The sequence below is a fragment of the Schistocerca cancellata genome, chromosome 4 (assembly GCF_023864275.1).
Source record: "Schistocerca cancellata isolate TAMUIC-IGC-003103 chromosome 4, iqSchCanc2.1, whole genome shotgun sequence".
Classification (NCBI taxonomy): Eukaryota; Metazoa; Arthropoda; class Insecta; order Orthoptera; family Acrididae; genus Schistocerca; species Schistocerca cancellata.
Genome location: NC_064629.1, coordinates 334,168,479 through 334,240,567, shown reverse-complemented (window position 1 = coordinate 334,240,567; position 72,089 = coordinate 334,168,479).

The window sequence follows — 72,089 nt, the reverse complement described above, 5'->3', positions numbered from 1 at the left end:
ACTTTTCAACTCACTACGCGCAGCAATTGTGCTAGCTGGACTGCTGGTAGCACTTTGGAGCTCACGAATGATTTATTCCTCTGATTCAATGCGATCTTTTTCAGCCACCTTCCACAAGGCTCTACCGAAAATATTCGTCAGTATGTGAGGTCTTCCGGGTCTTGATTTGTGATTGTTCCTTTGTGTTTTCATTTCACCGTTACATCACCAAAAGTGCATTTGGGCCGATCACCTGATAGATGCCCCCCGCCCCTACTGCTACTGCTTCTCCCCACAACCTTTTACACTAACAGAACCACGTCTGGTGACATGTAGTGGTCAAATATGAATTCTGTAGGGATATGTGGATGCTTTTCCACAGATAGTCTAGTTGTGGAGGCAACATGTAGGTGAGGTTTTGAAGATGCATAAAACCACTTTGATCACCACGATGTCGGGCAGTTGGAGGAAGCAGTTTGCTTTGGATGACACTGAATTGGCGTTCAAGGTGAGGGGTTTTTATTCCCTTGGTGGTCGTTCAAATTTAAACGTACCATTATCTATTTAAACAAGTTTTGACAAGTATCAGGATGGTTGTTTTGAAGAGCTTATAGCCATTTTCTTTTGTTGTCTATTTCCCGTTCAGCTAGTGGCATGTTTCCAATACTAGCTCCAGAGATGAGATAGGAAATTCTGCACTTTCTTCGTTCTACAATACTTCCGGCCACAGTGTACCAAACTGAAGAAGAGGCGGATGTGTGGGTCACATGCTCAGCTTGTCCTGGTCCTTCTCGGAAGTATCCGGTACAGCGCGACATTTCATTTACTATTGCGGTATGGCATTTTTCGGTTGGTGCCACTCTCTTCAGTTCGGCAGAATCTTGGTTTCAATTCTGTTTACCTTCGATATTTGTTCGTAGTAAGAATGACGTTCACAGATCCAGTGGTCGTTTGAACAAAAAAAAGGTAGTCTAGCGATTTATCATCACAAAGCTTTAAAAATGAGTAGGAATGACAGAAGAGAGGGGTGAGAATTTCAGTATCTATTATTCAGACACATAATCGACGGGTACTACAGTTTTGTTACTAAACGACATTGCAATACCGTTCACAACATTTAACGATATAGTGGGCAAGGAAGGAGCTAAACACTACTATTGACGGACGGTGTTAATTGTCCCTTGCATCAAGAAGCACTTTGTGCTAAATTTACAAACATGGAGCACGTGAAGAAATTGGTGGTACGAATTGTAAAATTTCTGAAGTCACACATACTGTTCCATTGTCAGTGGCAACAGCTTACATCAGAAGTGAATGAAGAGAGTGGAGACGTTATTGGTTATATTACTGCAAACTACGTTAGTTGAGTCAAGGGGCATGCCTCGAACATTTTTTTGTTTCAAATGGTTCAAATGGCTCTGAGCACTATGCGACTCAACTGCTGAGGTCATCAGTCGCCTAGAACTTAGAACTAATTAAACCTAACTAACCTAAGGACAGCACACAACACCCAGCCATCACGAGGCAGAGAAAATCCCTGACCCCGCCGGGAATCGAACCCGGAACCGGGGCGTGGGAAGCGAGAACGCTACCGCACGGCCACGAGATGCGGGCTTTTTTGTTTAAAACACGCTACAGTTTAATCTGTGAAGGAGAAAGGAGGGTAGAAACGAAAATTAGAACATCAGGAATGGATTTCAACCTGCGCTTGCCAAGTGCATATGGATTACAATCGTCGCTCCTTAAGCGGAATTGACCCTACACTGTCCACAATAAGACATTGCAAGGTGAGAAACAATTTATTTCTGATGTGATGGGGATGCATTTAAAAACAAAATCGTATTGCAGAAGGAACAAATTCTGACAAAGACAGTCCAGTTCCCTAAGCTCACTGACGCTAAAGAAAATTCTAGGCTTGAAGAATTCATTGTAGGCTTGAATTAATTACAAGAATAGTTTTCTAAACGTTCTGAGAACATTGTCAGTCTCAAATCTGTTTTCAAGCTGTCTTTGAGGCCGTTTTCCATTTCTGTCGAAAGTACCCCTGTGCATGTGCAGGTTCATTTCTTTAATTTGCCATGTAATTCCCGTTTTAAAAGTAAATCCTTTTACGTTCATATTGTTTAGAACATCTTCATTGTTTTCCTCAAATAGAGTCTACATGTCTCCTTAATGAGGCTGTAAAAGTGCTGGAATATTTCTATGAACATATGTGTGTGAAAGACCCATTTTAGTTTATGAACCTATGTAAGTTGCAATTACGTGGTAACCTGAGTGCAAAAATCTGCGAAATTGACTGCCTCCGTTCTTATACCGAGATTTTCTACTAGATAAAAACTATATTACGTCTTCAGCAGGCAAAAATTAATTCAAGAATATTGGCAACTTGTTTCATTTGCGATCTATGTTGTGGAGAAATATGATATATGAATCGAAGTCGAATGCAGTGCGACTGCATTGCCATTTAAATACGGCAAATTCGCAGTTTCATCCTCTTCCCCCTCCTCACAAAATGTGGCATGGCAGTGGGGGAATTATGCAGTATGGCTGAGCCTCTGGCACTCTTGCCATGGCACAGCTATCGAGCCAAATTCTTGGTCAGCAGCATAGCAGTAACAGCAGAAGTGGTCGTTCAGCAGAGCTCAGTGATTCCGAACGTGGGCTAGTCATTGGATGTCACATGAGTAACAAATACATCAGAGACATTGTAACCCTTCTAAACTTGCTCAAGTCGACTGTCGGAGACGTGATTGTGAAGTGGAAACGCAGGGAAACATCCACGGCTAAATCAATACCAGCCAGACCTCATGTACTGACAGGCAACATTGTCGAGCATTGTCTAGCGTAGTTGTGAGAGATTGTGTGAACTCGGCGGAAGGTGGTATTCGTGAGGTCCTGAGTGCTACCGGTAGTCCAACTAGGACGATGGCTGGGCATAGGGTGTTGAAAAAATGGGCTACACTTTTCTGTAGACAGTGCGACGGCCCCCGACTGTGGATGACTAGAAACGAATTGCAGAAGAGTTGGTATTACGATATTGGAGGTGTTCTTCGTAGTGAGGGTGAGGTCCTTTTATAGCTCTTAATAAAACCCTGAAAGCGGAAGGATATGAGAAGATTTTACAGCATTATATACTGTCTATAATAGAGGAACAGTTCGGAGAGGATCATCATTTGTATGAGCATGACAATTCACCCTGCCGCTAAAAAATGGTTCAAATGGCTCTGAGACTTAACTGCTGTGGTCATCAGTCCCCTAGAACTTAGAACTACTTAAACCTAACTACCTTAGGACATCACACACATCTATGCCCGAGGCAGAATTCGAACCTGCGACCGTAGCAGTAGCGCGGTTCCAGTTTGCAGCTCCTAGAACCGCTCGGCCACTTCGGCCGGCACCCTGCCGTTAAGTAACATCTTTGAATCGAGAATTGTGGGCAATAGCACTCCCGAATTAAACTGTAATGGGATACTTATGGTACGTGTCATCTACATCTATATCTACATGCGTATTCTGCAAATCACACTTAATTGCCTGGCAGAGGGTTCATCGAACCACCTTCACAATAATTCTCTATTGTTCCACTCACGGACAGAGCGAGGAAAAAACGAACATCTATATCTTTCCGTTCGAGCTCTGATTTCCCTTATTTTATTATGATGATCGTTTCACCCAACGTAGGTTGCCGTCACCAAAATATATTTGCAATCGGAGGAGAAAGTTGGTGATTGAGGTTTCGTGAGAAGATTCCGCTGCAACGAAAAACGGCTTTGCCTTAATGGTGTCCATCCCAAATCCTGTATCATGTCAGTGAGGTTCTCTCCCCTCTTTCGCGACAATACAAAACGTGCTGCTCTACTTTGAACTTTCTCGATGTACTCCGTTAGTCCGACCTGGTAAGGATCCCAGAGCGCGCAGCAGTACTCCAAAACAGGACGGACAGGTGTAGTGTAGGCGGTCCCTTTAGTAGACCTGTTACATTTTAGAAGTGTTCTGCCAGTAAAATGCATTCTTTGGTTTGCCTTCTCCACAATATGTTCTATACGTTCTTCCCAATTTAAGTTGCTCGTAATTGTAATTTCTAGGTATTTAGTTGAATTAACGGCCTTTAGATTTCACTGACTTATCGTGTAACCTAAGTTTAATGGATTACTTTTAGCACTCTTGTGGTTGATCTCACACTTTTGATTATTTATTGTCAACTACCAGTTTTCGCACCGTGCTGATATTTCTTCTAAATCGTTATGTAATTTGTTTTGATTTTCTGATGAGTTTACTAGACGATTAACGACAGCATCATCAGCAAACAGACTAACATGGCTACTCAGATTGTCTCCTAAATCGTTTATATAGATAAGAAACAACAGATGGCCTATAACACTACCTTGCGGAACGATCGTTTTCTCGATAATTTTCCGTCAGTTACTACGAACTATGACCTATCTGACTGGAAATCATGAATCAAGTCACATAAGTGAGAGGATATTCCATAAGCACGTAATTTCACTAAAAGCCGCTTCTGTGGTACAGTGTCAAAAGCCTTTTGGAAATCCAGAAATACGGAATCAATTTGAAATACCATGTAAACAGCACTGAAAGACTGTGTAAAGAGCTAGTTGTTTTTCACAACAACGATGTTTTCTAAATCCGTGTTGACTGTGTGTCAATAGACCGTTCTCTTCGAGGTAATTCATAATGTTAGAACACAACAGATGTTGCAAAATCCCGTTGCGTATCGACGTTAATGATATGGGTCTATAATTCAGAGGATGACTCCTACTACCTTTGCTGAATATTGATGCGAGTTGTGAAACTTTCCAGTCTTTGGCTACGGATCTCTCGTCTAACGAGCGGTTGTATATGATTATTAGGTATGTAGTTATTGCATAAGCATACTCTGAAAGGATACTAATTGTTATACAGTCTGGACCAGAAGACTTCCTTTTATTTAGTGCATCGCTGCTCCGAGGATATTTACTTCTAAGTTATTCATGTTGGCAGCTCTCTTTTTTCGCATTCTGCAATATTCTTCTCGTCTTCTTTGGTGAACAAATTTCGAAAGGGTGTGTTCAGTAGCTCTGATTTCACAGCACCGTTGTCGATAGTATTTCCATTGTTATCGCGCAGAGAAGGCATTGACTGTGTCTTCCCAGAATATCTTTGGATTTACTGCCAGGATTCGAGATGAAGTTTTGTTGTGAAAACTATCATAAGCGTCTTGCATTGTTGTCCGCGCTAAATTTTGAGTTTCTGTGAAAGGTCGCCAGTCTCGGAGGTTTTTCGTTCGTCTAAATTTGGCATGCACTTTCCGTTCTTTCTGCAACGTTTTGTGTACCATGAGGGATCAGTTTCGTCGTTTGTTAATTTATTTGCTATAAATCTTTCAATTGCTGTCGATACAATTGCTTTGAATTTAAGCCACATCTGGTCTACTCTTACATTGTTATTTGAATTTAAGCCACATCTGGTCTACTCTTACATTGTTAGTCTGGAAGGAGTGTCTCTCAGGAAGGCGACGAGTGAATTTATATCTGCTCTTATTGAATAGGTATATTTTTCGTTTATGTTTTGGAGGATTTGGGGGTTACCGACAGCCCTGTGTTCACTAATCCCTCTATCCGTGTTGATGGTCGTTATTAGCTCAGGATTTACTAAGAGGTCAAGTGTCTTTTCACAAACGTTTACTATTCGCGTGGGATCGTGAACTAACTGCTCAAAATAATTTTTAAAGAATGCGTTTAGCACAATTTAGGACGATGTTTTATGCGTACCTCGAGATTTACACTTACACTTAATTTCGCCAACATATTCAGAGTAACTTCAAATCACCACAAACTATAATTGTATTACTCTGGTACGTGTTTGAAATTAAACTCAAGTTTTCTTTGAACCTTTCAGTAGTTGTAACATCTGAGTTGGGAGATAGATAAAAGGATCCAGTTCTTAATTTATTCCGGTTGCCAAGAAGACCTCTGCTCACACTAACTCACAGGAACAATCTGCTTCAATTTCGCTGCAAGACAAACAACTTCAACAGCAAGAAACACCCCATCGCTAACAGTATGTAGTCTATCCTTTTGGAGCAACGTTAGGGTCTTTGCAAAAACTTCGGCTAAACCTGTCTCTGTCTTTTGCCAGTTTTCAGTACCTATAACGATTCGAGCATCAGCGCTTTCTATTAGCGTTTGTAGCTCCGGTTCTTTTCCAACACAGCTACTATAATTACAACTGTTATACCGATGCTTCTTATAACTATATTCTTCCTATGCTCGACGTGCACAGTTTGAGACTGAAGCCATTTTTGTATTTCCCCGAGACCCTTTAACCTAAAAAAAGCCCAGTCCAAGCCACACAGCCCCTGCTACACATGTAGCCACATCCTACGTGTAGTGCATTCCTGACCTATACAGTGGAACCCGAAACTCTACCATTTAATTGCGCAAGTCGAGGAATCGGCAGCCTACACGGTCGCAGAACCTCTGAGCCTCTGATTCAGACCCTCCACTCGGCTCTGTACGAAAGGTCCGCAATCGGTCCTGTCGACTATGCTGCAAGTGGTGAGCTCTGCTTTCATCTAGCAAAGAAGACAGGCAGACTTTACCACTTCCGTTATCCGCTTGAAACCAGAGAGAAACTCTTCCATTTCAAGGCGACTCACGTCATTGGTACCGACGTGAGACCCAACCTACAGTTGGCGGCACCCTGTGCTCTTCATGGCCTCCCTAAGGACCCTTTCCATGTCCTGAATGACTCCACCCGGTATGTACCCGGCTTTCTTTCCTTCCTCAAGACGTCTAATTCGTTGCAGACCTTCACAGACTTAAGAAACATAAAAATGGCTCTGAGCACTATGGGACTCAACTGCTGTGGTCATAAGTCCCCTAGAACTTAGAACTACTTAAACCTAACTAACCTAAGGACATCACACACATCCATGCCCGAGGCAGGATTCTAACCTGCGACCGTAGCGGTCGTGCGGCTCCAGACTGTAGCGCCTTTAACCGCTCGGCCACTCCGGCCGGCACTTAAGAAACACCTTATTGGAAATGTCTGCAGCAGACTTCTTGCCGTCATAAAGAAAGAAGTTGGAGACAACCCACATTAATACCCGCTAATAGTTGAGCGGACACTTTTGATTATATAATGTATATTTGTTATGTGTGTCACATCAGTAGACACATCTTCACATGAAGAAATCGTGGTGTCATTTGAAAAAGACACACTAGTCGCTTTGGTGCCCATTGTGTAGTGTACACTGGTTACAGGCAATCATGTGTCCTTTTACCGCTGCCGTACTTCCTGACAGTTGCGAGGATATAGCTAAGCTTTCGAAATACCTCTGCTGATGTCAGAATGATACGCTTCGGCTCCAGTGGCCAATATATTAGATTTACGACTTTGCTGCTGCAATTTGCAGTAGAATGGCGCTAGCCACATGCTGTGGTGCAGGTGCTACGTCATGTTAAGTGTCATACAATAAACTTAGATATCAGTAAACATAACACCATAAAAATATTTATCAATTTGTGATTGCATCATGAAGTTATTCTCGACTGAATATGTCAGCTTACTAGCCCAATACTCGTCATTTGGGGAAATACTTAATTTTCTACTTTAACACGAAGAAATCTGCTGCCGATACTCATAAAATGCTGGCTAAGGCGAATGGTGGGCGGCTATTAATAAAGGAAAGTGAAGAGAATGGTTTCGGCGCTTCAAGAACGATGATCTTGCCGTCGAAGACTGGCGTGGCGATGGAAGAGACAATGTCTTCGACGCTACTGAAACCGATGGAAGAAATCACGGGATATCGTTATCGAAAGAAGTTTATGGGTTTGAGCCGGACACTGGAAGACAAAGCGCCACAATACAGCGATAGACATGAATAAATGAATCTGCGTCATTATAGTGTTGGACCCACATCTCAAAACGCTTCAAAACATACCTGTAAGAGTCGAAATGGTAAGTTCCACCCCTCCTGCCGTATTCTCCAGACATCGCTCCCTCTGACTATCATCTTTTTCGATCAATGACACACGGACTGGCTGACGAGCACCTCCGGTAATATGAACAAGTGCAAAATTTGATGGATTCAAGGATCTCCTCAGAAGACGGCCAGTTCTTCCACTGCGGGAATCGCATGCTGCCCGAAAGATGGGAGAAAGTAGAAGGGAAAAGTCTCAGAGGTTTGGAGACCGTCTTTTAGTGGTATAAAATTACTGTTTACTTTTAAATGAAGTTGGGTTAATGACAAGTATTAAATGTGTGTACTACGTCTAAATGCAGTAGAGCCTTATAAAGGGATATATTGTGTTCTGAGTGTGTAACAGGATGGTGGGGACAGCGCTGCTGGTTAGCTGGCATTTTTAGGGTGCCCCGCAGTGAGTGAAGCCATGGATTTACACAGCCGCAATGTATATTCAAAGGTGCGTATGAACATGTCTGATGGAATCTGCTGCATTGCTCTTTCAGATTTGCGTTGAAATATCTGAAATTTCATAATATCTACGTAGCCAACTTGGCTTGTAGAGAGTGAAAGTCTAAGCCTTTGGGCCTCTTCAGATGTTGGGAGAGCCAAGGCTGGAAGATGGGTTTGATACCCCTCATGCTGTGAAAGGTGTTCCAGCCTGTGATAGTGGAGACAATGAATCTGACATTGTCCAATACTTATTGACAGCATGTTAGGCTTGGGACATGATTTCAGTGTGATATACATCTACATCTACATCTACATTTATACACCCCAAGCCACCCAACGATGTGTGGCGGAAGGCACTTTACGTGCCACTGCGTTACCTCCCTTTCCTGTTCCAGTCGCGTATGGTTCGCGGGAAGAACGACCGCCGGAAAGCGTCAGTGCGCGCTCGAATCTCTCTAATTTTACATTCCTGATCTCCTCGGAAGGTATAAGTAGGGGGAAGCAATATATTCGATAGCTCATCCAGAAACGCATCCTCTCGAAACCTGGACAGCAAGCTACACCGCGATGCACAGCGCCTCTCTTGCAAAGTCTGCCACTTGAGTTTGCTAAACATCTCCGTAACGCAATCACGCTTACCAAATAACCCTGTGACGCAACGCGCCGCTCTTCTTTGGATCTTCTCTATCTCCTCTGTCAATCCGACCTGGTACGGATCCCACACTGATGAGCAATACTCAAGTAGAGGTCGAACGAGTGTTTTTTAAGCCACCTCCTTTGTTGATGGACTACATTTTCTAAGAACTCTCCCAATGAATCTCAACCTGGCACGCGTCTTACCAACAATTAATTTTATATGATCATTCCACTTCAAATCGTTCCGTACGCATACTCCCAGATATTTTACAGAAGTAACTGCTACCAGTGGTTGTTCCGCTATCATATAATCATACAATAAAGGATCCTTCTTTCTATGTATTCGCAATACATTACATTTGTCTATGTTAAGAGTCAGTTGCCACTCCCAGCATCAAGTGCCTATCCGCAGCAGATCTTCTTGCATTTCGCTGCAATTTTTTTAATGCTGCAACTTCTCTGTATACTACAACATCATCCGCGAAAAGCGGCATGGAACTTTCGACACTATTTACTAGGTAATTTACATATTTTGTGAAAAGCAGTAGTCCCATAACACTCCCCTGTGGCACGCCAGTGGTTACTTTGACGTCTGTAGACGTCTCTCCATTGAGAACAACATGCTGTGTTCTGTTTGCTAAAATCTCTTCAATCCAGCCACACAGCTTGTCTGAGATTCCGTAGGCTCTTACTTTGTTTATCAGGCGACAGTGCGGAACTGTATCGGAAGCCAAGGAAAATGGCATCTACCTGGGAGCATGTATCTAATATTTTCTGGGTCTCATGAATAAATAAAGCGAGTTGGGTCTCACGCGATCGCTGTTTCCGGAATCCATGTTGATTCCTACAGAGTAGATTCTGTGTTTCCACAAATGACATGATACGCGAGCAAAACACATGTTCTAAAATTTTACAACAGATCTATGTCAGAGATACAGGTCTATAGTTTTGCGCATCTGCTCGACGACCCTTCTTGAAAACTGGAACTACCTGTGCTCTTTTCCAGTCATTTGGAACCTTCCGTTCCTCTAGAAACTTGCGGTACATGGCTATTAGAAGGGGGGCAAGTTCTTTCGCGTACTCTGTGTAGAATCGAATTGGTATCCCATCAGGTCCAGTGTACTTTCCTCTGTTGAGTGATTTCAGTTGCTTTTTCATTCCTTGGACACTTATTTCGATGTCAGCCATTTTTTCCTCCGTGCGAGGATTTAGAGAAGGAACTGCAGTGCGATCTTCCTCTGTGAAACAGCTTTGGAAAAAGGTGTTTAGGATTTCATGTTTACGCGTGCCATCCTCTATTTCAATGCCACTAGCATCCCAGAGTGTCTGGATATGCTGTTTCGATCCACTTACTGATTTAACGCGAGACCAGAACTTCCTATGATTTTCTGTCAAGTCGGTACATAGAATTTTACTTTCGAATTCAGTGACCGCTTCACGCATAGCCCTCCTTACACTAACTTTGACATTGTTTAGCTTCTGTTTGAGAGGTTTTGGCTGCGTTTAAATTTGCAGTAAGGCTCTCTTTGCTTTCGCAGTAGTTTCTTAACTTTCTTGTTGAACCACGGTGGGTTTTTCCCGTCCCACACAGTTTTACTCTGCACGTACCTGTCTAAAACGCATTTTACGATTGCCTTGAACTTTTTCCATAAACACTCAACATTGTCAGTGTCGAAACAGAAATTTTCGTTTTGACCTGTGAGATAGCCTGAAATCTGCCTCCTATTACTCTTGCTAAACAGATAAACCTTCCTCCCTGTTTTTATATTCCTATTTACCTCCATATTCAAGTATGCTGCAACGGCCTTATGATCACTGAACCCTTGTTCTGCGCTTACAGAGTCGAAAAGTTCGGGTCTGTTTGTTATCAGTAGGTCCAAGATGTTATCTCCACGAGTCGGTTTTCTGTTTAATTGCTCGAGGTAATTTTCGGATAGTGCACTCAGTATAATGTCACTCGATGCTCTGTCCCTACCACCCGTACTAAACATCTGAGTGTCCCACTCTATATCTGGTAAATTGAAATCTCCACCTAACACAATAACATGCTGAGGAAATTTATGTGAAATGTATTCCAGATTTTCTCAGTTGTTCTGCCACTGATGCTGCTGAGTCGGGAGGTCGGTAAAAGGAGCCGATTATTAACCTAGCTCGGTTGTTGAGTATAACCTCCACCCATAATAATTCACTTCTATTTCACTTCAGTATAAACTACTACTAACAGCGACAAACACGCTACCACCAGTTGCATGCAATCTATCCTATCTAAACACCGTCTGTGCCCTTGTAAAATTTTCGGCAGTTGACATTTCTAGCTGTTGAACTATTTTACAAAATAGCTCACGTATCAATTGGAAATAAGTACTCATCTAATGAACTGAAAATAAATCCAATATATAAACACAGGCTCAGTAAAGTCACTTTGTCTGCTCACATAAGAACACTGTACAAGGGCTGTTAAGGATTAGTCGTCGGTCTGAAAAATGAAAATCGGGCAGTTCTTTGGTGAGGAAAGTTGTATTTGCCGGACGTGCGGTATAGCTGCCGTACAAGATAAATAAGAGTCAGTTTCCCCTCTAGCAGACTAGATCATTTTGCAGAGATGCATGTAAATTCGGTCCTTATTTGTTTCTTGCACTAGTCTTATTAGTAACTCGTATCTGTATTCTATGTAGTGTTAGTGCGCTTTGTGAAATATAAACATCCCTCTCCCTCTCTCCCCACGCCTGTGACGCCATTGATTAATAAGGTACAAAAAGCATATTTGAACCATCAGCTGTTTTTATTTTACACCCAAACATCTAACCGTTTCGGTCTTGGACCATCGTCACGGATGCTATCCAAAGATACAAATAATAATGTGTAGTATAAAGGGAATGTTAACAGTTCTTTACAAAGAAGTGCAAAATAACATGAATACTTACAAGGATTAAAATGGTTTAAGCCACAATATTGCATTAGTCTACTTAAAATGTGTAGTGCATGCCATGAATGTAATGTGTGACACAGGACTTTAAAAGCAAACAAACGAATACTAAATGTATACAGTGCAGTACTAAATAGATCGGGACTGTAAGTTTTACTTATAGAAAATATTGAGAAGTTGGTAAAAGACGTTAAAAGAATATTTTCGTCCTATGGTAAAAATATATCTCGATGACAAGTTACTTGGTAATGTAGAGGACTAGACCAATTTTGGTGAACGTCATTGGCACAGCGTCATATGTAAACAGAAAACGAAGTTGCTATCTCCAAGCTTAAGATAACATATATGTTACGAGGTAGAAAACATTATAAAAACCTAGTGTTACGCAGTAACATTTTCATTGCAGATACCTGATGAAATGTATATAAACAAACATCAATTACATCATAAACGTAATGAAAATCGCATTGTAACATTAAAACAAGCTATAATACAGTGCTCAGAAACGGGTTGAAATGTCAGTCGGAGTTCATATGTATCTAAGCTCAAATAGTGAAACAATTACTGTGACATATCGACTATATATAAAGAAAATCTTCATATATAAATAAAGTTTCATCACAGTGCTTAATTGGAAGCTTAGTATATCAGTAATGCTTGTACCATAAAAAATAGGTGGGGAATAAATAACAACTGCGTAACCAACCATGTACTAAAATAAGGTGCACTGCAGGAGATCGGTATAACTTTGTGAAATATTCTGTAGTTGTCTCTTGTGACGTAATGCAGTAGATTGAGTGGGGTATCATCTGCTCGCTCTTCATTTAGCAGACCTGAAGTGGGAAGTGCATAACCACAGTCTGGCGCCTAATTTTCTCACGCACCTGTACCTTCCATTTCCGCCCCCTCCACCCTGTTACAACCACAGAAAACAATTTATTCCTTAATACGGCTATATTGCCCTTAGACTCGGTACACGCATTTAATATCATTTAATATTTGTTCTTAAGCCACTTCATTTAAAAGTAAACAGTAACTTTATACCATTAAAACACTAATTTTAAGGCTCTGCGACTTTTCCATCCCCTGCAATGCTTAAATTGTTAGTCCTAGAGAAAACAATGAATACGACCTTCTCTGTAAAAAATATAATGAGGTTTAATCAAAATATCCACGGGTGTACTGCCGGTCTATAGTGTCCAACGGGCACAATATTTCGGCGATCATACATGTCGCCATCATCAGGTGAACTGACGGACTGAGCTCCTGTTTAATTTGCACCGGCAAACATTTTCAAAAATGATTCAAATGGCTTTGAGCACTATGGGACTTAACTGCTGTGGTCATCAGTCCCGTAGAACCTAGAACTACTTAAACCTAACTAACCTAAGGACATCACACACATCCATGCCCGAGGCAGGATTCGAACCTGCGACCGTAGCTGTCGCGCGGTTCCAGACTGTAGCGCCTAGAACCGCTCGGTTACTACGGCCGGCAAACATTTTCACCAGAGGCCGCAGTTTTCTAGTTATTAATAAAACTTTACCTTTCAATGTCCCCCTCTCACCCTCACATTCACACCACACACTTGGGTACTTTTATTATGTTGTTCATAAAATTCCCTGCTATCACAATACAACAATTTACGCATACACGATTTTTGTATGTTTTTGTACAGTTTATGTAACTATGAAATGAAACAGAGCTTCATATTAACGCTTGATTATTGCAAAGTGTCCTGTTAACATGTATGATTCAATAATTATTATTACAGGATCTGTTATTTCACGAGAAATGTAGAGAATAAGAGAATTTACAACTATAGCCATGGGACTGTAGTAATCCAACACCTGAATGTCCCAGAAAAGTCTGGATAAGTTTAGGTAAATGGGAAGGAAACACAACGTACGAATTAATTATGGGAAGACAAGTACGCAGTAGACACACAGTGATAGCCTGAGTTCTCCAGGACAACGGAAAACTACACATGCAAACAACATTACTGATCTAGTCATGAATTTGACAGTCACTTGGGAAAACCATAACATTCGCGGATTATGTTTGATCCTAGCGGCACACCTACAAATCCTCATTAATACTCATATTCTGCTCCCTCAAGCTGCAGTTTCTCACCGTATTCTGCACTGAAATGTATGGAGGGTAGCGACCGCCGTAACCAATTGCGGACTGCAACACGTCTGCTCTGCAAACGAAGTGTGTCGTGTCGCATTTACTGAAAACATTTTTGCACCACGTGTTCTCCCCACGATCCCCAAAAGAAGTGTTTTCAAAAAAAAATATTCAAATGTATGTGAAATCTTATGGGACTTAACTGCTAAGGTCATCAGTCCCTAAGCTTACACACTACTTAACCTAAATTATCCTAAGGACAAACACACACACCCATGCCCGAGGGAGGACTCGAACCTCCGCCGGGACCAGCCACACAGAGTGTTTTCCATTGATACACTTTTTTCCTTTCTTAAAGATCGTGCAATTCCTATCCGAGAACTAAAAATTTTCTGCGAAGTTAGGTCCATGATAGTTTTTGTTAACAAGTCAGCTACCTCCTCTCCTGGCAAGTAAAACTTCAACAACATTAACCAATCGTTTCACTTCAATGTACGCAGTTCTTACACAATTCTGAGTTACTTTGCAACTCCTAGGCTAAGTTTTCTCCTTCAGCCGATACACTTGTCTACACATCCCCAATTCTCAGAAACTGGAGTCCTGACTTTTTCTTCTTCTTCTTCTTCTTCTTCTCTGCTGCTTTTTAAGATTAAAAACGTGCAGTCCTTTTCTAATTTTTACGTTATGAGGGTATTAACCCTATGTAAGGCAGCGCCAGAAAGTCGGCCTGTCGCTTTACAAAGCGAAAACTATTCCTGTCCCCAATGCAGCTGCGTCGCTCCTCGCGGAATGACAAGCTCTTTATGTATTACCTAATATCCTTGCACAGCGGGTGACTCATCGTCACAAAACAAAGTTCCTTTCAAACGTAATTTGACGCTAGAGCACTGCTTGTAAAAATTAAGATGGTCTGTGCCTGCAGATGTTTCTCGCGCTACAGTACACGACTTCTGTGAAAGTAGGCCCTACTCCATTGTAAGACGTCGTGGTCTCCTGACCTTCATTGCTTACATATTCCGCCCTCACAATCATATTCATCACATCAAGACGCTTCATTCGAACACACACCCATAAGATAAAATAAAGTCAATGTTGTATGAATTCATGTAAACGATATGCAATTAACAAGTAAACACACTGTGGTTGAAATACTCGAGGCTGGCGTACACACATACATTGCAGACACGACAGTCACAGAAGCTTTTAGTTCAGGAGAGAAACTGCACAATGGGACGCCAGTCCCTTCAGAGGACGACTCAGCCTATGTCGGCCGGTGACCGCCCGTGTAGCGGACAGCGTGGGCCCGAGTGAAAGGGGGGAGCGACCCCGTGTTCGGCTTTAAAGCAAATTCCGCTACATTGTGTGGGAGCGGCCAGCCTACGCATTCTTTACACAAAGCACACAGTTTCAGAGATTTTCACAGGGAGACAGCAAACGCCAAACGCCAATGTTACAGGTTTCTGGATTGGTTGCCTTAAACGAAACGTCATTCTCCCGTTTTAGAAGAGCAATGCTGATTGGCAGACGATATTTCTGACGCCTTGAGCTGAAGGAATAATGGAAGAGACCGAAAGATATACCCATTCACGTCTGGTGTGGAGAGGCGCCGTTCCGTTGTTGCTCTTCGAGCGAGGAACAAGTCTCTCCTCAGTACCTCACTGGGAGAGCACCTCTGTCAAGAGCAAATCGAAGTGCTACTCTATATTGAGTCCTTGCGATTAAGCATTGTTCAGTGTGTTGGCTGACACACTTATGGCGCGGTGTGAACGGACAGAGTTATGGTTAAATGCCTCCGAGCAATTGTTGGTTCAAATGGTTCAAATGGCTCTGAGCACTATGGGACTTAACTTCTGTGGTCATCAGTCCTCTAGAACTTAGAACTACTTAAACCTAACTAACCTAAGGACATCACACACATCCATGCCCGAGGCAGGATTCGAACCTGCGACCGTAGCAGTCGCACGGTTCCGGACTGAGCGCCTGAACGAGCAATTGTTGAGTGGCATTGCGGTGGACTGGTTATCTGATCAGTGTACCACACCAATAGTTAGACAAGGGGCAAATAGGAATCCTTGACTTCATCAAGGCACAGGGAGAGTTTGATTGGCGAAGGTCAATCCAGATAGAACGAGAGTTATCTTATTTGTCCGCAGTGAGCGGCTCAGACAGCAGTCATCACAGCTTACGGTATTGTGTGCTACAGCTCTTGTGAGCCCCATATTTCCTCCACAACAGTACACTTAATTGCATTTCACATGCGACAGCTTCGACTGTATCTAGCAACATTCTAACGGATAATTACTCAAGTTAAGTAGGCGTGCCTCTCAGCCATTCTGCCAAGTCAACAAACATCTTAAGCTTTGTATAGAAATTTCATTAGCGAATCCTATCCTTGAGAGGTAACTTCACATTCCGAAAAGAACCAGGATATAATTTGTTCAATTCATAACTAAAAGTGCCATTGTGATTTTTCAGAATTTTTGCAAAATAAATAACAACTTTCGCTAGTTTCATGTTTTTTCTTACACTAACTAGCACTACTCCAGTACCCAAGAATCCAACTAGTTATGTAATAAAGTTTGTGAATTTTTGTGTCATTTCCTTACAGTGGACGACTCCAAAAGATATTTACTGCTGAAAGTTTTTCAGGCATTTCTCTTTAGAACGTTAGGAGCGTCTGTCTGACTTCTGTAGTAGTGTGGGGGTGGAAATAGCATCTTGCAGGAGCCACAGGCTAAGGGGTACATCTCAGATTAATCCGTTGCGCAGAATAACAGAATAACAGATCAACCTCACGGCTCAGACCGTGTTATGCAGGGCGCATTACGTCAAAAACTGCAGGAATACCACTTTGAGACGCTCATATTAAACAATGTCTATACCATCGTCCGGCACCTGCCCTAATCGGTCACCACGCCTAACCCCTTCCCTCTCTCTTACGAAAGGCGAGTTGCAACACCCAGATGGGTCAGAATTAACACCATCTCACTGGCCTGGGACCTTTGAGTCAGACCTGGATCACCATGTACCCTGTTAAAATACAGATAATACTTGGATAAGGAGGGAAGGAATTACGACGGCGTAGCGAAAAGGAATTCTTCACGTCTACATAATTTATTTCTCAACATAGTAACCCTGGCGAGCAACACATTTCTTCCAATGACAGACCAGTTTGATAATACTGTCATTGTAGAATGTTTGACTTTGTTGGCGAAGGCACAACCTCACCTCTGCTTGCACCAATCTATCACTATCAAAGTGAGTCCTAGAACATGTTCTTCAGTTTTGAAACAGATAATAATGGGATGTGGCCAATTCGGGACTGTATGGGGGGTGATGGATGAGAGTGAAACGAAAGCGTTGGTCTGTGGCAGATGTCGCAGTACTCGTGTGTGGAATGGCACTGTCATGACGAAGGAGAAGGAGCTCCATGTGCGGACTAAATTTCGAATTCTTGCTTTCAGTTTTCTGAGGGTTCCCATTACCCTGCTGAGTTTAAGCATGAATTCCAAATAAATCACACCTTGAACACTGTTAGACTAACTTTGCTTGCTGATGAATGATCTGGAACTACACACATCAAAAAAAGTTTTGCATCATCTCGGTTAAGAGAGTTCCGGGACCTCTACAGAAAATTTGAATAGAGATCACCATAAACATCATTTCCGTTATTTTTATTGCTCATTAAAACAACGCATTGAATGTTATACCACCATAAAACGATGCCTTCAGAGGTGGTGGTCCAGATTGCTGTACACTCTTTGACATAAAACTCGACCGGCGGCCGGCCGCTTCAGAGGCTAAGTCCGCGCCGATCGCGACATGGGACAAAAAAACTGGCCAACTCGCTAATTCTCTAAGTCCGGTTATCTGCACAATCTGGCAACACTGTAGACTGCGGCACTTCCTGGAGGAAAACTTGTCTCAAGATAGAGAGACTCTAGGCTGATTACGCCTGTGGTCTAGCGGAAGCGTGTGTTGTTTCTGTTCATAATGTCAGTGGATCGAGAGCAGCTGGCATAAAATATTTTTATAGCCTCTTCTGTCTGAATGCTGAAGACGTGAATGTAATGGTAGCGCAGATTCAATCTATTTCGCTTTGTGACACACCGATATCAAAATTTTATCTAGTAACGATTTTGCGGCAGATTTCCTGCAGACTGTCCTCCTCTGGACGCCGTATGCGGCAAAGCTCCGGGATACATTTGCTGGCTACTGGCAGCGGCCGTGACGACAGCAGCGGCGCTGCACTTCCCCGTTCTTTATCGAAAGCGCCTGCTACCGCTCATCGCTTTTGATGATTTAAAACGCTTTATTATTAAATGTTGCTCCACAGAAAATTTCTACAATTTCCATTCACGCTCAAAAGCACCGGAGACAGACGCCCTGATTAGTAGGCGGGTAATCGGCAAGAGCTGAGTATGGCCCGAAATTAATTTTATAGACTGGGACGACATTAAACCACCTCACTACATTCGATGAATTTATAAATGCTTCATACCTCGTTTCTTTTCCTTTCAAACTGAATTATTTGTGCAACTTTTGGTCAATGTTTGGATGTTTTCGTCAAGCCAGAGTGAGCGTCTGTGGTGTAAAGTGTATTACAGTTCTTGTTTCATTCCTTATGGTAAGTCTATGCGATAAACTGTGTGAATACCTTGCAATGCATGCTCTGTAGCAGTGCAGGCACACTGCACATTTGGAGTTCCATGTATGGGTTCATGAAGTATTTATTGTTGATCGGAAGTGATAGTTAAGGTCATCAGATTTAAACCAGAAAAATTTGTCGTTTTGAAGGTTTCAGAGAACGGAAAGGAATTGCTAACGCCGGTGTTAGAAAACGTCTACAGTTAAATGCTATTGCAAAAATTTAGAAGATGGGAACTATATTAATGAACATGTGCACTTCATAAACAACCTTCTGACATGTTAGACCTATATGACGATCAAAGCTCAAATTTATATCGTTGACAGTCGGTTTGAATCTTTTCAGGACCTATTTTACAGTGAAGCACCTTGGAATTTGCAAAGCAGAAATCCATGATATTAACTTAATTTACTAAGTCGAAATCGGACGAAGATTGATGTTTAAAGGCATTCTTCAGATTTCGCATAAGAAATTTTTACTAGCAGTTTGCAACTCCATTAATTAAAATGGAAAATAAAAGGTTGTAGTCAGCGGCTTCTACCGTGATTCGAACTTATAGTACAAGCACTGCAACGCACAAGGGAACCTCTGAGCTAACGACACACTGGCGGCCAGAGGCGGACTATAGTCACTGCGATGTTGCCTGAGCCTCAAAACGCAACCTTAAACACACAAACAGAGGAGGTGGAGATTACTGTTTTAACGTCCCGTCGACAACGATGTCATTAGAGACGGAGCACAAGCTCGGATTAGGGAAGGATGGGGAAGGAAATCGGCCGTGCCCTTCCTAAGGAACCATCCCGGCATTAGCCTGAAGCGATTTAAGGAAATCATTGAAAACCTAAATCAGGATGGCCGGGCGCGGGATTGCACCGTCGTCCTCCCGAATGCACACACAAACAGGTGTTACTTATGTGAAGAACGCCGTTCTTGGAGTCCAGAAATTAAATATACTTTCTAATTGTGTCATCTTGCAGTGGATTATATCGTACGAGTCTTCGATGTGGAAAACGAATGTCAAGTGAATTTAGCGAGGTAACGCCGACCTACACCCGGAAGTAAATGCACTATCAGAGTGTTGACAAATACTTGCTACGACGCTGCCATTTCTCGGCTCTCTGACGAGGCAGCTCTTCAGCGAAATGCTTGCCGTGATTCTCCGATACGGTTCTTCAGAGTGGAGACGCGCGCGCACGTTTGGTTTTTATGCGGCATTCTCCCCTCGTCGCCTTGTGGGCTATGTATACACATGAGACATTCAATTATCATTAATCCAGAATGATACAAGTTTCAGCTTCCGGCGTGGAAGAAGGCTGTTGACGCCGACATTATATCATTTCAACGTAGGGAAAGCAAAACGGATCATTCAATGTTTCTCATTCAACATAAAGCATGTGAGATAAATTTCCGTAACGTTCATAATCATCTAAAAATACAAACGAAGTAAAAATACACCGGAAGCTTATTCGAATTGAATATAATGTAAGATACCAAACGCTTTGCACCTCGATGTCGAATTTGTCCACTTGCAATCGTTTGCAGCATGCATATAGAATGTCATGATTACCACGAGAATGAAGAAATATGTTGGTAAGGATGGAAGCAAGAAGAGACGCAGTCAACAAATATTCTATTCCTCATGGCATTCATTTCATTTGACACGTAAGAAGAGGTAAAGCGGGAATTTACTTTCGTTAACACGAAAGATATGCCGCACATATTGATAACGAGGAAGTCTGCGTCTTCATACGTTTCCTCCTTGAAATCTGTATGCTCTATTATATACTAAGTAGCCCGATCATTGTTTCAGTAATGTTACCCTCTTGTTTGACCCCGTAACGATGAACAGATTCCAAATGCATGTCTCTGCGTGAAAGTAGCTGTTCGAACCCTTCCTCGGTTGTTTTTTGTGTTTTATTGCTTGGAATTCCTGAAGCAGACCACTGTGCCTTCCCCCCTCGTGGGTTAGGTCTCAAAACTAAACCGCTTTGTATCCAATGGCATAATTTATTCATACTGCATCAGCATAAGACTCTTGCGAGTGAGAGAATGACAATAACAATCGTAACAAGAACAAGCAAATAATGAATGATGTTTATTCCAACGCAGAACGAGAATGGCTTTAAATATAAAAACCTATATCTATATCCATATCTATTGATCTTTGAGTTGGCACAATGCAAATATATTCTTAGCATTTAGTTACTGAATTTAGTTCCGGATGTTTGCAGCGAAAAGGAAAAGTCGGTACTTCTCGCTAGTGTAATATAATGTGAACCAGCAACTACCCTTTCCTTAGAACACGACTCAAGCAGGTCCTCAAGTAGGCACTGCTGCATTCTGTTCCCTGACATTGCTCTGATGACGGTTAATGCAGATAGTTCCGATTATGAAATACAAAACGTATTGCAGGTTAGTTCCTAGGATAGTAACATTAAATTTGCGTTGTAGACGGCACATGAACGTGACGACTATCCATATTACTCATCAATATAAAAAGACAATATTTTGGGAATTTAGCAGGATTACTCAAAATGAATTCTGAAATTGGGTGACTGACCGCACAGGTGCTAAACGTCGTCAAGAGTATACGATGTCCTAATCGCATTAGGAATATGAAGATCGTCTTCGACAGCTCGCAACTTTCACATTGCTATCTCCACCCTACTCCAGACAGCTCCCGGTGGAGTTGCACTACGTTGCCGATGCTATGGAAGGCCTTCAAACCGACAACAGACCACATATTGAAGAATACAAGCGAATTTTCTTGCAGCGTAAGCTTATTGTATCTAATCTAAAAATTATTGGAGAGGAACAGTGTCCTATTCAAAAAAAGTAAAATGTTACACACTGTTGACGTCAAACGGACATTATCTATGTCCTGTCTTGTGTCCTACTCATCTATAATATCAAGTGTACTATAAAAATGATTATATATAATGGATTATAAGGTAATGCATTGATACCAGATGGTGGGGGCCGGCCGATGTGGCCGTGCGGTTCTAGGCGCTTCAGTCTGGAACCGCGTGACCGCTACGGTCGCAGGTTCGAATCCTGCCTCGGGCATGGATGTGTGTGATGTCCTTAGGTTAGTTAGGTTTAAGTAGTTCTAAGTTCTAGGGGACTGATGACCTTAGAAGTTAAGTCCCATAGTGCTCAGAGCCATTTGAACCATTTGAACTATTTAACACAAAATGACATTAAAAATTTAAGTTATTCACCAGCAGCTAGTTGAGAATATGTATGAACATTAAATGACACGACGAACCGTCTTGTTCTGCATATGGATTCAAACCCAGCTCATGCAGACTAAGCAAAGATTTCGTGACTGACGGAAACTAACAGTCATTCCTGATTAGGCATACAGAGAGTGATATACCTCGATTTTAGACAGTATCAGTTAGCAAATATCAACTTTAAATTGCATAACGCAAACATTTTTAACAGACGCGAATTCCTACCCAGCATCTATTGTCCCTCGGGAGGACGACGGTTCAATCCCGTCTCCGGCCATCCTGATTTAGGTTTTCCATGATTTCCCTAAATCGTTTCAGGCAAATGCCGGGATGGATCCTTTGAAAGGGCACGGCCGATTTCCTTCCCAATCCTTCCCTAACCCGAGCTTGCGCTCCGTCTCTAATTACCTCGTTGTCGATGGGACGTTAAACACTAACCACCACCACCTCTATTGTCCCTGTTAACGAACTACGAGAGATGTTAAATATTGCTTCTTCACAAGTAACTTACTTGAAATGCTGTGAGGTAAAGCTGTGTGTTGGACACGGATTCGAACCCGGAACCTAATCGGATTGCTATCGAAGCACAGTCAAATGTGACATATCGGAATTTCGCGGCAGTAACTAGATGTTTTAACTGAAATGACGAGACGAAACATTAATGTTTTCCTTCCCAGGACTCCAACCTGGCACCTACCGCTGTTATATTCTAGAGAAAACTAACGTTAAATATGGGTTTGTTGTACCAGCAGTGACATGTGAGCATGTTTGAACTGAAATAATATGACGAAGAGTTCAGCGCTCACTGGGAATAGAGCCCCACACATATCGTTGTTGACTACAGATAAAGGGACGTCAGCTACCGAATTTTTCTCCACCAGCTGCTCAGAATAGCATCTTGAACTTACAGTCATCTCGCAAATAGTTCTGTGCCTCACTGGGAGTTAAAAACGTCAGATATCGTTAGTGTTGACAGCGAATGAAAATACATTAAAAATCAAAATTATTATCCACCAGCAGATAGGTGTTCTCATGCTAGAGCTTGATAATACATAATTAAATCTTTAGTGCCGGGCCAGGATTCGATCCCATTCACGCATAATATGTGAAGGTGTTGAGGAATCTGCAGTTTTGAACAAACAACAAATTGTAGCCGAGCTGTAGTGCCACGAAGGGATCAAAGTCCGCGTTAAGGGCGGTCTGAGTTGCATTCCCAGTTCAGAACCAATTTTATCGACATACAGAAGCTCAAATAAAAGATGGAATAAGTGTCCTGTGACCATACATAGCGTTTGTGTCGTCACTTGAAATAAATAACTAGTATAAGAAAGGTTACTGGTGATAGAGTTTCTACATGTCGCCACTCCAGACTTTATTGTGGTTCAACCTACCGTCTACTTGGTAAAGAAGGAATATCATCTTTAATGTGAATTTTCAGACCACGCAGCCATTATATCTCCTTCACTTGGTGTAGCCAGGAGAGAATGGAATCTGTCTCTCCCTATCTAGAATCATTGACAGAAGTGGGAATCGAACCCAGACCATAGGTATAACAACCTACCATCCGTCCAACAGACCACGAAATCCTCTTCTCTGCGAGTCATTTTTCTATCGTAACGCAGTTGCGCCACACTGGATGAGAATTCTGACACACAGGCTCCCTGTAGTAATTTGCAGCATGTTCAGTAAATTCATTTACTTGGTTGACCGAATCACCATGAACTAGCTGCCTCGGCTACCCAGTGCATACATTCGACTATTTTGTAACCACAGAAATAAAATCACTTTACTGCCACCTACACACAACTGCCAACATTGTAGGATGCAGAAGTTAAATAGGAAGTGTTCCTTTCCACTTGAGCTATTCTATTGCGCTATCTGTTACTAGAAAACGTCGTTCAGTCCAAAAGAAAAGCTGTAACTGTTTGTCTCTCAGAAGTCAAGACCTGGCCATATGCATAATCTCACAGTGCTGTGGAATCCAAAAGTTCTGGAGGAATAGTTGCCGAGCTCTGGAGCTGTTGTAGCTACGTGTCAGCTTGTAGCATAGATAAGATGTCGCGAGTTCGAATACATTCAGTGCTACATTTTTTAAAACGCAATTCTGCTCTCTGCTGAAGTTATCAATCTAATGGAACTTTGAACATAATTCCCTTCACTTCTCAACCCAAAGTAGTCGCATGTGGAAAAAAGACTAACTACTGTGACATTTTGTTCTATTCAGGTTTAATAGACAGCAGGCAGCAGATGCATCTCGAAGATGTGCAGGGAGAGCGCATCGTGCCATAATATGTCAGAAAAGTATTTTCTACATTAGCCGTCGTGTGGTAGTGATATTTTATTCTTCTTCAAACTTTGATTGACAGCTTTAACTCAGAACAAATTTTCTACATGCATGTAATCAATAAACTGCATGTGCATTGTCAGACTGTCATAGGTAACATCAGAGAAATCGCATATATCGTTGATGATTAATTTCTCTCTCATGTTTACTATTGTTTTAACAACACTAAAGGAAACCTTACGAAAATTGTGCACTGTATTATAAGAAATGAAATAAAACTAACCATGATAACCTTACGACGAAAGTATCTGTACACAAGCATGCCTCTATCGACACGAATTAGTAAAATACTACTCACTTAGATTTTGATTGGGTCTGTGTTTAATTGGTATGCTGTGTCATACTCAAGAGGTATGCAAATGTGGCATTTCATAAAAATAGTTACGTATTCCTAGAAACCCAAAATTCGCTTGTCAGCAGCGGAAAGAGGCGTTACCTGTTGTGCAGCATTGTAAGTTTTTCAACATTGCACTATGAGCTGAAAGCATTTTCTTGCGATTTCCTTATTGATGTTTGATCTGACTGCTTGTAGCTCTTTCACAGAAGGGATAAAAACGTTTCAGTCAGTGAGACTGGAACTGCGAACCGTAACAGACGCTGTTTTACAGGTCAGCACGTTACCACAGAGCTGGCGAGGAGGTATGGGTCTCAGCTTCCTATTACGACGGCAATAGGAACTAGAACTCGTAAACCGCTATTTAAAGGTCGAGATTAGTTGCGATTTCCACCTGCAACGACTTTCCTGGGCTGAAAACCGTAAATTTTCAATCTTTTGTTACCCTTCAAGCTATAATAACTCAGATTATTCAATGGAAATGACAGGTAAAATCAAGTGAACTTTGAGGCTTAATTCCGTGCACACCAGGAAGTAACTCGTCGATCACAGAGTTGCCAAACATACGTTGCCTTGTTGCCAAATCTCAGTTACAGTACCAGCAGGAAGAAGACAAATCGATGTGATCCTACAGCGGTCTGGGAAGTGACCATAGCTGGTGTCTCCAAGTCGCGGCTGCTACGGCCTGGAATACGTAATGCGTCTGATTCGCTTTCTGTAACTAGGTTTAGGGACTGGAGCGTAGTTACTAATAATACTCAGAACCGACTGCAAACTGAGCATCATAAATCAGTAACTCTCATTGTTGTTTTTATATTTCTTTCGTAAGTGCACTCAAAACTAAGAAAGTCATTCACAGGCGTTTTCGTGCCTCGCCGATAGTCGAGCACAACATACAAATAAAAATAAAAAAGAATGTGTGTGTGTGTTTGTGTGTGTGTGTGTGAGAGAGAGAGAGAGAGAGAGAGAGAGAGAGAGAGAGAGAAATAAAAAGCAATGAGAGAGAGTGGAAAAAATTGTTGTAAAGAAATTGAATCATGGTATTTAAAGAAATCTTTCATTAAAATGACACGTTCCACATCATTACGAAATGTCGTATTCATGATCTATGGAACAAGAGTTAATCTAATGTAATCTAATCTAATCACATCATATTGATGATTAGCCATGAAGAGTCATGAATTACCGAAAGTTTTGCCAATACCAGTAACCAAATCTAAACTTGAAAATAAAAGACGACAATTTTTGTAATAAACCGTGACTCCTATCAAGACTCTTTCATCCCTGTTATCTAACCACGAAAGATGTCTGATATACCTCCATTCTGAAGTAACAAAGTGTGCATGCATTTAAAGATGAAGTGCATGATGTGAAGTTCTGTGACGGAGATACGAACCCAACACGTAATCCGATTGTTAACTAAGAAAAATCAAATGTTACGTATCGGTTTTTCTTACGAGCCGCTATGTGTCTGAATCTAAAATAAGGATACAAACTTTTGTGCCTAAGCGACAATCGAACTGCACACCTACCGTGCATCCACGAATATAGCTTAAGTATCAGTTGCTTACTCATGAACAGTAAGATGTGTGCGTGTTAGACCAGAAATAACGACACCTGTTGCGATTGTTGGCAACACATGAACAGACATTGAAATTGCGCGTTAATTTTCACTAGCAGGTGGGTGTGCACTTGATAAAGCTAGAAATGAAGTTATGAATATTTTTGTACTGGATCAGGTTTCAGACCCACATACTTACCTTTGGAGGAGACCTAGAGAAGATTGCAGTCTTGGGAAAAGGAACGAAATGACTGAACTATACTGTTCCGAGAGAGTCAGATCCTCGAAAGAGGAGATACGAATTCGAATCACAGTCCAGCACCAAATTTTTAAACGTCTCTAGTTCAATCAAGTACAATTAAAATAAGAGCCCTGTCCCTTTAAATGGCTATCGGTTCATCAAATAAAATAAAATTTTCTAATGTAAGTAGGCTTACTAGCCATTTTGATGTGAAGCCATTTTTATTTTTCACTAATTCAGCAAATTTCTTAGTTCGAGAAAATCCACTGTGAAGTGTGAAGTTGCTGGATAATTCGATTATTACTGTTATTATTACTATCATTTTATTCATACCGCTGATGGAACACGACCGTAGTCTAGAGGTAAAACGCGAGACCAGCAAATATGACGTCTGGCGACCGAAAGCACATATCGACAAAATTTTTATCGCCCCTTTCCTCTCGGTGCTGAAGCTATGAGTGTAATTCAAGCGAATCTACAATATCATATTAGCTGGTCTCCCGTTTAACCTCAAGACTACAGTCGTAGTCAAGAGTAATGTACTAAGACTGGAGTCAAGAATTCCTCTGGGAAGTGCCGCAGTCTACATGTTGCTAGATCGAGCATATTGCCAGACATAGAATTCTGAGAGGAGCATGACTGTATTGTCCACCTTACGTGAACGACTCGGCGGTCAATTTTTTGGTCTGAGACTGTATCTACAACACATATTGCACGCTTAAGACCCAGAAGAATTTAAAAAAAGGTAGTTTATGAGAACAACGTTAACCATTGCGTTCGAAGTATTCATAGTATTGTATACGTGTGTGTAAACACCTTCCAATGACCACTCAAGAAAGACAAGGATACACAGTCTAGCATCAATATTATAAATACGCCTCAGTTTGTGGATGAACTCAGACTTAGGTTGATAATAATTTCGAAAATATAGCAGCACTGTACCCATTGGTGTTAAACTCGTTTTCAACCAATGATTCCCACAGCTACAAGGACACTACTTGTGATACCTCTTAGACAAAATACTTACGCAGTGTTATCAGACGAAAAGATGAACCTGACACAAACTGTGGGAAGTTTGTTTAACAACCTTCGTACCTGGATACTCAGCTTTTTCCTATTTGAGATACACTCCTGGAAATGGAAAAAAGAACACATTGACACCGGTGTGTCAGACCCACCATACTTGCTCCGGACACTGCGAGAGGGCTGTACAAGCAATGATAACATGCACGGCACAGCGGACACACCAGGAACCGCGGTGTTGGCCGTCGAATGGCGCTAGCTGCGCAGCATTTGTGCACCGCCGCCGTCAGTGTCAGCCAGTTTGCCGTGGCATACGGAGCTCCATCGCAGTCTTTAACACTGGTAGCATGCCGCGACAGCGTGGACGTGAACCGTATGTGCAGTTGACGGACTTTGAGCGAGGGCGTATAGTGGGCATGCGGGAGGCCGGGTGGACGTACCGCCGAATTGCTCAACACGTGGGGCGTGAGGTCTCCACAGTACATCGATGTTGTCGCCAGTGGTCGGCGGAAGGTGCACGTGCCCGTCGACCTGGGACCGGACCGCAGCGACGCACGGATGCACGCCAAGACCGTAGGATCCTACGCAGTGCCGTAGGGGACCGCACCGCCACTTCCCAGCAAATTAGGGACACTGTTGCTCCTGGGGTATCGGCGAGGACCATTCGCAACCGTCTCCATGAAGCTGGGCTACGGTCCCGCACACCGTTAGGCCGTCTTCCGCTCACGCCCCAACATCGTGCAGCCCGCCTCCAGTGGTGTTGCGACAGGCGTGAATGGAGGGACGAATGGAGACGTGTCGTCTTCAGCGATGAGAGTCGCTTCTGCCTTGGTGCCAATGATGGTCGTATGCGTGTTTGGCGACGTGCAGGTGAGCGCCACAATCAGGACTGCATACGACCGAGGCACACAGGGCCAACACCCGGCATCATGGTGTGGGGAGCGATCTCCTACACTGGCCGTACACCACTGGTGATCGTCGAGGGTACACTGAATAGTGCACGGTACATCCAAACCGTCATCGAACCCATCGTTCTACCATTCCTAGACCGGCAAGGGAACCTGCTGTTCCAACAGGACAATGCACGTCCGCATGTATCCCGTGCCACCCAACGTGCTCTAGAAGGTGTAAGTCAACTACCCTGGCCAGCAAGATCTCCGGATCTGTCCCCCATTGAGCATGTTTGGGACTGGATGAAGCGTCGTCTCACGCGGTCTGCACGTCCAGCACGAACGCTGGTCCAACTGAGGCGCCAGGTGGAAATGGCATGGCAAGCCGTTCCACAGGACTACATCCAGCTTCTCTACGATCGTCTCCATGGGCGAATAGCAGCCTGCATTGCTGCGAAAGGTGGATATACACTGTACTAGTGCCGACATTGTGCATGCTCTGTTGCCTGTGTCTATGTGCCTGTGGTTCTGTCAGTGTGATCATGTGATGTATCTGACCCCAGGAATGTGTCAATAAAGTTTCCCCTTCCTGGGACAATGAATTCACGGTGTTCTTATTTCAATTTCCAGGAGTGTATCTGTGAACGTTGCTGCTTAAGACGATTTAAGCAGAAACTAAATTCCCTCAGCTTCGACAATGTTTAAAGAAATCGTCTTATCGGCACTAAATCGTGGTTTGTGAATTGTTTACCGGCCGTACTCTTCCGTATTTTGCCGGTTGGAAGGCGAAAGCTTACTGACAAATTTCACACAGAAATTACTGTTACAGTGTACTTATGGAGCCAAATGAGTCAATTGCGTATTTTCCGGTGAGAAAGAGCACTGGCAAACAGTCTTCGCTACATTAGGTTAGTTAAACTGGTGTCACTCTGAGCTAGAATTTATGGTCAGCGACTAAGTGTAAGGTCAACGTTTCGGATGCGAGTTTTGCGACTGTGAAATACTTTTATACATTATAGAAGCGAATATTAAATTTGCACTAATATTGCGAAAATTTTGTACTTGGACAGCTTAGAATGGAAATACTTCTGTTTATTGCAAAGGGAAACAATAGATTTTCTAAAACACTGTCTGTCATACACTACTTGAAACAGGTCATGTCGACCAAATCATGTGGAAGAACTAACAGCAACGTATACCGGAAGGCAGTAAGATCTCTTGCCTTTTGGTTTTGTCAGTATTCGATAGCCATTTCTAGGCGAAAGTAAATTAAGAAAGGCAGTGCGTTTTTGTTACCAAGTAACGTCTTCGTCAATTACTTTAGTTTTAATGTAATCTACGAGTAATTGCTGGTGTTTGATATTAACATGAAAAGGATTCCGTAGACAGGGAAAGAACCTGTTCTTGGGAAACTACTTCTATAGTGACCAAAAGGCACTAAATGATGTTCAAGCACTTGTGTTACAGCAGCAGTATGTATAAAATGATATTAATAATAACAGTAATAATCGAATTATCCGGCAACTTCACACTTCACAGTGGATTTTCTCTAACTAAGAAATTTGCTGAATTTGTGAAAAATCAAAATGGCTTCACATCCAGCCTATGATGCCTAGAAGTGTCTTTACATCCTGCTGACATGAGAATAGCATAATCTCTGCGTCAGATGCTTGCTTCTACTTGACCATTTAATAGACTCGCATTTTTTCCACCGTGACTAATTTTGTAAGCTAAGCACATCATCCGTTACAGCACACTCCTGGGGCTGGGTAATGTGGCAACAATGGTCTGGTGGAACGAGCTATCACAGGTGCAATGCGTGGGTTCAGGCATTTACTTTTAAGAGGCACAAACAGATTTATTTTACCTCTGGTAACCTCAAGAGAAAGACGTTATAATCCAGAATCCGCATTAAACATCACGTTCCTCCATTACCAACTGGGCAGAGCCGGTTTACGTTGGGAAATGACACAGCGGAAGTCATGGTAAAAAGAAATACAGTCGCCAGTAATCTTACTTACATTAGAAAATTTTATTTTATTTGATGAACCGATAGCCATTTAAAGCGACAGGGTTCTTATTTTAATTGTACTTGATTGAACTAGAGACGTTTAAAAATTTGGTGCTGGACTGTGATTCGAATTCGTATCTCCTCTTTCGAGGATCTGACTCTCTCGGAACAGTATAGTTCAGTCATTTCGTTCCTTTTCCCAGGACTGCAATCTTCTCTACGTCTCCTCCAAAGGTAAGTATGTGGGTCTGAAACCTGATCCAGTACACTAATATTCATAACTTCATTTCTAGCTTTATCAAGTGCACACCCACCTGCTAGTGAAAATTAACGCGCAATTTCAATGTCTGTTCATGTGTTGCCAACAATCGCAACAGGTGTCGTTATTTCTGGTCTAACACGCACACATCTTACTGTTCATGAGTAAGCAACTGATACTTAAGCTATATTCGTGGATGCACGGTAGGTGTGCAGTTCGATTGTCGCTTAGGCACAAAAGTTTGTATCCTTATTTTAGATTCAGACACCTAGCGGCTCGTAAGAAAAACCGATACGTAACATTTGATTTTTCTTAGTTAACAATCGGATTACGTGTTGGGTTCGTATCTCCGTCACAGAACTTCACATCATGCACTTCATCTTTAAATGCATGCACACTTTGTTACTTCAGAATGGAGGTATATCAGACATCTTTCGTGGTTAGATAACAGGGATGAAAGAGTCTTGATAGGAGTCACGGTTTATTACAAAAATTGTCGTCTTTTATTTTCAAGTTTAGATTTGGTTACTGGTATTGGCAAAACTTTCGGTAATTCATGACTCTTCATGGCTAATCATCAATATGATGTGATTAGATTAGATTACATTAGATTAACTCTTGTTCCATAGATCATGAATACGACATTTCGTAATGATGTGGAACGTGTCATTTTAATGAAAGATTTCTTTAAATACCATGATTCAATTTCTTTACAACAATTTTTTCCACTCTCTCTCATTGCTTTTTATTTCTCTCTCTCTCTCTCTCTCTCTCTCTCTCTCTCTCTCACACACACACACACAAACACACACACACATTCTTTTTTATTTTTATTTGTATGTTATGCTCGACTATCGGCGAGGCACGAAAACGCCTGTGAATGACTTTCTTAGTTTTGAGTGCACTTACGAAAGAAATATAAAAACAACAATGAGAGTTACTGATTTATGATGCTCAGTTTGCAGTCAGTTCTGAGTATTATTAGTAACTACGCTCCAGTCCCTAAACCTAGTTACAGAAAGCGAATCAGACGCATTACGTATTCCAGACCGTAGCAGCCGCGACTTGGAGACACCAGCTATGGTCACTTCCCAGACCGCTGTAGGATCACATCGATTTGTCTTCTTCCTGCTGGTACTGTAACTGAGATTTGGCAACAAGGCAACGTATGTTTGGCAACTCTGTGATCGACGAGTTACTTCCTGGTGTGCACGGAATTAAGCCTCAAAGTTCACTTGATTTTACCTGTCATTTCCATTGAATAATCTGAGTTATTATAGCTTGAAGGGTAACAAAAGATTGAAAATTTACGGTTTTCAGCCCAGGAAAGTCGTTGCAGGTGGAAATCGCAACTAATCTCGACCTTTAAATAGCGGTTTACGAGTTCTAGTTCCTATTGCCGTCGTAATAGGAAGCTGAGACCCATACCTCCTCGCCAGCTCTGTGGTAACGTGCTGACCTGTAAAACAGCGTCTGTTACGGTTCGCAGTTCCAGTCTCACTGACTGAAACGTTTTTATCCCTTCTGTGAAAGAGCTACAAGCAGTCAGATCAAACATCAATAAGGAAATCGCAAGAAAATGCTTTCAGCTCATAGTGCAATGTTGAAAAACTTACAATGCTGCACAACAGGTAACGCCTCTTTCCGCTGCTGACAAGCGAATTTTGGGTTTCTAGGAATACGTAACTATTTTTATGAAATGCCACATTTGCATACCTCTTGAGTATGACACAGCATACCAATTAAACACAGACCCAATCAAAATCTAAGTGAGTAGTATTTTACTAATTCGTGTCGATAGAGGCATGCTTGTGTACAGATACTTTCGTCGTAAGGTTATCATGGTTAGTTTTATTTCATTTCTTATAATACAGTGCACAATTTTCGTAAGGTTTCCTTTAGTGTTGTTAAAACAATAGTAAACATGAGAGAGAAATTAATCATCAACGATATATGCGATTTCTCTGATGTTACCTATGACAGTCTGACAATGCACATGCAGTTTATTGATTACATGCATGTAGAAAATTTGTTCTGAGTTAAAGCTGTCAATCAAAGTTTGAAGAAGAATAAAATATCACTACCACACGACGGCTAATGTAGAAAATACTTTTCTGACATATTATGGCACGATGCGCTCTCCCTGCACATCTTCGAGATGCATCTGCTGCCTGCTGTCTATTAAACCTGAATAGAACAAAATGTCACAGTAGTTAGTCTTTTTTCCACATGCGACTACTTTGGGTTGAGAAGTGAAGGGAATTATGTTCAAAGTTCCATTAGATTGATAACTTCAGCAGAGAGCAGAATTGCGTTTTAAAAAATGTAGCACTGAATGTATTCGAACTCGCGACATCTTATCTATGCTACAAGCTGACACGTAGCTACAACAGCTCCAGAGCTCGGCAACTATTCCTCCAGAACTTTTGGATTCCACAGCACTGTGAGATTATGCATATGGCCAGGTCTTGACTTCTGAGAGACAAACAGTTACAGCTTTTCTTTTGGACTGAACGACGTTTTCTAGTAACAGATAGCGCAATAGAATAGCTCAAGTGGAAAGGAACACTTCCTATTTAACTTCTGCATCCTACAATGTTGGCAGTTGTGTGTAGGTGGCAGTAACGTGATTTTATTTCTGTGGTTACAAAATAGTCGAATGTATGCACTGGGTAGCCGAGGCAGCTAGTTCATGGTGATTCGGTCAACCAAGTAAATGAATTTACTGAACATGCTGCAAATTACTACAGGGAGCCTGTGTGTCAGAATTCTCATCCAGTGTGGCGCAACTGCGTTACGATAGAAAAATGACTCGCAGAGAAGAGGATTTCGTGGTCTGTTGGACGGATGGTAGGTTGTTATACCTATGGTCTGGGTTCGATTCCCACTTCTGTCAATGATTCTAGATAGGAAGAGACAGATTCCATTCTCTCCTGGCTACACCAAGTGAAGGAGATATAATGGCTGCGTGGTCTGAAAATTCACATTAAAGATGATATTCCTTCTTTACCAAGTAGACGGTAGGTTGAACCACAATAAAGTCTGGAGTGGCGACATGTAGAAACTCTATCACCAGTAACCTTTCTTATACTAGTTATTTATTTCAAGTGACGACACAAACGCTATGTATGGTCACAGGACACTTATTCCATCTTTTATTTGAGCTTCTGTATGTCGATAAAATTGGTTCTGAACTGGGAATGCAACTCAGACCGCCCTTAACGCCGAATTTTATCCCTTCGTGGCAATACAGCTCGGCTACAATTTGTTGTTTGTTCAAAACTGCAGATTCCTCAACACCTTCACATATTATGCGTGAATGGGATCGAATCCTGGCCCGGCACTAAAGATTTAATTATGTATTATCAAGCTCTAGCATGAGAACACCTATCTGCTGGTGGATAATAATTTTGATTTTTAATGTATTTTCATTCGCTGTCAACACTAACGATATCTGACGTTTTTAACTCCCAGTGAGGCACAGAACTATTTGCGAGATGACTGTAAGTTCAAGATGCTATTCTGAGCAGCTGGTGGAGAAAAATTCGGTAGCTGACGTCCCTTTATCTGTAGTCAACAACGATATGTGTGGGGCTCTATTCCCAGTGAGCGCTGAACTCTTCGTCATATTATTTCAGTTCAAACATGCTCACATGTCACTGCTGGTGCAACAAACCCATATTTAACGTTAGTTTTCTCTAGAATATAACAGCGGTAGGTGCCAGGTTGGAGTCCTGGGAAGGAAAACATTAATGTTTCGTCTCGTCATTTCAGTTAAAACATCTAGTTACTGCCGCGAAATTCCGATATGTCACATTTGACTGTGCTTCGATAGCAATCCGATTAGGTTCCGGGTTCGAATCCGTGTCCAACACACAGCTTTACCTCACGGCATTTCGAGTAAGTTACTTGTGAAGAAGCAATATTTAACATCTCTCGTAGTTCGTTAACAGGGACAATAGAGGTGGTGGTGGTTAGTGTTTAACGTCCCATCGACAACGAGGTAATTAGAGACGGAGCGCAAGCTCGGGTTAGGGAAGGATTGGGAAGGAAATCGGCCGTGCCCTTTCAAAGGATCCATCCCGGCATTTGCCTGAAACGATTTAGGGAAATCATGGAAAACCTAAATCAGGATGGCCGGAGACGGGATTGAACCGTCGTCCTCCCGAGGGACAATAGATGCTGGGTAGGAATTCGCGTCTGTTAAAAATGTTTGCGTTATGCAATTTAAAGTTGATATTTGCTAACTGATACTGTCTAAAATCGAGGTATATCACTCTCTGTATGCCTAATCAGGAATGACTGTTAGTTTCCGTCAGTCACGAAATCTTTGCTTAGTCTGCATGAGCTGGGTTTGAATCCATATGCAGAACAAGACGGTTCGTCGTGTCATTTAATGTTCATACATATTCTCAACTAGCTGCTGGTGAATAACTTAAATTTTTAATGTCATTTTGTGTTAAATAGTTCAAATGGTTCAAATGGCTCTGAGCACTATGGGACTTAACTTCTAAGGTCATCAGTCCCCTAGAACTTAGAACTACTTAAACCTAACTAACCTAAGGACATCACACACATCCATGCCCGAGGCAGGATTCGAACCTGCGACCGTAGCGGTCACGCGGTTCCAGACTGAAGCGCCTAGAACCGCACGGCCACATCGGCCGGCCCCCACCATCTGGTATCAATGCATTACCTTATAATCCATTATATATAATCATTTTTATAGTACACTTGATATTATAGATGAGTAGGACACAAGACAGGACATAGATAATGTCCGTTTGACGTCAACAGTGTGTAACATTTTACTTTTTTTGAATAGGACACTGTTCCTCTCCAATAATTTTTAGATTAGATACAATAAGCTTACGCTGCAAGAAAATTCGCTTGTATTCTTCAATATGTGGTCTGTTGTCGGTTTGAAGGCCTTCCATAGCATCGGCAACGTAGTGCAACTCCACCGGGAGCTGTCTGGAGTAGGGTGGAGATAGCAATGTGAAAGTTGCGAGCTGTCGAAGACGATCTTCATATTCCTAATGCGATTAGGACATCGTATACTCTTGACGACGTTTAGCACCTGTGCGGTCAGTCACCCAATTTCAGAATTCATTTTGAGTAATCCTGCTAAATTCCCAAAATATTGTCTTTTTATATTGATGAGTAATATGGATAGTCGTCACGTTCATGTGCCGTCTACAACGCAAATTTAATGTTACTATCCTAGGAACTAACCTGCAATACGTTTTGTATTTCATAATCGGAACTATCTGCATTAACCGTCATCAGAGCAATGTCAGGGAACAGAATGCAGCAGTGCCTACTTGAGGACCTGCTTGAGTCGTGTTCTAAGGAAAGGGTAGTTGCTGGTTCACATTATATTACACTAGCGAGAAGTACCGACTTTTCCTTTTCGCTGCAAACATCCGGAACTAAATTCAGTAACTAAATGCTAAGAATATATTTGCATTGTGCCAACTCAAAGATCAATAGATATGGATATAGATATAGGTTTTTATATTTAAAGCCATTCTCGTTCTGCGTTGGAATAAACATCATTCATTATTTGCTTGTTCTTGTTACGATTGTTATTGTCATTCTCTCACTCGCAAGAGTCTTATGCTGATGCAGTATGAATAAATTATGCCATTGGATACAAAGCGGTTTAGTTTTGAGACCTAACCCACGAGGGGGGAAGGCACAGTGGTCTGCTTCAGGAATTCCAAGCAATAAAACACAAAAAACAACCGAGGAAGGGTTCGAACAGCTACTTTCACGCAGAGACATGCATTTGGAATCTGTTCATCGTTACGGGGTCAAACAAGAGGGTAACATTACTGAAACAATGATCGGGCTACTTAGTATATAATAGAGCATACAGATTTCAAGGAGGAAACGTATGAAGACGCAGACTTCCTCGTTATCAATATGTGCGGCATATCTTTCGTGTTAACGAAAGTAAATTCCCGCTTTACCTCTTCTTACGTGTCAAATGAAATGAATGCCATGAGGAATAGAATATTTGTTGACTGCGTCTCTTCTTGCTTCCATCCTTACCAACATATTTCTTCATTCTCGTGGTAATCATGACATTCTATATGCATGCTGCAAACGATTGCAAGTGGACAAATTCGACATCGAGGTGCAAAGCGTTTGGTATCTTACATTATATTCAATTCGAATAAGCTTCCGGTGTATTTTTACTTCGTTTGTATTTTTAGATGATTATGAACGTTACGGAAATTTATCTCACATGCTTTATGTTGAATGAGAAACATTGAATGATCCGTTTTGCTTTCCCTACGTTGAAATGATATAATGTCGGCGTCAACAGCCTTCTTCCACGCCGGAAGCTGAAACTTGTATCATTCTGGATTAATGATAATTGAATGTCTCATGTGTATACATAGCCCACAAGGCGACGAGGGGAGAATGCCGCATAAAAACCAAACGTGCGCGCGCGTCTCCACTCTGAAGAACCGTATCGGAGAATCACGGCAAGCATTTCGCTGAAGAGCTGCCTCGTCAGAGAGCCGAGAAATGGCAGCGTCGTAGCAAGTATTTGTCAACACTCTGATAGTGCATTTACTTCCGGGTGTAGGTCGGCGATATAATCCACTGCAAGATGACACAATTAGAAAGTATATTTAATTTCTGGACTCCAAGAACGGCGTTCTTCACATAAGTAACACCTGTTTGTGTGTGCATTCGGGAGGACGACGGTGCAATCCCGCGCCCGGCCATCCTGATTTAGGTTTTCAATGATTTCCTTAAATCGCTTCAGGCAAATGCCGGGATGGTTCCTTAGGAAGGGCACGGCCGATTTCCTTCCCCATCCTTCCCTAATCCGAGCTTGTGCTCCGTCTCTAATGACATCGTTGTCGACGGGACGTTAAAACAGTAATCTCCACCTCCTCTGTTTGTGTGTTTAAGGTTGCGTTTTGAGGCTCAGGCAACATCGCAGTGACTATAGTCCGCCTCTGGCCGCCAGTGTGTCGTTAGCTCAGAGGTTCCCTTGTGCGTTGCAGTGCTTGTACTATAAGTTCGAATCACGGTAGAAGCCGCTGACTACAACCTTTTATTTTCCATTTTAATTAATGGAGTTGCAAACTGCTAGTAAAAATTTCTTATGCGAAATCTGAAGAATGCCTTTAAACATCAATCTTCGTCCGATTTCGACTTAGTAAATTAAGTTAATATCATGGATTTCTGCTTTGCAAATTCCAAGGTGCTTCACTGTAAAATAGGTCCTGAAAAGATTCAAACCGACTGTCAACGATATAAATTTGAGCTTTGATCGTCATATAGGTCTAACATGTCAGAAGGTTGTTTATGAAGTGCACATGTTCATTAATATAGTTCCCATCTTCTAAATTTTTGCAATAGCATTTAACTGTAGACGTTTTCTAACACCGGCGTTAGCAATTCCTTTCCGTTCTCTGAAACCTTCAAAACGACAAATTTTTCTGGTTTAAATCTGATGACCTTAACTATCACTTCCGATCAACAATAAATACTTCATGAACCCATACATGGAACTCCAAATGTGCAGTGTGCCTGCACTGCTACAGAGCATGCATTGCAAGGTATTCACACAGTTTATCGCATAGACTTACCATAAGGAATGAAACAAGAACTGTAATACACTTTACACCACAGACGCTCACTCTGGCTTGACGAAAACATCCAAACATTGACCAAAAGTTGCACAAATAATTCAGTTTGAAAGGAAAAGAAACGAGGTATGAAGCATTTATAAATTCATCGAATGTAGTGAGGTGGTTTAATGTCGTCCCAGTCTATAAAATTAATTTCGGGCCATACTCAGCTCTTGCCGATTACCCGCCTACTAATCAGGGCGTCTGTCTCCGGTGCTTTTGAGCGTGAATGGAAATTGTAGAAATTTTCTGTGGAGCAACATTTAATAATAAAGCGTTTTAAATCATCAAAAGCGATGAGCGGTAGCAGGCGCTTTCGATAAAGAACGGGGGAGTGCAGCGCCGCTGCTGTCGTCACGGCCGCTGCCAGTAGCCAGCAAATGTATCCCGGAGCTTTGCCGCATACGGCGTCCAGAGGAGGACAGTCTGCAGGAAATCTGCCGCAAAATCGTTACTAGATAAAATTTTGATATCGGTGTGTCACAAAGCGAAATAGATTGAATCTGCGCTACCATTACATTCACGTCTTCAGCATTCAGACAGAAGAGGCTATAAAAATATTTTATGCCAGCTGCTCTCGATCCACTGACATTATGAACAGAAACAACGCACGCTTCCGCTAGACCACAGGCGTAATCAGCCTAGAGTCTCTCTATCTTGAGACAAGTTTTCCTCCAGGAAGTGCCGCAGTCTACAGTGTTGCCAGATTGTGCAGATAACCGGACTTAGAGAATTAGCGAGTTGGCCAGTTTTTTTGTCCCATGTCGCGATCGGCGCGGACTTAGCCTCTGAAGCGGCCGGCCGCCGGTCGAGTTTTATGTCAAAGAGTGTACATACCGGTACCTCTTATACCCAGTAGCGCGTCCTCTTGCATTGATGCATGCCTGTATTCGTCGTGGCATACTAACCTCAAGTTCATCAAGGCACTGTTGGTCCAGATAGTCCCACTCCTCAACGGCGATTCGGCGTAGATTTGTCAGAGTGGTTGATGGGCCACGTCGTCCGTAAACAGCCCTTTTCAATCGATCCCAGGCATGTTCCATATGGTTCGTGCCTGGAGGACATGCTGGCCACTGTAGTCGAGCGATGTCGTTATCCTGAAGGATGTCATTCACAAGATGTGCACGACGGGGGCGCGAATTATCGTCCATGAGGACGAATGACTCACCAATATACTGCCGATATGGTTGCACTGTCGGTCGGAGGATGGCATTCGCGTATCGTACAGCCGTTACGTCTCCTTCCTTGACCACCAACGGCGTACGTCAGCCCCACATAATGCCACCCAAAAACAGTAGGGAACGTCCACCTTGTTGCACTTGCTCGACAGTGTGTGTAAGGCGTTCAGCCTGACTGGGTTGCTTCCAAACACGGCCCCGACGATTGTCTGGTCGAAGGCATATGCGACACTCATCGGTGAAGAGAACGTGATGCCAATCCTGAGCGGTCCATTCGGCATGTTGTTGGCTCATGTGTACCGCGCTTCTTGGTGTCGTGTTTGCAAATATGGACTTCGACATGGACGTTGGGAGTAAAGTTGCTCATCATGCAGCCTATCGCGCACAGTTTGAGTCGTAACACGACGTCCTGTGATTGCACCAAAAGCATTATTCAACATGGTGGCGTTGCTCTCAGGGTTCCTCCGACCCATAATCCGTAGGTAGCGGGCATCCACTGCAGTAGTAGGCCTTGGCGGCCTAAACGAGGGATGTCGTCGGCAGTTCCTGTCTCTCTGTATCTCTTATGTGTCCGAACAACATCGCTATGGTTCGCTCCGAGACGCCTGAGCACTTCCCTTGTTGAGAGCCCTTCCTGGCATAAAGTAACAATGCAGACGCAATCGAACCGCGGTATTGACCGTCTAGGCATGGTTAAACTACATACAACACGAGCCTGGTGGAATGACTGGAACTGATCAGTTGTCGGATCCCCTCCGTCTAATAGGCGGTGCTCATGCATGGTTGTTTCCATCTTTGGGCAGGTTTAGTGACAACACTGAACAGTCAAAGTGACTGTGTCTGTGATACAATATCCACAGTTAACGTCTATCTTCAGGAGTTCTGGGAACCGGGATGATCCAATACTTTTTCGATGTGTTTATTTTGGCGTCTGTGACGGAACTACACTGATGCTTTCATGTTTCCGAGGTCAAAGTGGTGAACCCAGCTCTTATCACCTCGCACAACGTTGTAACGAATCCATCGCCCTCAGGCTGAAAAAGCAAATTATTTTAACAGGTGTCCAATTTCTTCTGTTTCACGTCAAGAATGAGCATTCGAGGCATCCACCGTGCACACAGTTTTCTGTACCATTGTTCTCAAGATACGTCACATTTGCCTGAGAGGTGTGTGACTTTTTGTTATGACCTCATAAACGTGATTCTGACTAACCTCGTCGGTCGTCTTACGCTGTAGTCCACTCCCAGCTCTGTTACACATCACCATTTCCTTCATTACGAAAACTAACAAGACAATGTCGCACATTACTGATGTCGATACAGTCATCACTGTACACAGCTATCCTTAGTCTATAGTTTTCGACCGGAGGCGCGTTTTCTGCAGTTAGAAGTTCGATTACAGCACGCTGTCTCTCAAGTACCGACGTACTTACGTTACATACCACCATCTTACACACTACACTTTTGAACCCTCCCGCAGCAGAAGGTTACAGCTTGCGTCAGAGAAGTAGGAAAATCGACGGGGTAATATGAGTGACATCTAATACTCAGTCGATATTGCGAACAGAATAAAAAATTCGGAGGCCCTATTGTTCACCACGCAATCTTATTATAAAAGTAGATGGCTTAATCGAGGCAGTCAGTAACGTTACTAATTAAAAGCTTGAACTGTTTGCTTAATTTTCGGAAGTAGAGTCCAGCTAATAACGACATGAAATACGTTATGAATGACATATGAGACATGCCAGGCCGGAAATAGACTGTTGCATACACTGAGATGAAAAAATAATGACCATGAGACACCGATAAGCACATATACACATGACGGTAGTATCATGCGCACAAGCTATAAAATGGCAGTGTATTGGTATAGACTTCATAATTACTCAGGTGATGCATGTGAAAAGTTTTCCGAAATGATTTGGCCGCACGTTGGAAATTAACACCCTTTGAATGCGGAATGGTAGTTGGAGCTAGATGCGTGGGACACTCCATTTCAAAAATCGTTAGGAAATTCAGTATTTCGAGATCCATAGTGTCAAGAGAGTGCCGAGAATATCACATTTCAGGCAATATCTCTCACCACGGACAATGCAGTGGAGGACGGCCTTCACTTAACGACCGAGAGCAGCGGTGTTTCCGTAGAGTTGTCAGTGCTAATAATCAAGCAACATTGCGTGAAAAAACTACACAAAGCCGGCCGTTGTGGCTACGGTAGCGCTGATGCTACGGTCGCAGGTGCGAATCCTGCTTTGGGTATGGATGTGTGATGTCTTCAGGTTAGTCCCATAGTGCTTAGAGCCATTTGCACCAGTTTTTGGCTAAGAGGTCAAGTGTGTTTTCGCAACCATTTACAATTCGTGTGTGCTCATGAACTAATTGTTCAAAGTAATTTTCATAGAAAGCATTTAGTACAATTTCGGAAGATGTTTTCTGTCTATCACCGGCTTTGAACACGTATTTTCGCCAACAAATCGAGGGTAGATTGAAGTCTCCACCAATTATAACTGTATGGGTGGGGTACTTATATTTAATGAGATTCAAGTTTTCTCTGAAGCGTTCAGCTATTATATCATCTGAATCGGTGGGTCGGTAAAAGGAGCCAATTATTATTTTGGTACGGCTGTTGAGTATAACCTCCACACACAGTAATTCGCAGGAACTATCTATTTCAAATTCACTACAAGATAAACTACTACCAACACACACAAACACACCACCACCTACTTTATTTAATGTATTCTTTCTGAACATGGTTTGTGCCTCTGTAAGAATTTCGGGAGAATTTATCTCCGGCTTTAGCCAGCTTTCTGTTCCTATAACGATTGCAGCTTCAGTGCTTTCTATCAGCACTTGACGCTCTGGTACATTTCGAACACAGCTATGGCAATTTACAACTACAATACCGACTGTGACTTGGTCGATTCTTGTCGTTCCTTTGCCCTGTACCCGTTGAGACGGGATCCCTTTTTGATCTTTCCCGAGACTGTCTAACCTAAAAAATCGCCCAGTCCACGCCACACAGCCCCTTTTACCCGTGTAGCTGCCTCCTGTGTGTAGTGGACATCTGTCCTATTTAGCGGAACCCGAAACTCCACCACCCTATGCCGCAAGTCGAGGAATCTACAGTCTACACGGTCGCAAAAATGTCTGAGCCTTTGATTCACACCCTCCACTTGGCTCTGTACTAAAGGTCCGCAATCGGTCCTGTCGACGATGCTGCAGATGGTGAGCTCTGTCTTCACTTTGTTAGCTAGACTGGCTGCCTTCACCAAGTAAGACAGCCGCCGGAAACCAGAGAGAGTCTCTTCCGATCCATAGCGGCGCACGGACAATTTGTGGGTGCCGGTCATATATTCAAGGTTTGCTACACTACTTTAATGAGGCCTCCATTGGCAGGGGGCCTAGGGTCGACTCACGTCCACAACCGCGCGCGGGCATTGTACCTACGGACGATGCGGCTCGCATGGACCACGGGCAACAACAGCTTGAAGAGGATGCTGCTACAGATCGTCTCACCACGAGATCTTCGTCCGCCGGTCACCGTGGGCTATATAGCTCCGTCTCTTGCCCACATCCACGACTTCTTGGTCAACTGAGGTACATGGCCGAGGATCTACCGGCGACGAGGGCGCCGAGCACGAGAGATTACTACCGCATCTATCAGGCACGTCAACCCCGTAACAACGTCGAAAAACAACACCCAACCATCCACTGGATCAGGGTGTGGCAAGCGATTCACACCCCATACCTGCCTAGTACTCTCGTTCATTGTGGTATGTGGTGGAGAACGGTAAATTAGCCACACTCCTCCATTCCATCCATCTCACTGACGACCCTTTGTGTCCGCACTGGGGAGTCGTCGATTCGGTTGCACACCGCTTGACATGTGCTGTGAGAGGTAGCTGCTGGGATCTTGCACAACGTATGCTGGCGCTCCTCTTGTGACAACAGCCAGAGTCTATCACGCTGGACGAACTCCTACACCCAGATACCGTTTACTTTCCCACTACCAGAACGAACACAGTCATCTGTCTGAAGAGCATGGTGCTGTATAACATTTTGCAAGCTGCGCCCAAAGCGCTATGGACTTGTAGGTCCACCTGACAACGACTCATGAGGCGTTCCGTCACAATGCATTGTACCACACACGACTATCGAATTAGGCGCTAAATTCGAGGATCCTCCTGTCCACTGGGGCGTTCCGAGTACTAGAAAACACACTTGAAAATGATTCACGGCACACGATTAGTTATCTGAGAAAACGGTTTAGAGGGAGTCCCCATTCCTTTCATACGCTGACGACTCGGAAGCTTCTTGTGGCGGTTGTAGGATCCAGTTAAAAATAATAATACAAAAAAAACTAAAAATGTGAAAATAAATAAGCACAATATATACATATATAAACGTATACTCATAAATAAATGAATTTGATCTTATAAAGTTCTCCTGATCCTGTCGCGCCCCCTTCCTTCCTTGGCTCAGGGAGGGCGGGAATGGGACATTGAGGCCAGGCCTCGGAAGACGACCACTACCCTCTTTGTCCCCACCCATTCTCTCCGGTCATTAAAAAGAGTGTGTAGTGTAAAAAAAAAAAAGCGCAACGGTCAAGGTAACTGGCTGGCAAGGAGAGAACGCGGTTTCGAATCTCGAAGAAACCGCGCGGAATATATTATTGTCGTTTGTATTTTTCCATATCACAATTGAAACGGATAGGAGGGCTAATAAGGTAAGTAAATCAGTAAGGAATGATACAAAGGTAGACAAATAAATTTCTCAAACCTCTTGGGATAGTAAACAACTAAAATGTTACTCCTGGTCACTTTACAATGGCTCTTCCAGTCACTATTACGCGTCCTTCCCTTTCTTCGAACAGCTAGATGGATGGTACTTGTGATACAAACATTCGAAACAAATATACTCGCGGCGCCAAGAACATCTAATGAATGTGATCTTTCGACAGCTACACTGTTCTTTTCGAAGAGTCAGCAGGAAACAAACTTGGCTTAAATTTAAACATATATATTTTTCGGGAATTAATTTTGATGCGTACCCCACATACGATATCATTGCCTGAAAAGTAGGTGCTGAAAGTTGGTTAAGAATTATGCTGTGAATAGTCACTGTATGCGTGCGGTTGTTCTATTCCCGTTTCCAGAAGCACACTGAAATTCTGAAACCTCGAAATAAAGTTTTTAACCTGGCGATAGAAATAAACATTGCACTGCTGGTATACAAGTGTGCAGTTAGGCGGTATTACTTTTACCGTGCACGTCGATTGACCCTCGTCATGTATGAACATGGGGTCATGCATAATGTATTAGTTTGTCCACTCCAGGAATCCAATATTAGACAAAACTTGTTACAAGCAACATATGGTTTTAAAATATTCGAGAGAAATGTTATGTAACTCGCATTTGTCAATTTCCCGGATTTGGAGTAAGTAATGTAAACATTTTTCAACGAGTCGGTTAAGCGATTGACCTCTTTTATAACCCGTGGACCAAATGTGACATTCGCGTCTAGTAAACACAGGAAAAACTTAGGCAACACTTTTACAGAGGCTGTGACTGCATATTGCGCCGTGTAGGAAAGTGTTTTTTTTTTTTTTTTTTTTTTTTTTTTTACTTCAAACTGCGACAAGGTTTCGTTTTCCCCCCTTATGCGATAACGTACGTCGAATGTTCACCCGATACTCGCATCCTGTTTGATCGGTGTTTAATACGTCATCACGATTAAAACCGGTGATAAGCGACGCTGTTTGCTTGCTGAAAAGAGCCGCCACTTTATGTATATCTTCTATATTTCTATATTTTCTATCTCCTTGTGAGAGACGTATTTAGTGACGTGCCGTTAACGACTTTTATTTCCAATTTGAAATTCCTTACCCAAGATAATGATGCAGCAAACGTAAAATCCATGTTCGCCGTATTCTGAAGCGCTGCACCTGCAGCTCACTCTTGGAGTATTCTCGTTGTTACATCCTCGTCACGCCGACGAGATTTGACAAATCGGTGGTATTTCCACTTATTTATCGCCTGGTATTTGTTGTATCTTGTCCCTCCTTCAACGATATCATTTTTCCACAATTTTAGGTCCTTCCTCCATTTCAGGGCTGTTGTAGCTCCATTCTTTTGCAGTGTTTGTAAGTTCCAATCTCGATGCTTCCTGGCTACCGCCTTTACTTTTAATTTAAGGGGTATAGCGCCGTAGTTAAATCGCTTAGTAATCGGTTGGTAATACTCATCGAGAACAGATGAAGCACAGATTGCCTGCGACGTGGGCATTTACAAAGTGTTATGACCATTTTGCGACTCACTAGTCGTTATATCTTCTACTGAATCACCTTCTGCTTCGCCTTCATGGTATAGTTCTCCAGTATCAATAAAACTCATTTCGTTTGGCAGCCCCAAAATTCGCTCGACCATAGCTGCTCCTATAAATCTGGAACGCCGAGAAACAGAACTACATCTACATCTCTATCTACATCCATACTCCGCAAGCCACCTGACGGTGTGTGGCGGAGGGTACCTTCAGTACCTCTATCGGTTCTCCCTTCTATTCCAGTCTCGTATTGTTCGTGGAAAGAAGGATTGTCGGTATGCCTCTGTGTGGGCTCTAATCTCTCTGATTTTATCATCATGGTCTCTTCGCGAGATATACGTAGGAGGGAGCAATATACTGCTTCACTCTTCGGTGAAGGTATGTTCTCGAAACTTTGACAAAAGCCCGTACCGAGCTACTGAGCGTCTCTCCTGCAGAGTCTTCCACTGGAGTTTATCTATCATCTCCGTAACGCTTTCGCGATTACTAAATGATCCTGTAACGAAGCGCGCTGCTCTCCGTTGTATCTTCTCTATGTCTTGTATCAACCCTATCTGGTACGGATCCCACACTGCTGAGCAGTATTCAAGCAGTGGGCGAACAAGCGTACTGTAACCTACTTCCTTTGTTTTCGGATTGCATTTCCTTAGGATTCGTCCAATGAATCTCAGTCTCCAGTTGCTGACCTGCTATTTTGTAGCTAAATGATAAAGGATCTATCTTTCTGTGTATTCGCAGCACATTACACTTGTCTACATTGAGATTCAGTTGCCATTCCCTGCACCATGCGTCAATTCGCTGCAGATCCTCCTGCATTTCAGTACAATTTTCCATTGTTACAACCTCTCGATACACCACAGCATCATCTGCAAAAAGCCTCAGTGAACTTCCGATGTCATCCACCAGGTCATTTATGTATATTGTGAATAGCAACGGTCCTATGACACTCCCCTGCGGCACACCTGAAATTACTCTTACTTCGGAAGACTTCTCTCCATTGAGAATAACATGCTGCGTCCTATTATCTAGGAACTCCTCAATCCAATCACACAATTGGTCTGATAGTCCATATGCTCTTACTTTGTTCAATAAACGACTGTGGGGAACTGTATCGAACGCCTTGCGGAAGTCAAGAAACACGGCATCTAGTACTATCGTGCGTCTATATAAGCGAGCGAGCGCTGCCCAGCAGCTCATTCGCGCTGCTGCTGCTGCACAGGCAACTGCATTGAACGCTGCCACCATGCCTTATTACAGAAGATATCGTCGACGCTCAACACAGACAATATATAAAACAATTGAAGACGTGGAAATGACAACTTCTGCTGCAGACCTGTTTCCAGTAGTGCATTGATGATACATCTGTCTTGCAACACTTAAAAACCAAAACACGGTGGACGGCCGGGGTGGCCGAGCGGTTCTAGGCGCTACAGTCTGGTAACGCTCGACCGCTACGGTCGCAGGTTCGAATCCTGCCTTGGGCATGGATGTGTATGATGTCCTTAGGTTTGTTAGGTTTAAGTAGTTCTAAGATCTAGGGGACTGATGACCTCAGAAGTTAAGTCCCATAGTGCTCAGAGCCATTTGAACCAAAACACAGTGTCGCTAACTTCCCACTTGCCGTCATCTGTGACAGGCTCCCAACTACAAATCAAATGGCTCTGAACACTATGGGATATAACATCTGAGGTCATCAGTCCCCTAGAACTTAGAACTAGTGAAACGTAACTGACCTAAGGACATCACACACATCCATGCCCGAGGTAGGATTCGAACCTGAGACCGTAGCGGTCGCGCAGTTCCTGGCTGAAGTGCCTAGAACCGCTCGTCTACATCGGCGGGCTCCCAACTACATATTTTAGCGGTGGTCGAAGAGTGTACATTGTCCATTATTCAGTTTATGCAACTGAAACATATGGCACAGCAAACAATAACTAGTTACTACGGCATAAACTGTAAAGCTAATTACTAAAAACTACATACAGTACAAGTCATATGTTACTTATGGAAGATCACTGTCTTATTTCACAAAACATGTTTTATTCGGTGGATTAGAGATGAAAAATCATCACGTGTATACGCGAGGTGCGCGGCAGCCCAATGACAGAAAACAACTCTTTCCGATTGACTTCTGTAAGGTTCGCTCTGGACACCCTCACTCTTCGAGGTTCACGACTGTGATACGACGAACAGGCAACCGGAACAACATAACTCTCCTTGCGTGCATTCTGTCCCGTGTCTCGCTGTAAACAAGAGTCGCGCGGTTGGCTATCTGTGGTCCCTCGTGAGGAATTCGCAGCACTCTTACTCGGAGTTGTTTTCATTTGACAAGGCTTAAAAGTTTAATTCTTTACTAATTCACGGTGTGTGGGAAATTAATTGGCCTACCTTATTACTATTATTATTCCGTGTTGAGTTGCGTACCTTGTGAACCCTACTATCCCGTCGAATTCTGATACGAAAAACTACAATTTAAGAACATAAAAATCGTACAGTTTCCTCGAGATTCATTTCCCAGCCAGTTACCTTGGCTGTTGCGCAATCGGCGCTCTCGGCGAAATGCGTTTACCATGTGGATACGCAAGCGGCAGTTGTAAAAGTTTCTTTCCTCGGATTTTGGAAAAGTATGCGTTTTCGGACCCCATATCAGATGATGAAAAGTGCTCTATTTACAATTATCTATCGATCCCATCAATTTGAGTCGCTTGCTCGTCATAACCTTTAGGAGTGATTTTCTCAATAACTGGAGGGTATTGAGGCAAAATATCTTAGAGTCCTTCGTTTCAGGTTGTACACAAGCAATCTGCCTAATTTGAGCCGAATCGGTTGGTCGTGTCTGAGGCCTTCCCCTTATGAGAACGACGTTACAGATCCGGCCACCGAATTGTAATCGCAAACATCTGATACAGTAATTAAGCGAGTAGACAGTGATTCACTTACTATAACAAGTTCAGAGGCTGTGGACAGACATCTTGCAGTAAATAAAAAGGAAGATAGCATAACTAAGACCGAAATTGTGGGTAGCATTTGCAACGAATTAGAGGAGGAAGATTTATTTAACGGAACTGTACACAGTTCGTGAGCTGCCAATGTAAATGAATCCAAAAGTAACATGCAAAGGACGCGTGTATCTGACGTTAGGGTAAATGAAGAGGTCGCGAGTGAACGTGAAATGGAAGATAAAAATTTACGTTTTGCTGAAGAGTCATTCTGTGAAAACAAATCTACGAAAAATGTTTCTGTCATTCACAAGCCTGACGTAAAAGAAAATGGATTTGTGTGATTGACAGAAATCCACAAAGATTATAACATATATGAAGTGTGAGCTGATGAAGTCAGGGAACATGAGGAAGACAATTTGGATGAAGGCGAACTGAAACGTATCGAAAATAATCTGACTGCTAATGAAGATAAGCAAGAGGAACTCGTTTCTATCGAACAAATACGGCAGTGCATGACCTATGAAACGAGCAATGACTTAGAATTCTCAAAGGAATTAAGAAGAACTTGCATGTTGGTACCTAACAGTGGTACTGAATTTGCCGAGTTAAGTAAAAACGAAGATGTCATTCTATCAAGTGATTCAGAATCAGAAGAAGAGGTGCTTACTGAAAACCTTTGTCTTATAGAAACAATAATGCTAACAAATGAGAATGTTCCGTACGAAAAGTTGCCGAAACAAGGTACAAACGTGAAGAAGAAGTTGTTCAAGAAGAAAGAAAAACACTAGAAGAGGAGCCATGTGAAGAAGGAATAATTTCAATACAGAATCCAGCAGACGTAACGTAGCCAAAGAAAAAAGAACCGCCGGACGAAATGATTAGCACGAACAGCAACTGAAGACAATGAAAGAAATTGCTATCAAAAAGAAGAAAGAACCACCTGACGCGGAATTTAAAGAAATGAGCGCCATTTCATGGGAAGATGAAGTGGTACATGAAGACTTACTGAGGAAAGACCTAGAGGATACGGAAGTGAAATTAACTACAAAGCCAGAACGTTACTGGGCACGTCTTCTTACCAGTTGCAGAAATTAATTAATTGCTTTTGTAGGACTCTTGGCCTGGACATAACGACTCCTGTCTTTAGGAGAATGAAAAAAAGGCTGTTAATGTAACTCGGATTCCACTTGGAGCTAAGAGTAATAGTGCGATTCAGCCTCTCGACAAAGAAATGTTTTTCCGGTGCGTTTTCTAGAAAACTGTTGGACAGTAAAATTTTTAATAGTACATATAGGTAAACGTCAGTCATTTGTGGATTGTCAGTTTGCATCATCAGGTTTTACGAATTTGATCAAGTATGCCTGGTACACCGCACTATGTGCACAAGAAGGACCACGACCATTTTTTACTCCCTCCAAGTCCTGTCTAAATAAAGCTAATAGTTACTGTGGAATGTGTGAATGCATTAATTTTTCCTTTATGTCGTTTGCGTAGTGTAAGGAAAATGTTTGCTTTCGTCACCCAATACACACTTCGCAATTTTGTGAAGACTGCAGGGAAAAAACAGCTGTTTCATAGTTAGTAAAATATACATTATTCAAAGACTATCATAAGATTGTGCTACCATGACCCAACTGATGAAAGTCGCGATTGATGAACGTCGTCTGTAATGTTACATCAAATTATGTCTTGATTTTCTTTCCTCTGCGAGTCACTTGTGTAAAAATTACAACTGTAACAGCTTAGCTGTCTATATAAACTGAAGTTTATTCAAAAATTATTGATTTAAGAGATTTTTGGTATGGTTGAAGTGCTTAAAATTAGCGTGTGTGCACTTTGGACTTCCCGTTACGCGGCACTACTCCTGTCACGGTTGCTTATTAGACAATCTCGCGCTAGGCAAGAAGGGCTGTACAAACTGACGTTATAAGAGGTTCTTCGTGCGTCAAAAATTAGAATAGACACAATTTTTTTAAAATGCATGCAGTGCGGTATAGTAGCTAGAGTTGTGGCAGTGCATTTCTTTAATTCTTCATTTGAGAAAAATTTCAGGGTAGCTTTCGACTTGCCGGATTGGACCAATCCTTTGTGGGTCAGAGTGGATTGAGGGACACTCTATGTGTGGAAGGATATTCATGGGATGCTACAGTGCACCTTAGTGAGCACATCTGGGAATACAAACGAGCGCGCCTCGGACACAACTCTGACCAGTTGACATGGGTTGTGGGTGCCGAGTGTCGATCAGGACGCTTTCAGTGTATTTCGGAGTTCGGAGTTTGCGATATGGCGTTTCATCACTGCGAAAAGACGGAAATATTCAACTAGGTGAGTTTCTAAAACAATTGCTCGCCAAGTCACCGCACTCTGCATGCTGCAGTCTCATTCATTATCAGTTGTAGGGACGGGAAACGATGCCTGCTTTCCTTCCGTGTAGGATCGACCATATTTTTTCTTACTCAGTCTTTATGCAAGATATACAACAGAAACAGTGGAACAGTCAACGTGCAGTTCCTATCCTTTAAACTTACGAAACAACGAATCGTTATAACACTGTCGCCTTTCCAGAAACGACTCCTTTTCGAGTTCCCTGAGCACCTGTGCTACAATTGTCTGCCAGTTGTTCCAACAGTTTATGGTCCTAGTCACATGTATCTTAAAGCTTTCAGTGTCTTGCGTAGAAATGACTAAAAAAGGACCTGAGATTCTAGAGCAGTACACTACCACTGGCTGCTCCACGGAAAGCTGTTGACGTAAAGTTAGATAAGCTACGATCGTTTCTGACACATTTAGTCATTCGTACTAAAAAGTGTGCCCTGCTCCGTAAACTGCTCTTTTATGATGATTTTATCTACCATGAATGGTCCTTGGATATGCTTCTCCATTTTCTTACAAACTTCTACTACAGGCAGAAACACTGAGGTCTTTTGGTGTGTTATGTACGTAAATGCTGAGACAACTGCTGGGCTTGGGAATAGTTACTAGCAAAATAATTGCAACAGGTGTAGAAACTGTAAAATGATATCCAGTCAAATCGATGCGAAAGATTTTAATGTTCCAAGAACACTACCACATGTTAGGTCTCCCTTGTTACGAAAAACAAGAAAAATAACTTGGCACTTCGGGAACGGTTACGTCAAATTCTCGATGCCACACGAGAATGTTTTATTTGTCTGTTGCCGCCTGAGAGCCCTCCTTCTTAGACAGTGAACGAGTAGTTTCCGGTTACGTTTATAGCCAGACGGGAGACTTGCAGCGACGTAAGCCAATGGCGTGCGGTCTCGTCATGCGTGGGAGGGAGCCACAGCGCTAAAAGGCTTTTGTTTGTGCTGCGATGATTCACGGCAAGTGACGTGACTAGCAGGTGCTGAGGGGGAGCCTGCCACATGGGATTAAGCGGAGACTGCACACACAGCTCGCTAATTACCGCGCCCAGCCTAATCTGGCTCCTCTCTCTCGTGTCTAACTGTACCACTACCACACCAACGGATATTCCGAGCTCGCTTTAACACAAGTGAAAAAACGAGCTTTTACTTATCCTTCAGATTTCGAAGTATTCAATTGAAACCAATTATGTGGATTTCTTCAACACAGAAAGGCATAGAAAATTAACAATCTATTTAATGCACGAAATATGACTGAAACCGATAGGAAACATGTACGCTCCCCTTCCAGCAGCATTTATCGTAGATCACTGGAGCAGTAATGCAAGAGAAACGACTGGAAATAGGTTCAGGTTGTTTTTCCCTTCCACATCACACATATGTACATAAAAGTAGGCCTACAGTGCTGATGTTAATCTCTTGTAGATTTATAGAGCGTGTTTGTGCACACTTATTATGATCATTTAGGCGACAGAAAATTCTTCCGTAATGATCAAAATGAATTCCGCAGAAATTTCTTTTCTGTAACTCAAGTTCCTTTGGTTTCAATGTACCATACAACATGATTTCTCGACAGATGAGATGAGATCCAGAAGTCAGTAGAGAAGGTGTTCGAAAAATTCTGCATATTCGCTAGCGAAAAATGTACAAGCGTACGGAATATCTGATCAGCTACGTCGCTGGGCCGGACACTTCATTAGCAAACAGAATTCGCCACTTCATTAACAGGAGGAGGAGGATATTGGTGTTTAACGTCCCGTCGACAACGAGGTCATGAGAGACGGAGCACAAGCTCGGATTAGGGAAGGATGGGAAAGGAAGTCGGCCGTGCCCTCTGAAAGGAACCATCCTGACATTTGCCTAGAGTGATCAAGGAAAATCACGGAAAACCTAAATCAGGATGGCCGGACGCGGGATCATTAACAGGGAGGCACCGTTATTTGGGAGGGAATCATTGAGTGTACCCTGGTCGTGCGTTATAGGCTTGTTATTGCTCACAATGTGGATAGATGACAAAATAGACGTCAAAAGCACCATCAGACCATCTGCAGATGATACTGTTCTGTGAAGAATGTCGCAGCAGCAGGAGAATGTAGAGAAATGGAGGACGACATGCATGCGTAGCTTATAGAACCGTTATTCTATCAATTCTTTAGGATAGCTCGCCAGTCTGGGACCACAACAAGGTACAATTAATCGAGCGGCTACAGAAAGTCAATAGAAAAGGAGCTCGCTTCGCTACGAGTTCGCTCAGTCAGAGTGAGTTTTATGATGTTTTTCTTTAATTCTACTGGCTCACACTAGAAAAAAGTGTCGTTGTGCAACACAGGGAGAATTAAGGTAAAAATTAAGAGAAAGCACGTTCCAAGAGCGTTCAAGAAACACGTCACTGTCCTCTCCCCCTCCACCCGGCCCCCATACACATTTCGGGAAAAGCTCTGATGATAAATAAATGATATTAGATTACATATATGACCTTACCGAGGGTCATTCTTCCGAAGCAATATTCTCAATTGCAACACGAAAAGGGGTAAACCATGTTGGTACACTACGAACACTCTAACGCAGGGCTTCACAACATACGTGCTCGCGGAGCAAGCTGTGAGCAGCAAGGCATGAGCACGGAGCAGCGCGAGCAAGCTACCCCCACTACCGGACCAGAGCGGAGAGTGGGGAGAGTCACGTGGGGCACACAACAGCTGCCGCCAGTCAATGTAAATCCGCGGTCACCTGCAGGGATATCACTCACGAATTATTACTGCGACAAATGAAACAAATAAAGGAGAATGTACACGTGCCACATAATTTTATTAGCTTAGTGTATGCATCTACATTCGTATTAATTTGTGAACTGTTACACAATAAAAGGTGTCACTGAAGTGTGGGATTCTCGGTTATCTTGTACTTTTTGCCCTTTACCATTGCGTCTATGTTCGGATTAATTGTTCTTGTGCATTGTAGGCGCAGCGTGCAGTTTAAATTTCGATCAGACAATGCGTTTCTCAGGCGCGTCTTGTTACATTTCATTGCAGAGAATAGTTGTTCACAAACATACATGGAACCGAACATTGCTTTTATTGTAGCCGCCAGTTTGTGCAAACGAGGAAATCTATCCTGAGGGAAGTGTCTGTAGAATTCCAAAATGTTTTTCTTGTTCTGAAATTTGTCTCTGTATTCTCTGTCACACTGCAGGTCAATAATTTCTAGTTGCAGCTCAGGACGAATCCCTTCAATATTCGCTGAATATGGAGAGGATAACAGATCAAAATCACTGTCTAGTGCTGTCAGATCTTGAAAGCGATGATCAAATTCTTCCTTAAGGGCAACTAAACTATATGAATAACGTTGACAGTCTTTGTGAACATCTCGCATGGATGATAATTTAGGAAAATGAGCTAGATTTCCTGGTTCCAGCTGACTCACCCAAAGTGTCAATTTCATTTTAAAAGCTCGTATTCGATCTATGAAATGACTAATTAGCAGATCTTTACCTTGTAGTGAAATGTTCAAAGCATTCAGATGGCTAGTTAAATCTGCTAAGAACGCGAGATCACATTTCCATGAAGGCTCTTTCAATTCAGGAACACACATGTTATTTATTTCCATGAACATATTTATCTCATCTAATAGGCAAAAAAATCGATTTAATAATTCGCCACGACTCAGCCAGCGGACCTCGCTGTAATAAGGCAGGCTACCATACTGGCTTTCTACATCCTCAAGAACGCTTTTAAATTGCCTGTGTTGTAGCCCATGCTTTCTTATATAATTGGTTGTACGAACAACAACACTCATCACATTTTTTAGAGTTCCTCTTTGCACATAAGTTTTCCTGGCGGATCACACAATGAACGCCGCTTATTTCATTCGGCACGGTCAGTTTTTGCATTTTCTCCTTCAACAGCGCAACGAAACCTGATTTTTTTCCCTGTCATCGCTGGTGCAGCGTCTGTAGACACCGAAACTAAAGAATTCCACAACAACCCTATATTTTCAACACTTTCATCAACACTACTTAAAATATCACCGACGGTTGTAGTGTTCTTCATAGCTACTACATCGAGGAGCTCTTCCCTCACCTGAAGATCTCTGTTAACACCTCTAAAAATATGGCAAGCAGCGCTGTTCCAGTGATATCAACACTTTCGTCCAGAGCTAGAGAACACGCCATAAAATCTTTACAGATATTTGCCAGCTGGCTCTGGACGTCGTCTGCCATGTCCTGTATGCGACGCATAATGGTCATGTTAGATAATGGCACAATTCGAAACTGTTCAACTTGAGATGGACACAAATGTTCCGCTGCAACTACCAAACATTCTTTTATTAAATCGCCATCAGTGAAGGGGCGCAGGGATTTTACTAAAAGCAAAGCAATTTTGTAACTCACTCTGAGAGCTGCTTCAGTTGATTTTTCTTCGTCGTCCAGATCTTCTTCGGATAGCTTCCTTTTAAGTTTAATAACTTCCTGTGCACGATCTGGTCCATCACATTTTCCACTTCCGTAGTCTTTCGCGTGGTACGACACATAATGTCGCTGCAAATTAAATTTCCGAAAAGAATTCAGCGTTTTGTGACATACTAAACATTTTGCAACACGATCTTTTTCTGTAAGTAGATACAATTCCTCCCAATGGGGGTTGAACTGCGAAAGCATGGTTGGGGTTACACAACGGCGACTTGACATGATTCTTAACCAGCGAAGTGACTGTTAGAGCTGATCGTAGTACTTTAAACGTTACACAGTCGGCGCGAATTCAATAGGCACGCTGCGGCCCTATTCAAACGTGCGCGCGCATTTCCCCTCAGTCCCCCCCCCCCCTCCCTACTCCGCCACCATGCACCTGCTCGCGAGCACGTGCCTGAGCAGACGTGAGTACTCGCGCTCAAAACCGGCCAGTTGTTAAGACTATGCCATTCCCATAGGAAAAAAATAATATCAATGGCTGTCCCACAGGTTTCGAGGATAAATGTTTAAGGATGGCTTAACCAAAGCAATCTCGTGCAATACAATAGTTACTGCAGTAAGACGACAACGGACAGTACACATTGAGGACAGGCTTCAGATTATAATAACAGAGAAGAATGCATTGTATATTCGATGTAGATTACGAGTCTTCAAAGCAGCGAGCTTTTTTAAGCATACAGCTCACTGGAATGCTTGCTCAACAAGAAATAATAAAAACATTCTTCTCAATTTTGTACGTCACCATCAGATAACTGATTGCATTGTCTCCCAAACACAGTTATTGTCAAATGAAACGTTCATGCTTCTGGTCCTTAGTGTTGACAAAGATGTTGGACATGCGGGAGAGTTCTGGTAAAATGATAGTTTTCACTGGAGATGTAGAAAAAGCATTCGTGCTATATGACGGCTCACTGATGAGGATACTTGCTGCGATGCAACGACTGACCATGGTAGATACACACATCAAAAAAAGTTTTGCATCACCCCCGTTCCCAGAACTCCTGAAGGTAGACTTTGACTGTGGATATTATAACACAGACAGAATCCCTTTGACTGTTCGTAGATGTCACTAAACCCGACCAAAGATGTAAACAACCATGCATGTGCAGCGTCTATTAGACGGAGGAAGTCCGACTGCCCATCAGTTCCAGTCAATTCACCAGGCTCGTGTTGTCTGTAGTTCAACCATGACTAGACGGTCGATACCGCGGTTCGATGGCGTCCGCATTGTTACTTTGTGCCAGGAGCAAACCAGAGCCATGTTGTTCCGTCATGGAGGAGATACAGAGAGACTGTCAATGACGTGTCTCGTTCAGGCCGCCCAAGAGCTACTACTAAAGTGGATGACCGCTACCAGCGGCCTACGGCTCGGAGCAACCCTGAGAGCAACGCCACCATGTTGAATAATGCTTTTCGTGCAACCACAGGACGTCGTGTTACGACTCAAACTGTACGCAATAGGCTGCATGATGCGCAACTTCACTCCCGACGTCCATGGCGAGGTCCATCTTTGCAACCACGACGCCATGCAGCGCGCTACAGATTGGTCCAGCAACATGCCGAATGGACCGCTCTCTTCACCGATGAGTGTCGCATATACCTTCAACCAGACATTTGTCAGAGACGGGTTTGGAGGCAACCCGATCAGGCTGAACGCGTTAGACACACTGTGCAGGAACGTGGAGGTTGCCTACTGTTTTGGGATGGGATTATGTGAGGCCGATGTACGCCGCTGGTGGTCATGGAAGGCGACGTAACGGCTGAACTATATGTGATTAACATCCTCCGACCGATAGTGCAACCATATCGGCAGCATATTTGCGAAGCATTCTTCTTCAAGGACGCCAATTCACGGCCCCATAGTGCACAACTTGTGAATGACTACCTTCGGGATAACGACATCGCTCGACTAGAGTGGCCAGCGTGTTCTCCAGGTATGAACCCTATCGAACATGCCTGGGATAGATTGAAAAGGGCTGTTTATGGACGACGTGGCCACTCTGAGGGTTCTACGTCGAATCGCCGTTTAGGAGTGGGACAATCTTGACCAACAGTGCCTTCATGAACTTGTGGATAGTATGTCACGACGAATACAGGCATGCATCAATGCAAGAGGAAGTGCTACTGGGTATTAGAGGTACTGGTGTGTATAGCAATCTGGACCACCACGTCTGAAGGTCGCTGTATGGTGGTACAATATGCAATGTGTGGTTTTCATGAGCTATTAAAAGATCTGAAATGATTTTTATGTTGATCTCTAATCAAATATTCTTTACAGGTTTGGCTCCCAGGTAGATGCCATTTTCCTTGACTTCCGGAAGGCGTTCGATACAGTTCCGCACTGTCGTCTGATAAACAAAGTAAGAGCCTACGGAATATCAGACCAGCTGTGTGGCTGGATTGAAGAGTTTTTAGCAAACAGAACACAGCATGTTGTTCTCAATGGAGAGACATCTACAGACGTTAAAGTAACCTCTGGCGTGCCACAGGGGAGTGTTATGGGACCATTGCTTTTCACAATATATATAAATGACCTAGTAGATAGTGTCGGAAGTTCCATGCGGCTTTTCGCGGATGATGCTGTAGTATACAGAGAAGTTGCAGCATTAGAAAATTGTAGCGAAATGCAGGAAGATCTGCAGCGGATAGGCACTTGGTGCAGGGAGTGGCAACTGACCCTTAACATAGACAAATGTAATGTATTGCGAATACATAGAAAGAAGGATCCTTTATTGTATGATTATATGATAGCGGAACAAACACTGGTAGCAGTTACTTCTGTAAAATATCTGGGAGTATGCGTGCGGAACGATTTGAAGTGGAATGATCATATAAAATTAATTGTTGGTAAGGCGGGTACCAGGTTGAGATTCATTGGGAGAGTCCTTAGAAAATGTAGTCCATCAACAAAGGAGGTGGCTTACAAAACACTCGTTCGACCTATACTTGAGTATTGCTCATCAGTGTGGGATCCGTACCAGATCGGGTTGACGGAGGAGATAGAGAAGATCCAAAGAAGAGCGGCGCGTTTCGTCACAGGGTTATTTGGTAACCGTGATAGCGTTACGGAGATGTTTAACAAACTCAAGTGGCAGACTCTGCAAGAGAGGCGCTCTGCATCGCGGTGTAGCTTGCTCGCCAGGTTTCGAGAGGGTGCGTTTCTGGATGAGGTATCGAATATATTGCTTCCCCCTACTTATACCTCCCGAGGAGATCACGAATGTAAAATTAGGGAGATTAGAGCGCGCACAGAGGCTTTCAGACAGTCGTTCTTCCCGCGAACCATACGCGACTGGAACAGGAAAGGGAGATAATGACAGTGGCACGTAAAGTGCCCTCCGCCACACACCGTTGGGTGGCTTGCGGAGTATAAATGTAGATGTAGATGTTTCGTAACTCTCTTAACCGAAGAGCTACAAAACTTATTTTTATGTGTGTATATTTGCTGTCCATGAATTTAACAGCTACCTTCACGTTGTAAAGGATGAGGACTAATTGTGAGTGAGGGGTTCTCTGCTGGAATTGGGAAGTAGGCGGAGAACAAGAAGTCAAGCAAGAGTGACAGTTAATTTATTGACTTCTCTGTTGGACACGTATATATACAGCGTCCACCAGAGGCGACCATTGGTGGTGGTCGGTGAACATAGACAGGGAAAGTAGGCGGTGGTGCGCCAGTGTCAACACTTACGTCTACATCTAATCTACATTTATACTCCGCAAGCCACCCAACGGTGTGTGGCGGAGGCTACGTTACGTGCCACCTTCATTACCTCCCTTTCCTGTTCCAGTCGCGGATGGTACGCGGGAGAACGACTGCTGGAAAGCCTCCGTGCACGCTCGAATCTCTCTAATTTTATATTCGTGATCTCCTCGGGAGGTATAAGTAGGGGGAAGCAATATATTCGACACCTCATCCAGAAACGCACCCTCTCGAAACCTTGACAGCAAGCTACACTGCGATGCAGAGTGCCTCTGTTGCAGACTCTGCCACTTAAGTTTGCTAAACACCTCCGTAATGCTATCACACTTACAAAATAACCCTTTGACGAAACGCGCCGCTCTTCTTTGGATCTTCTCTATCTACTCTGTCAACCCTAACTGGTACGGATCTCACACTGATGACCAATACTCAAGTATAGGTGGAACGAGTATTTTGTAAGCCACCTCGTTTGTAGATGGACTACATTTTGTAAGGACTATCAAAATGAATGTCAACCTGCACCCGTCTTACCAACAATTAATTTTATATGATCATTAAACTTCAAATCATTCCGTACGCATACTCCCAGATATTTTACAGAAGTAACTGCCACCAGTGTTTGTTCCGCTATCATATCATCATACAATAAAGGATCCTTCTTTCTATGTATTCGCAATACATTATATTTGTCTATGTTAAGGGTCAGTTGCCACTCCCTGCACCAAATGACTATCCGCTGCGGATCTTCCTGCATTTCGCTGTGCGTCGGATTAGCCGAGCGGTCTAAGGCACTGCAGTCATGGACTGTGCGGCTGATCCCGACAGAGGTTCGAGTCCTCCTTCGGGCATGGGTGTGTGTGTATGTCCTTAGCATAATTTAGGTTAAGTAGTGTGCAAGCTTAGGGACTGATGACCTTAGCAGTTAAGACCCATAAGATTTCACACACATTTGAACTTCTGCATTTCGTTGCAATTTTTTTTATGCTGCAACTTCTCTGTATACTACAGCATCATCCACTAATAGCCACATGGAACTTCCGACACTATCTACTAGGTGATTTATATATTTTGTGAAAAGCAATGGTCCCATAACACTCCCCTGTGGCACGCCAGTGGTTACTTTGACGTCTGTAGACGTCTGTCCATTGAGAAAACCATGCTGTGTTCTGTTTGCTAAAAACTCTTCCATCCAGCTACACAGCTGGTCTGATATTACGTAGGCTCTTACTTTGTTTATCAGGCGACAGTGCGGAATTGTATCGAACGCCTTCCGGAAGTGAAGGAAAATGGCATCTACCTGGGAGCCTGTATCTAATATTTTCTGGCTCTCACGAACAAATAAAGCGAGTTGGGTCTCACATGATCGCTGTTTCCGGAATCCATGTTTATTCCTACGAAGTAGATTCTGTATTTCCAGAAATGACATGGTACGCAAGCAGAAAACACGTTCTAAAATTCTACAACAGATCTATGTCAGAGATATAGGCCTATAGTTTTGCGCATCTGCACGACGACCCCTCTTGAAAACTGGAACTACCTGTGCTCTTTTCCAATCATTTGGAACCTTCCGTTCTTCTAGACTTGCGGTACATAGCTGTTAGAAGGGGGGGGGGGCAAGTTCTTTCGTGTACCCTGTGTAGAATCGAACTGGTATCCCGTCAGGTCTGTTGAGTGATTTCAGTTGCTTTTCTATTCCTTGAACACTTATTTCTATGTCAGCCATGTTTTCGTTCGTGCGAGGATTTAGAGAAGGAACTGCAGTGCGGTCTTCCTCTGTGAAACAGCTTTGGAAAAAGGTGTTTAGTATTTCAGCTTTACGCGTGTCATCCTCTGTTTCAATGCCATTATCATCCCATTATCATATGCTCTTTCGATACACTTACTGATTTAACGTGAGACCAGAACTTTGTAGGATTTTCTGTCAAGTCGGTACATAGAATTTTACTTTCGAATTCACTGACCGCTTCACGCATAGCCCTCCTTACGCTAACTTTGACATCGTTTAGCTTCTGTTTGTCTGAGAGGTTTTGGCTGCGTTGAAATTTGCAGTGAAGCTCTCTTTGCTTTTGGAGCAGTTTCCAAACTTTGTTGTTGAACCACGGTGGGTTTTTCCCGTCCCTCACAGTTTTACTCGGCACGTACATGTCTGAAACGCATTTTACGATTGCCTTGAACTTTTCCCGTAAACACTCAAAATTGTCAGTATCGGAACAGAAAGTTTCGTTTTGATGATAGGTAGTCTGAAATCTGCCTCCTATTACTCTTGCTAAACAGATAAACATTCCTCCCTTTTTCTATATATTCCTATTTACTTCCATATTCAGGGATGCTGCAACGACCTTATAATCACTGATTCCCTGTTCTGCGCTTAAAGAGTCGAAAAGTTCGGGTCTGTTTGTTATCAGTAGGTCCAAGATGTCATCTCCACGAACCGGTTCTCTGTTTAACTGCTCGAGGTAATTTTCAGATTGTGCACTCTGTATAATGTCACTCGATGCTCTGTCCCTACCATCCGTCCTAAACATCTGAGTGTCCCAGTCTACACCTGGTAAATTGAAATTTCCACCTAAGACTATAACATGCTGAGGAAATTTATTTAAAATGTATTCCAAATTTTCTCTCAGTTGTTCTGCCACTAATGCTGCTGAGTCGGGAGGTCGATAAAAGGAGCCAATTATTAACCTATCTCGGTTGTTGAGTATAACCTCCACCCATAATAATTCACAGGAACTATCCACTTCTATATCACTACAGGATAAACTACTACTAACAGCGACAAACACGCCACGACCGGTCGCATGGGATCTATCCTTTCTAAACACCGTCTGTGCCTTTGTAAAAATTTCGGCTGAATTTATCTCAGGCTTTAGCCAGCTTTCCGTACCGATAGCGATTTCAGCTTCTGTGCTTTCTATCAGCGCTTGAAGTTCCGGTACTTTACCAACGCAGCTTTGACAGTTTACAATTACAATACCGATTACTGCGTGGTCCCCGCATGTCCTGACTTTGCCCCCCCCCCCACCCTTTGAGGCTGTTGCCCTTTCTGTACTTGCCCGAGGCCATCTAACTTAAAAAAACTGCCCAGTCCACGCCACACAACCCCTGCTACCCTTGTAGCTGCCTGCTGTGTGGTGGACTCATGACCTATCCAGCGGAACGCGAAACCCCACCATCCTATTTCGCAAATCGAGGAATCTGCAGGCTACACGGTCGCAGAACCGTCTCAGCCTCTGATTCAGACCCTCCACTCGACTCTGTAACATAGATCCGCAGCCAGTCTTGTAGACGATGCTGCAGATGGTGAGCTCTGCTCTCATCCCGCTAGCGAGTCTGGCAGTCTGCACCAAATCAGATAGCAGCCGGAAGCCTGAGAGGATTTCCTCCGATCCATAGCGACACACATCATTGGTGCCGACATGAGCGACCACCTGCAGATGGGCGCACCCTGTACCCTTCATGGCGTCAGGAAGGACACTTTCCACATCTGGAATGACTCCCCCCGGTATGCACATGGAGTGCACATTGGTTTTCTTCCCCTCCCTTGCAGCCATATCCCTAAGGGGCCCCGTCACGCGCCTGACGCTGGAGCTTCCAACTACCAGTAAGCCCACCCACTGCGACCGCCCGGATCTTGCAGACTGAGGGGCAACCTCTTGAACAGGACAAGCAGCCATGCCCGGCGGAAGATCAGTATCAGTCGGAGACAGAGGCTGAAACAGGTTCGTCAGACAAACTAAAGAGGCCTTCCGTTCAGCCCTCCGGAATATCTTTCGCCCTCTGCCACACCTCGAGACGACCTCCCACTGTACCATGAGTTACGGGTCAGTCTCAATGCGTGCCGTAGTCCGATCGGGGGATGCGTAGGACGAGCTGGCCGTCCCCGACAAACCCCCGTCTGGACCCCCACAGTGATGCCCATTGGCAACAGCCTCAAGCTGTGTGACCGAAGGAAACACTGCCTGAAGCTGCCAGGGAAGGGATGCCAACTCAGCCCGCATGCGAACACAGCAGTCGCAGTCCTTATCCATGCTAAATACTGTTGTGCAAAGAAAGTCTGAACTAATCTACAGAGAGCACAAACAATTCGACACAAAATTTAAACGGTTATTAAAATAAAATGCTGCCTAATAACCGCAGTAATGCTGCTACTTGCGCACTGCTGACACACTGCTCGGCGGCAGAAGGCTAACTGTACTGTCAGTAACGCACAAAGACTATTTGAAAGAAATAAACAAATGACAGACGACTATGTGACTTTATGCGTCACAGATATTAAAATGCAAATCTGCCCCTGCTAAATACGAAACTACACAATGAGTTGACGGATTAAACTAAACAAGTGCTCTAAGAACACTCAAATTTTCAACTTAACTACTACACTTATATGAACGTTAAATAAGACACTTGCTGCTACTTGCGCTTTGCTGACACATTGCTTGGCGGCAGAAGGCTAACGTCAGTACAGTTCAGCAGCGACATTGTTAGCGGTGCAACGTCTCAGCCCGGTGTTGTGTCAGCATTCCGCGCTTCTGCTCTCGTAACCACAATCGGAATGAGTTGATGTGCAAACCCCGGCGGCATCTGGCAGAGTCCGTGGTTCAAGACCCGGGAACGGCATGTGTGGGACAGTGGCTGGTATTGGCGGGCCTTGGAGGTTCGGAGCTGAGAGGATGTTAGCTCGATCCGTACCCTGTGCAGGCAGCAGCCGGAGCTATAGCTGGAGGTCCCGTTGAGATGGCAGAAGAAAGTTGGCGGCCTACCGGCGGAAGCCAACACACAGCAGACGCCGATTCGTAGACCAGCTATGGCAACATACGCAGTCTGGCTAGCTGACCACCTTTTGTAAAAAGATAAGGAAGATATTGATGCTGCTGAGGTCCCATACGCGGCCTGTCAAGCGCCACCGAATCGTCTCGAAACTGGTTATGGCTCAGGTGTCCGGGTCATAGATGCAAAGCCGCTGGCATGACGTAAGTGTCGAGCTAGCAAGAGGGTGCCTGGATTCGAGCATCAGGCTCTAGCTTGTGCCCTTGCCGCTACAACATGGAAAGTAGTAGAAGAACCGTCTGAATATACCCGTTATTCTTAGGCATAAGGCTACTAAATGTGGTGTCATATGGCTAACCTACAAGTGGGACATTAGGAAAGAAAATTGGCAAAATATACGACCTGACTTTCGGAGAACGCACAGAGTTTTTTAGAATGTCATGAGACAAGAACGCAGTATGAGGTTTTATATCTGGTACTGAAGAAAGCGCAGCTGTCTCTACTCAACAAAATAAAGCTTTTTTTCCGAAGACTTTCCCGGCGATTTGTTGTCATCTCGTAGAATCGGATGTACTCCCGGTGTTCCGCGTCTTCCGAACACGATATTTCGACGTCGTAACTCGGCGTCTTCAACAGGTGTTCCCTGAGACTCAGGGATGATGAAAGCGCCGGGTTACGACGTCGAAATATCGTGTTGGGAAGACGCGGAACACCAGCAGTACACCCAATTCTACGAGATGATAAAATGAAGCTTATCACTCGAAAGCGAAATTAATGCCTGTATGGTGGGATAACAATGGCAACAAGGCAATGGTGGATGGGAGAATGCCGGAACACTTTACTGTTCCAACAAATTCCTTGTCTACTCATGTGATCGTCCTCTTCTCCGTAACATTTTCAGTTTGTAGAACAGACAGCTGATATGAAATAATGAACCAAAAAACTCATGTCCCTTGCGTTGGCGAAATCCTATTCTTCAGTTCTCGCCACAATTTTCTTTTCATTGACCTTCTCTCTGTACAATTTAGAAGCATGTTTTCGATCATCGTCATGCTACAGAACAAACCCACAGCCAATAGGTCTCTTGTAAGATGGAAGTGCATTGTTGATCGCTATCCTGTGATATCCTTCCTTCTTTAATATTCCATTAATTTACACTAGACCACCGACTTTATCAACTGAAAAAGATCCCCACATCATGACTGGTCTTCCATCATGCTTAACCGTTCGCGTCACATACTGACTCTACATACATACTCCACGAAGTGTACGAACAAACATTCGATGATGGCTTACAAATACTTAAAATTTAGATTCGTCTGTGATTAGCACCTTGGAATATTGTTGCACTATCCTGTTTTTTATGTTGTTGCGCCCAGTGCATTATTTTCATCTTCTGTTGTTTGCGTAATAAAGGTTGTTTGGTCGCTAAGCCCTCCTTTAAACCTTGTTCACGAAGACGGCTTTGGACTGTTGAGACAGCGATTGAAGCTGTTCACACACTATTTATTTCCAGGTGCAGTGCGAGTCCTCTGGAGCTTACTCTGTACACATATGAACTGATGTTCCAGGTATGATGTTACTCGGGTTCTTCCAGATTGCGAAACACTGGCACTGGTACCACTTTGCTTGAGCCGCTGTAATGTATACACCACTAAAGACAGCTACGCTAACTTTTGTTACTCTTGTCTTACTAGAACAGCCTTCCTGATACAGAACTTCAATGACAGCACATTTTTCAGTATCAGTCTCCTGTTTTCGTCCCATTCGTATGTAATATGGAATGAATATGATCAGGTATACAAACACACTTCCAGATGCACACAGTGTACTGTAAACTAATGCAAACTGATACACGGACAGCTGAAGGAATGAGGCATATTAGAATGGAACCATCTTAGGTAAAGACACATCAATGTTGTGGATACTCATCAGCATCCCTCTGTATGAACATCCAGTCAAATACGCCACCGACGCGCTTAGTATTTACATGTTTCTACTTGTTTTGTTTTCAGAACTGGGATAATGATAGAATATTCAAAATTAAATCCCTTTTATAACCACAAATCCCCAGTTTTGATAAGTGATCGAAAACTTTAGGCTAGTAATGTACACGACACTTAATTTCTATGTGTAACTGTTTTACATTACTTTGACGCCAATTATGTTTTTCTAAGAGTTACACTCCACATGGTGGCTTGAAGAAGACGCATAAAACTTTATGAAGACCGTGCACATGTATGGACAAGAATTTTTCGTAGCCAGTCGTTTCTTACGCACCTTAGAGTCAGGGGGTCTGTCTAGGAGACACTCAAGAATGGTCCTTTCCAGCTAGCGGTGAAGATAGTAGTACTTTGGACTTAACAATTATCATAAATTCTTATGGAAGAAATATGTTTCAGAAACTGCCATACACAGCGAAAAGTCTGTCAATACACCGCGGGCTGTCACAATCGTGAGATGAAGAGCAAAATTCAAATGGTTAAAATGTCTCTAAGCACTTAACATCTGAGGTCATCAGTCCCCTTGACTTAGAACTACTTAAACCTAACTAACCTAAGGACATCACACACATCCATGCCCGAGGCAGGATTCGAGCCTGCAACCGTAGCAGCACCGTGGTTCCGGACTGAAGCACCTAGAACTGCTCGGCAACAGCGGCCGCCTAGATGAAGAGCAGATGCGGGTATTGGACTAAGATTGTAGCGCACCTCACTAAAGCCCTGTACGGAATATGCACGTGTTAGTCTTAGGTCAGTTTCTGACACTGGTCTAAAGCTACTGGATAAATGTGAGTGTAATGCACATAGAGAGTGTTTGGGTACCTACTCCACTGACGCTCTCTTAGTAGAGACAATTGACCCGCTCTGCCTCAACCTCGTAAATATCTAAGTGCGAAATTTTTACTGAAACGGTCGTAGTTTTTTTTCAGATAAAGTACTGGTCCATATATTGGCTCAAAAAAGTTATAAAAAAAGGAGAAATCTCTGGACGTCCTCTTGATTTGGAATCATTTATCAAGAGAAATTTGTGCGTACAAAGACTGCTGCAGTGCGATTCAGATTACGAGATCAGAATCTTAGAAGGAGAAGTTGTATAACGGGACTACCGGTACGCAAATGATACCTCACTGCTAGTGTCTCTTCAACCTTGGAAAAGTAAGACTGATCACTCAACTCTTCGAAGGAAGATGGATGAATTTGTGTTAACTGAGACAGAAATTGTTACAGAGATAATAAAATTGTGCTATTTAAGGAAATAACGATAGTGAATACGTAGCTTATTTCTATACGATACGCTTTTTGATACGTCGTTAAGTATCTGGAATATCAGACCGTTATTCTTTCTGATCAGCACTATAATTTGTGAGACACCTCAACTGTGGATGAAAGAAATGATACAGTGGCGCACGAGATCATGAACGTAATACTAAAAATAGAAATCTAAAGATCAGTATTCTTCTGAATTTAAAAATCTTTCTTTGTGGTGGGACGGAGCCAAATTCTGAAGAAATAATAGCGAAATGTCTTATATAACCTAAATCCTTGTACATTATAGTCAACTGTTATATCTTGTTGTTGCGGTCTTCAATTCGAAGAATTGCCCACTGCAGCTCTCTGTGTTCATCTATCCTGTATAAATCTTCTCATATCTGCATACCTTCTGCAACTTACATATATTTGAACCTGCTTGCTCTAGTGAAGCCTTTTCTCCCTCTACAATTTCAGCCCACCACAATTCCCTCCATTACCAAGCTAACTAATCTTTGATATCTCAGGATGCGTCCTATCAACTGGTCCCTTTCTTTAGTCAAGTTGTGCCATAGTTACACTTTCTCAACAGTTCGATTCAGTATCGAATCGTTAGTTATCCGATATATCCAACAATCTTCAGCATTCTTCTATAGCACGAAATTTAGAAACAGCTTCTATTTTCTTCTTGTCTCAGCTGTTTATTGTTCACACTTAACTTCCGTACAAGGATATACACTCCTGGAAATGTAAAAAAAGAACACATTGACACCGGTGTGTCAGACCCACCATACTTGCTCCGGACACTGCGAGAGGGCTGTACAAGCAATGATCACACGCACGGCACAGCGGACACACCAGGAACCGCGGTGTTGGCCGTCGAATGGCGCTAGCTGCGCAGCATTTGTGCACCGCCGCCGTCAGTGTCAGCCAGTTTGCCGTGGCATACGGAGCTCCATCGCAGTCTTTAACACTGGTAGCATGCCGCGACAGCGTGGACGTGAACCGTATGTGCAGTTGACGGACTTTGAGCGAGGGCGTATAGTGGGCATGCGGGAGGCCGGGTGGACGTACCGCCGAATTGCTCAACACGTGGGGCGTGAGGTCTCCACAGTACATCGATGTTGTCGCCAGTGGTCGGCGGAAGGTGCACGTGCCCGTCGACCTGGGACCGGACAACAGCGACGCACGGATGCACGCCAAGACCGTAGGATCCTACGCAGTGCCGTAGGGGACCGCACCGCCACTTCCCAGCAAATTAGGGACACTGTTGCTCCTGGGGTATCGGCGAGGACCATTCGCAACCGTCTCCATGAAGCTGGGCTACGGTCCCGCACACCGTTAGGTCGTCTTCCGCTCACGCCCCAACATTGTGCAGCCCGCCTCCAGTGGTGTCGCGACAGGCGTGAATGGAGGGACGAATGGAGACGTGTCGTCTTCAGCGATGAGAGTCGCTTCTGCCTTGGTGCCAATGATGGTCGTATGCGTGTTTGGCGCCGTGCAGGTGAGCGCCACAATCAGGACTGCATACGACCGAGGCACACAGGGCCAACACCCGGCATCATGGTGTGGGGAGCGATCTCCTACACTGGCCGTACACCACTGGTGATCGTCGAGGGGACACTGAATAGTGCACGGTACATCCAAACCGTCATCGAACCCATCGTTCTACCATTCCTAGACCGGCAAGGGAACTTACTGTTCCAACAGGACAATGCACGTCCGCATGTATCCCGTGCCACCCAACGTGCTCTAGATGGTGTAAGTCAACTACCCTGGCCAGCAAGATCTCCGGATCCGTCCCTCATTGAGCATGTTTGGGACTGGATGAAGCGTCGTCTCACGCGGTCTGCACGTCCAGCACGAACGCTGGTCCAACTGAGGCGCCAGGTGGAAATGGCATGGCAAGCCGTTCCACAGGACTACATCCAGCATCTCTACGATCGTCTCCATGGGAGAATAGCAGCCTGCATTGCTGCGAAAGGTGGACATACACTGTACTAGTGCCGACATTGTGCATGCTCTGTTGCCTGTGTCTATGTGCCTGTGGTTCTGTCAGTGTGATCATGTGATGTATCTGACCCCAGGAATGTGTCAATAAAGTTTCCCCTTCCTGGGACAATGAATTCACGGTGTTCTTATTTCAATTTCCAGGAGTGTACTTCAGATAAATAAGTTCAGCAAAGACTACCTGTCATTTAAACTTATATTCGAAGTTAACAAATTTCCCTTTTTCAGAAATGCCTTTCTTGCCTGTGTGAGTCTGTTTTTCTTATCTTCTCTTCTTCGACCATTATTAGCTATTTTGCTGCCGAATAAACAAACTTAAAAAAATGGTTCAAATGGCTCTGAGCACTATGGGACTTAACAGCTGTGGTCATCAGTCCCCTAGAACTTAGAACTACTTAAACCTAACTAACCTAAGGACATCACACACATCCATGCCCGAGGCAGGATTCGAACCTGCGACCGTAGCAGTCGCGCGGTTCCGGACTGTGCGCCTAGAACCGCGAGACCACCGCGGCCGGCAAACAAACTTCATATATAACTATTAATGTCTTATTTCCTAATGTAACTCTTTCACCATCGCTAGACCTAGTTTGAATATATTTCGTTACTCACGGTTTACTTTTGTTGATTTTCTTCTCAACCTTTTGTCAAATGCTCTTTCAAATACTTGTCAAATGCTCATCTCTGACGTAGCTGCAACGTCATTGAAAAACCCCATAAAATTTATTTCCTCTCCTACAACTTTTCCAAATATCTCCTTGGCTTAATTGACACCTTATCTGATTTAGAGAGTAAATATTTCTGAGGATAGGCTACAACTCCGAGTCATTCTCAACTACTGTTTCCATTTCTTGTCTTTCGGCTCTTAAAACCGCATCCTGGTTTCTGTAAAACTTGCAGATAATATGTCACTTCTCATATTTTATTCCTGCGCCTCCAGAACTTAAACGAGTGCGTTCCAAGAAACTGTTATAAATAATGTAACAAAAATTGGTTGATATAAGAACGATCACGGTGTTACATCCAGAAGAACTAAAACCAGCAGCAATACGTATAGTGCGATTTATCTGCCCCAACACCTGGGTTTTATGCAGTCCACAACGTCTTCAAATAGCATGCACAAGATTTTCAATTCTCTCGCTCGCTATTTGTTGACTATGACTCCTAGAGAAAGAATGAACAGGACCTTTCTATAGGCTAACTAATGTAGTTAAATTTTGCGCTAAAATGTGTTTTCAAGAGAAACGCGTTAGAAGGTCACAGTTGTACGTGTTTCTTCAATAATTCGAAAACTAAAGCCTCTAACGAAAATGCATGTCAATACAAAATTTAACTACATTAAATGTCCTACAAAAAGGTCCTCCTCATTTGTTCACTAAAACTAAAAGCTTGCATGTAGTGAGAGAGAGAAAATTAAAATAGTGCATGTGGTATTTGAAGGTGGTGTGGGTTGCATAGAACCCACTGGTAGGACAGCTGAATCATACTGTATAGTGAGCGTTAATTCGCATAATTATGAAAGTTTTAGTGGTGAAAAAATGTCGTTCTATACGCTGAGGTACGTCGTGATTTTCCTCCATATGTGGTCCGTCTATGCGACCCAATAATTCGCAAAGTGTGCATGCCCATTCTATTCAAAATTAGTGGGGTATATTATCAACTCGGAAAAAGATACAAAACAGCGCAGGTGCAACATCGACTGTGACATCTGTTTGTAAACTTAGTAATATATGAAATCGGGAAAGACTGTTTGTAAAATTAATAAGATACGAAATCGGGAAATATTTTTGCAACAAAAACATCTATAAACTCTTGTGCATCGCCAAAATCCACACCCATTCGTCTGGATTAAGTGACACCGTCCACCGGGCGTTAAAGACAAACGGGATCTTCCTTGCGTAAACTCTATACAAATGACGTTCTTAACCAGGCTTCAGTTTCACATTAACCATATAAAGTTATTACCGAGACATGAAATCTGTAGTATGATGCGACGAATGTACATCCTGTACAATAGAAGCGACTCACGTTACGTATCTATCAACACACGAACGGTCCCGTTCACATCTCGTGCTAGGTCTGCATGAAGTCCGATGGACCTATTACACTTCACAGAATTGATGGTATACTCGGTATAATATTACCATTGTCAGGTACACTATGAGCCAAGCGTTGTCGTCATTCCCCGCCACGAGACTAAATGCCTCCTGATAACGTTGCGGGTACATGACGCAGCAAGGGGAGTATATACAAGCGGAGCAGAGACGCATGGAGAATGAACCTGGCGACAATGAATATGGGGAACTCCACAGTCATAAGCGACTTTGACAAACGGCAGATTCTTATGGCCAGGCACCTGTTAACGTGCATCTCGGAAACGGCAAAGCAGGTTGACTCTTCGCGTACTACTCTCACTAGCATTTGTGGAAAGTGGTTGAAGGACAGTGAAAGGACGAGTATGCGACAATGTGTCGAACGTGCACGTGTCATCATAGAACATCGAGGACGGGCGCTTGGCAGATCTGCAGAATACGATAGGAGGCGATCTGTGCAAGATCTGCTGCTGCAGACACAAGTATTTCAGAGCACATCATCAGTTTCAGGTTGTTGAACATGGGATCCCGCAGCAGGTTACCCCTACGTTTTCCGTGGTTAGCTCAACGACATCTCAGATACGATTATACTGTGCACGAGATCAATAAGATTACACCGTAGATCAAGGAAACGTGTCACCAGGTCAGGCGAATTTTTTTACTTGTTACATAAGTTCGACG